The sequence below is a fragment of the Akebia trifoliata genome, chromosome 8 (genome assembly GCF_017979445.1).
Source record: "Akebia trifoliata isolate Shusen 1 chromosome 8, ASM1797944v1, whole genome shotgun sequence".
Taxonomy (NCBI): domain Eukaryota; kingdom Viridiplantae; phylum Streptophyta; class Magnoliopsida; order Ranunculales; family Lardizabalaceae; genus Akebia; species Akebia trifoliata.
In genome coordinates this window covers 44,905,035-44,966,262 of record NC_141382.1, presented here as the reverse complement: position 1 = coordinate 44,966,262, position 61,228 = coordinate 44,905,035, and the positions used below count along the sequence as shown (strand labels likewise).

Genomic DNA, 61,228 nt, shown 5'->3' with positions numbered 1-61,228 from the left:
AAAAATAAAAAAATAAAAAATTCTTTTTTGAGCCTAATCAAATATGTTAAAAATAGATAGTTACCGAATTCCAAAATTTAAAATTAAAATTCAACGGTAAAATTAACATTTTTTTCAAAGTTTTTAGAATTTTTTCTTTTATAACCCTGTGGCACTAGATCATGTTTTTGGATGCCACAAATTGATGCGGTTAGAATTCACTCCACGGTATGTTAATTAATAAACTAATCACATTGTTTTGAAATTTACGGCATGGATCCCCACTCTAAGGTTTGGCTACCACTAACTTGTGATCAAAATATGAGAACTCGTTAGAAACAATTGTGAAAACTTATGCATGTAGATTAGTGATTGATTTTTGTGTGGAAACAATGTTAACATTTTGTATAAATGCTATGTGTTAATATTTTGTCAATTTAAATTATTGCAGACATATATGGTAGAAGTTGATTTTGGTAGATTTTATAAAATAAAATTTAATATTATTAATAAGTTCTTAGTTGCCCCCACGTAGAAAAAATCCTGGCTCTGCCCTTGACACACACACAATATATATATATATATATATATATATATATATATATATATGATCCCGTTTGACATCTAATATTAGGGAGCCAACACAAAGTGAAAACCTTTGTCCTGTATGGGTTAGAAGTTTCATAATAGTTTAGAATTGTGGATCGTCGATTTTCACTGCTAATTTGTGAACTATGTTTTAGGGATTAGAAGTTTCAAATTAGGTTGATTTTTTGTGAGAATGATCTGATTACCATATAGATTATCCTCACAAAAAATATTAGCCCAATCCAAAAATTTTAAGCAACGTAAGACAAATTTAACATATTTTGTAAATTGAGGATTACAAAACACGTTGGATGGTGATCCCATCCTCTTATATATATATAGGGGAATGCTAACATCCAAGATCTTATGGGAACGTTAGCATTCTCTAACACTTTATTTATCCAATAATACCCCTACTCATTTTATTTTTTAGTAAAAACAAATGGGGTATGTTCGTCTTTTACACAATAAATACTTATTTGCATTGATTGTCAAATTATTTATTGCAGCAAGATATTTAATTCTAAATATTAAATGCCCTTGACATTTATTATGAAAGAGCCAAGTATTAATAACATAAATAAGTATTTAATATGTAAAAAGACTAATATACCATTATCTTTTTTATTAAATGAAAAAATTGATAAGAATATTACTGGAAAAAAAAGTGTTGGAGAATGTTAATGTCCTCATAAGGTCTTGGATGTTAGTATTCCCCAATATATATATATATATATATATATATATATATATATATATATATAATATATATATATATATATAAGGTCAGGTTCAAGGGACATATGAGAAAACATATGTAAAAACAATGTAACATTAATAAATTTTCAAAATATGGGTTAGAAATTTTGGATTGAGTTGATTTTTTGTGAGGATGATCTCTATGATGGGAAGATCATCCGAAAAAAAATCAGTCCAATCTGAAACTTTTAACCCCATTAAAAGTGATTTAGAATGTGGATCGTCGATTTTTTACCAATTTTTGTCAATAATTTGTAAATCACTTTTGATGGATTTAGAAGTTTCTGATTCAACTGATTTTTTGTGAGGATGATCTTCTCATCATAGTGGCCATCCTTGCAAAAAATCAGCTCAATCCAAAACCTCTAACTCATATTTTGAAAAACCATTGTTTTCTCATATGTTTTTACATATGACCCTTGAACCACCCCCTATATATATATGGGTCCCGTTCCCCACCCTAAGCTTTACCCTACACTTTAACAAACGTGTTTTGTCCTACATGGGTTAGAAGTTTTGGAATGGGCTGATTTTTGGTGAGGATGATCTCTATGGTGAGGAGATCATCCTCACCAAAATTCAGCCCATTCCAAAACTTCTAACCGAGGAGATCATCATCACCAAAAATCAGCTCATTCCAAAACTTCTAACCCCATCAAAAATGGTTTAAAAAAAATGGACGGTCCACGATTTTTCAACTTGTAAACATAGGGCAAAAATTTTTGGAATGGGCTGATTTTTGGTGAGGATGATCTTCTAATCGTAGAGATCATCCTCACCAAAAATCAGCCCATTCCAAAACTTCTAACCCATGTAGGACAAAACACGTTTGTTAAAGTGTAGGGTAAAGCTTAGGGTGTTGAACATTTCCCAATATATATAAAATCCTCATCACCAAAAATCAGCCCATTTTAAAATTTCTAGCCCCATGTTTACAAGTTGCAAAATCGTGGACCGTCCATTTTTTGTAAATCATTTTTTATGGGGTTAGAAGTTTTGGAATGAGCTGATTTTTGGTGAGGATGATCTCCTCACCATAGAGATCATCCTCACAAAAAATCAGCCTATTCCAAAACTTCTAACCCATGTAGGACAAAACACGTTTGGTAAAGCGTAGGGTGGTGAACGAGACCATATATATATGGGTCCCATTTAGCAACAAACATTTTGGCAAAACATTTTTCAAAACATGGGTTAGAGGTTTTGGAATGGGCTGATTTTTGGTGAGGATGATCTCTACGGTGAGGAGATCATCCTCACCAAAAATCAGCCAATTCCAAAACTTCTAGCCCCATGTTTATAAGTTGAAAAATCGTGGACCGTTCATTTTTTGTAAACAATTTTTGATGGGGTTAGAAATTTTGGAATGGGCTGATTTTTGATGATGATGATCTCCTCATCATAGAGATCATCCTCACCAAAAATCAGCGAGGAGATCATCATCACCAAAAATCAGCCCATTCCAAAACCTCTAACCCATGTTTTGAAAAATGTTTTGCCAAAATGTTTGTTGCTGAACATTTCCCTATATATATATATATATATGGATAGCGTTATTACGACCCTTATTACGACTCACATTGTGACACACCGTTTGTCTTATATGGGCAAAAATGTTTGGAATGGGCTGATTTTTTGTGAGGATGATATCTGTGATGAGGGGATCATCCTGGCAAAAAATCATCCAATTCCAAAACTTCTAACCCCATCAAAATTGATTTACAAAAATTGGACGGTCTAAAAATTTTCAACTTGTAAACATGGGGCTAGAAGTTTCATAATAAGCTGATTTTTGGCAAGGATGATCTCCTCACAAAAAATCAGCCCATTCCAAGCATTTTTGCCCATATAAGACAAAACGGTGTGTCGCAATGTGAGTCTACGGAACCCGACCCTATATATATAGGGTCCCGTTCAGCAACAAACATTTTGGCAAAACATGGGTTAGAGGTTTTGGAATGGGCTAATTTTTTGTGAGGATGATCTCTACGGTGAGGAGATCATCCTCACCAAAAATCAGACCATTTCAAAACTTCTAGCCCCAGTTTACAAGTTGAAAAATCGTAGACCGTTCATTTTTTGTAAACCATTTTTTATGGGGTTAGAAGTTTTGAAATGGGCTGATTTTTGGTGATGATGATCTCCTCACCGTAGAGATCATCCTCACCAAAAATCAACCCATTCCAAAACCTCTAACCCATGTTTTGAAAAATGTTTTGCCAAAATGTTTGTTGCTGAACATTTCCCATATATATATATATATATAGGGTCACGTTATTACGACCCCCTTTTGGACCCCCTTTGCGACACACCTTTTTGTCTTATATGGGCAAAAATGTTTGGAATGGGCTGATTTTTTGTGAGGATGATCTCTGTGATGAGGGGATCATTCTGGCAAAAAATCATCCCATTCCAAAACTTCTAGACCGTCCGATTTTTGTTGAAAAATTATAGACCGTCCTATTTTTGTAAATCAATTTTGATGGGGTTAGAAGTTTTGGAATGGGATGATTTTTTGCCAGAATGATCCCCTCATCACAGAGATCATCCTCACAAAAAATCAGCCCAATCCAAACATTTTTGCCCATATAAGACAAAAAGGTGTGTCGCCAAAGGGGGTCCAAAAGGGGGTCGTAATAACGTGACCCATATATATATGGGTCAGGTTCAAAGGACAACCATTTCTACACACATATAGACAATGTGTTTTGTCTTATATGGGCAAAAATGTTTGGAATGGACTGATTTTTTGTGAGGATGATCTCTGTGATGAGGGGATCATCCTGGCAAAAAATCATCCCATTCCAAAACTTGTAACCCCATCAAAATTGATTTACAAAAATTGGACGGTCTATAATTTTTCAACAAAAATTGGACGGTCTAGAAGCTTCATAATGAGCTGATTTTTGGCAAGGATGATCTCCTCATCACAGAGATCATCCTCACAAAAAATCAGTCCATTCCAAACATTTTTGCCCATATAAGACAAAACACGTTGTCTATATGTGTGTAGAAATGGTTGTCCTTTGAACCTGACCCTATATATATATATATATATAGGGTCCCGTTCAGCAACAAACATTTTGACAAACATTTTGGCAAAACATTTTTCAAAACATGGGTTAGAGGTCTTGGAATGGGCTGATTTTTGGTGAGGATGATCTCTACGGTGAGGATATCATCCTCATAAAAAATCAGCCCATTCCAAAACTTCTAGCCCCAGTTTACAAGTTGAAAAATCATGGACCGTCCATTTTTTGTAAACCATTTTTGATGGGGTTAGAAGTTTTGGAATGGGCTGATTTTTGGTGATGATGATCTCTACGGTGAGGAGGAGATCATCATCACCAAAAATCAGCCCATTCCAAAACCTCTAACCCATGTTTTGAAAAATGTTTTGCCAAAATGTTTGTCAAAATGTTTGTTGCTGAACATTTCCCATATATATATATATATATATATGGGTCGCGTTCCTAAGACTCATTTTGCGACTCACATCGCGACTCACCATATAAGCCGTTCGATATTCGCTAAATCGACGGTTCAGATCGCGACTTGAATTTAAAACGATGAAAATTCGTTATTTACAACTACCTCCCCGTTAACAAATAAAAAATAAAAACTAAAAACGAAATTTCAGCCGCAGCCGAAACTTCGTCTTCTTCGCAAATTTCAGATCTGATTTCAAACGAAATTTCAGTCGAAACGCAGAGAGAAATCTTCTTGTGTTCATCTTCGATCTCTTCGTTTCTGCCCTCTCTTCTCTTTCTCTTTACAAAATCATCGAAAGAAACGAAGACGAAAAAAAATCAGAACGAAAGAAAACTCGTCTTCTTCGTTTCTGCCCTCTCTTCTCTTTCTCTTTACAACGCTTCTTCCTCATCTCTATTCCCTCTCTCTCTCTCTAGAACAGACGACGGCTCACACAAACGAAGAGCTCGACAGAAGCCCTAAGGTAACAAATCACAAGCCCTTGTTTTTTATTTTTTTTTACACTTTTATTTGTTTAATAATTTTTCTTTTTAATTTTTTCGCTGAGTATCTTGCAATCGATCTCCATCTCCATCTTCGTCTTCTTCTTCTTCGGTTTTTAGTGTGTTGTTGGGTAGCATGGGTTTTTTGCCTAATGGGTTTTGGTTTTGGTACATTGTACATGGTATGATCCTTCAAATGGGTTTTGGTTTTGGTACATTGTTCATTTGAAATCCCAAAACATGTTTTTCCAGTAAATTCATCATGTTTATTATCAACCAATTCATTCAAAAATTACCAGTGAAATCGCTGGTAAGGCAAAATTGCTGGTATTTTATCAATGAATTCATAGACTATAAAACTGACAGAATTCATGAATTTGTAGATTATAAAAGTGACGAATTCACTGTAAAAACATGTTTTGGGAGTTAAAATGAACATTGTACCGAATCCGAAATTTTTTCATATTCAGGGTACGAAATTTTGTTTTTGTTATTTTGTCACTGATTCTCTGGTTCTGTAAACCGATAGTCACCTTATTATCTACAGTAACATGTTGAAAGAAGAAAAATGAATATTTTGTATTTAAATCGTTTCTTCACTTCAAGGATGTAGATAGTGCATTATAATAAAGTTGCCTAGTGTTTTCATCTGTTATGTTATGGCCTTATATATAAGTCAATAAACTCAATTTGAAACAGACATAAACCAGTGTCGTGGCTTGGCTTATATTGCACGCAAGAAGGGCCAATGAAGATCTGGCAAAGAGATCAGGCTAATAAACCTTCTGTGCATGAACTGCAAGTTCATCCAACAATTTCATCAATTGTTTATCTTCATTGCCTTTCAGAATTTGCATTGTTGAAGGCCTCATGACCACTGTCCATGCCATCACTGGTTGGTTTCTTAGATTATAGCTTTATATTTCTTGAAAGTTTGTATTGTTTGTTGATGTTGGAGAATATGAGTTAGTCTTGTGTTCTTCCATTATGGGTTATTATTTGGTACGGAGGGAATGTGGTTGGTTTGAACATTGAAGATCTGATGAGGTTTTGATGAATGGGAATGGATATGAAGGTAGTGAGGATTGAGTTTTTAAGCATTTGATGTTATGATTAGGATATTTTTAGGGAAAAAAATTGTGTTTACATGGATTTAAATGTAACGGGTTCCCTATATTTCAATATATTTTGTAGTTGAATTATTTTTTCAATGTGTCTCCATGAATTTGATTCTAGTGCATCTTTTCCTCTTTAGATGTGAAAGCTACTCAGTTTTTTCTTAATTTATTGGAAGTTTTTAGTGTTTGTTGATATTGGAGGATATGGGTTTGTGTTCTTCTACTATGGGTTATAATTTGTTAAGGAGGGAAGGTGTTGGTTTGAAGGTTTATTGAAGATCTGATGAGGATTTGATGAATGAGTGTGTAGTGGTGAGGACTTATTTATCATAGAATGCATTGATCAGACCAATATATGATAGGTTTTGATGAATGGGTGTGTAGTGGTGAGGACTTATCTCTTTGTAGGAAGTGCAAGTGTTACCTTCATTGCCTTTCAGAATTGGCATTGTTGAAGGCCTCATGACCACTGTCCATGCCATCACTGGTTGGTTTCTTAGATTATAGCTTTATATTTCTTGAAAGTTTGTACTGTTTGTTGATGTTGGAGAATATGAGTTAGTCTTGTGTTCTTCCACTATGGGTTATTATTTGGTAAGGGGAGGGAATGTGGTTGGTTTGAACATTGAAGATCTGATGAGGTTTTGATGAATGGGAATGGATATGTAGGTAGTGAGGATTGAGTTTTTAAGCATTTGATGTTATGATTAGGATATTTTTAGGGAAGAAAATGTGTTTACATGGATTTAAATGTAACGGGTTCCCTATATTTCAATATATTTTGTAGTTGAATTATTTTTTCAATGTGTCTCCATGAATTTGATTCTAGTGCATCTTTTCCTCTTTAGATGTGAAAGCTACTCAGTTTTTTCTTATATTTATTGGAAGTTTTTAGTGTTTGTTGATATTGGAGGATATGGGTTTGTGTTCTTCTACTATGGGTTATAATTTGTTAAGGAGGGAAGGTGTTGGTTTGAAGGTTTATTGAAGATCTGATGAGGTTTTGATGAATGAGTGTGTAGTGGTGAGAACTTATTTATCATAGAATGCATTGATCAGACCAATATATGATAGGTTTTGATGAATGGGTGTGTAGTGGTGAGGACTTATCTCTTTGTAGGAAGTGCAAGTGTTATATGTACATGGGCTAGAAGTAAAACATTGTATGCCTTGTGGATTTGGCTTAGGTCATGTTTTTGTTATATTTAAACAAGTTGAGGGTGAATAAAGATTTTTATATGATCGGTTCAAAATTTTTATATGTAAAAGGTGTCATAGTCATGGTTCAAAATTTTGTGTTGTTTCAAAATGTTCTGTGGAACATTCTGGTTTCAGCCAAAACTGGCATGAAACATTAACAATGAGATATCCAATGTTTCAGGAATGCCTCGGAATGTTTGAGTTGAGATTTTGAGAAATGAATATTCTACAAAATTTATAGTTTTCGATGATGTGAAGCCTCTACATTGATTTCACCATGTGGCAGTAGCGATGCACTGAATAAGGTTATTTGCTTTTTTACTATGCTGTTTATATAACACAGTAGCCACCAAGGCGTTGATTTCACCCAACGAATTCAGTATCCTTATGAAGTCCTCCACTGAATGGTTACCATTTGTCTTTGTTTGCAGAGATTATTTCAATGAAGAGCCATTCTAAGGGTGCCCTGTTGCTAACATGATTGGAATCAAGGTGTATGGGTACATTAGTACATTAGGGGGGCAGCAGCAATTCCCTTCCTCCTTTTTCAAAGGTTGGACTGAATCAATTGTGTTTGATAAAGCAGCGTCGGCTTCCATTTCTTCAGTCAAATGTGAATATCTAGAGACTATTGTACTCGATCAATCTCTAATGAGCACTACAGCTGGCTTCCATCCATTGAAGGACATTGTCTTTCCTTTGAGGATGATCATGATAAGGCACAACAGATGAAGGTACCCCATTATCTTTCCTTTGACGAAAATTTAAATGGGTTTTAGTTTGTTGTAATGTTTCCTTACAAGATTACTGATAATTTGTAGATACAAGTAAAAGTGACCCAAATAGATGGAAATGAATTCTGCATCGAAGTTTTATGCAAGCACAAACCCAGCGGATTTGTGAGGTTGCTGGAGGCCATAGATTCTCTAGGCTTGGTAGTGACCAATGCTAATATGACCACCTTCAAAGGCCAAGTAGAGGTCAGATCCAAGAACTACAATTTGGTTAGCTTTTAAATTAATTTCTAAGCTGTTAAAGGATGGGACCACCAAAGTTCAAATAAAAATCAAATGTAAAATTTATGGGTTGTGTTTTTGTAGCAGAGGAAGGATAATGAATCGGTTGAAGCATAGCATGTTCGCAATTTGTTGGTCAAGTTAACGTGCAATCCGATTGGAATGTGATCGAGACTCATTCAAATATTGGAGAATGGAAGCACAGACACAGTCAACACCACAACCATCATACCAATTCTCATCTCCATTTTCTTTCACCTTCAAGCTTTACTCATAAAAAAGGAACTGTGACTAATATTTTATAATCTTCATTTACTAATAATGTATTAAGATTGCTTTACAACTTTTCAATATCTTATTTGTTCAATTGTTTTTAATCTGCATTCTGCACCACACTGATTTGGTCAAAATTTCAACAGACCATGTGAACTTCAATATTCCTCTGACATGTAAGAAGGGAAAAAGATAAGATGCTTTCTTATCTTCAATTATCATATTGTTGGTGCTGACACATGCACCAATTACTTTTGAATAATACTTGACGTCAAGCTGGAACCTTAGATCGCATTTTCATGGCGTGAAAGTGGATTGGAATCATGGATGTTTTTTCATTGATAAATTAGGTTCCAGTTTGAGGTCTTTCCAGCATGACTCATTCAAATTCATGTTAGATTCTTTGAAGTAATGACGCTGCCGACCCCCAATTTAAGTAGGACGTAATTTTTTTATCCGACCTCAGATTTGTATCCCCCTTTTTCCAACACTTGAAAATAAATAGAGGATTTATTCCATTTCAGAGTCAACCTAAAGTACATGATTTCATAAGATTCTTAACCAGTAAACTATGGGTTGCCGAAATTGGCTACATAAGATGCATCAGGTACAGTTGAACCCTATGCTTTAAGAGCTTAACCTTCACAGAGTTCCTGTCAGGCATTCCGAAGGAATGAGTTTTCAATTTCAAACAGTAGATCAAACACTTCTTTGTTGGTTCATGCCACTCGATTCTGTTTCAAGTTAAAACGAAGCACTTCCTTCAACAAGAACCCATTACCAAGAGTTGATCTTCTTTACAAACAATTAACAGAAAAATCAATGACCCTGCAATGTAAAGAAGCAGACATGCCAAATATAAAAGACGAGAATAAGTTAATTCTGGCTCATTTACAGAACTTATGATCATTTTTAAGAGGACCACCGCATGTATCTTCTTGGGTGGCAATTAGTAAAGGAAGATACAAAATGAGTATATTTTTGCATTTGTGTCTCAAACTAGTAAAGAAGATACCAAAAAAGTATATTTTTGCATTTGTGTCTCAAACTATTTGTATATATATGGTCACCAACAGAAACCTATGACCAAAACATCCATACATAGATCGGACATTATATACAATCTAAGATAAGTTACTGCATGGTTGTGTCAAGGAGTTGAAGCACTAAAGCTGGTTTCACCCTTGTTGCTGCCCCCACCCCCCATGTTCTTTGAGCTCACTGTCCTGCTGCAGTCACCTTGTGAGTCCACATCTGAGAGACCATTCTCCAATGCTCGGACCAGATTTTCGAAATAATTCCAAGTCACGCTGTAATTATCATTCAAAAATATGCAGAAGAAAATCAGTGTCTGAAAAGCCAAAAAAGATAATCTTGTTAGTCAAGATGTAAATTGAGACTGCAATTACTGTGTCTATAAGCACAAAGTACAGAGGTAAAAGGTCCTCATTCAATGGTATGTTTCAGTTCTAATTATCAAAATTACCCGGTCAGACCAGCTAGCTTTGTGCAGAACTCGTTGAAGTCTTTGGATGGACCCCCCTCTGCTTTGAGGAAAACTTGTAATTCCTTCTCTACACATTGATGAAGCCGTTCTAACCCAGCCTCAGCCTCGCCTTATTAGCCATTTCTCATTTTAAGCTAGTGCACATGGTTTACTGAATTGGAAGCAAATCACGCCTGCCTTATTTGAAAATCATGATCAATCTCAAAAATATGTTGCTGCTTATTCAATGGGCATGTAGCAACAAAATAACCCTTATTAAGAATTATTTTTTGTGGTATTTCCAATCCTATTAGTACATATCCAAATTATCTCAAACAGACTTTTCTAACATACCCATTTATAATACTATTTTCTCTAATCTTCCTACTGCCCATCTAATCATCATGGCTTCTACAAACATATTTTCCATTAAAAGAGCACATGTAAGAAATATATTTCAAGTTAAAGATAATAGATAATAATAGAATGATCTTAGTATCAAATAAACCAAAGTAGAACCATCTGTGGAGCATGGACCAGTACAACCAACATCTACAAGCCTGAAAAACTAACTTGAAAAAAAGACAAAAAAGTGAGAACAAAAGTTATGACTTCAGAATTGATCACAACAATACCCATCTTGCACGTGAGACCCCGTAAGACAAGTGGCATGTGTGGGGCATAACAGACCTACATACATGTGGCATAGAGATTCGGTATAACTAGGAGTCATGTGTACAAGTGAGCATTGCTTATGTTTGACATAGAACACATATATGTACCTGCAGATCACAAATATCGACTTCTCCATTTGATGGCCAACGACTGTCTGGCCTGTTTGCTTCTATAATAAGAGGAGGTTCACTTGGGATACCTGTGTACTGAAGTATTCTCTCCACAGATATAATTCTGTTATCAACATTGCAAAGATTCCATATGAGTCCGGCTGTGTAACATGTTCAAATTAAGTCCATATGTCACCGCTAATCCCGCAATGCCTATAAAACAAAAGAGAGAAAAAAAAAATAGATTAATGCTCTTTCAGTGGGTCAATCGCTCATAGTGCTTCACAATAATGGTGTCATAAATGATTTCAAATGGGATCGACTTACTGGGATCAATTACTCCCTCTGGCACAAAGATCAAGAATATTAAAAAGAAGGCAAATGTGATTAACGACAACATATCCAAGCGAAAGCATAGCCATTCCATTGCAAGAGAAGCATTAAATTTGGCCGGGCGGGAATAACCATCCATCAGCTTCAGGTTCATGTGAAATAAATACAAAAGCCACATGTCATGTTATTTCCTTCTTATGCAGCCATTTATTAATTCTTGTTGAAACAAATGGATTTGCAATTGAAGAGTTTGCAAGCATGTGTCAACATCACTAGAGCTCTATACATACATACATACATTAAGGGAACCAACGTTGGGAGCCAAAATTTATCCTATATGGGAAAAGTCTCGGATTTGGCTGATTTTTTGTTTGGATGATCTCCTCGCCAAAGAGATCCACACTAAAAATCAGCCCATTCCTAAACTTCTAACCCATATAGGAATATTTTGACTCCCAAATGTATGCTGCCGCACATTGCCCTATATATATATTGGAAATTGAGTCTTACTTGTTTCTCAAGCTTATACAACTTGCGGCGGAAGTCGATCCGTTTTCGGTCCACCTTTCCTGCTTTAAACGGATTTCCTCCTTCAAAAGCTCCAAGTAAGTGTGCACTTGGAAGTGAAACAGGGAGATTGAACTGTGAGAGGCTCTGTGATTTGCAAAACCAGCTATTGGTTATGAAAGTGGGATGGGCCTTATGCAATTAAATAAAAAAATCTCAACCCCAAGATCTTACTTCTAAGCAACAATTTCTTCAGTTTATACAATTAATGATTTTCTTACTCCCAGTAACATTTCTTATTTGTTGTCAACAATAGAATAATATATTGTAAAAAAACCTTACTTCAAATGCTTTGCAATATTAAAGAAAAAAATATGAAAGCATGAACAAATTTCATCCTCCCTGCTTCTTCGTTGTGTATAGAGCATATCAAGGCTGGTTGGCACCAACCACTTAGTGGGTTGCACAAACGATATATAGTTGAAAGTAGGATCCAACTGGATCAACAGTAGAGTTTTTTTTAAAAGGTACAACATAGACATATGATCAGTGTTGTAAAAATAAATAAAATAAAACAACTATTTTTTTTGGCTTGATACATGCTTTGAAAATGAACAATTACTGAACTCTTAAATTTTAAATTTAAATCAACGGTGAAAGTTGTCATTTTAATTTTCTTGCTTAGTAAAGTTCTTAAAATCTTCTAAGGGTGTGGAGCCTGTGACTGTGGGATTAGTCTCAGCCAAAATAATGAGAGTGTGTGTTTCTATTGGCACCCCAACTTTTACCTATTCTCAACATTACAAAGTGTTATAACACATTGACACAACTTCAATAGTTATTTACAATTAGGATTAGGCCCATATCAAATCTTAAATCTAACAAATAGAAATCTAAAACAAAACAAAAAATTTGAGAGTGTGTTTCTATTGGCACCTCAATTTTCACTTATTCTTTTCACTTATTCTCAATGATGACTTATTTTTTTAAGGGGTGAATCTCCATTTCGTACCCTGAATATGAAAAAATTTCGGATTCGGTACAATAATCATGTTAACTCCCAAAAAATGTTTTTACAGTGAATTCGTCACTTTTATAATCTACGAATTCATGAATTCTGTCAGTTTTATAGTCTATGAATTCTGTCAGGTTAAAAATCCATGTCAATAGAGAAAATTCTAAAACTAAAAAAATTTGGTTGTAGGAGTTTTAAATTAAATTTTCTTCCATTACATCATTATTTCTTTATCTGTTTTTGATAGGTAAAAATTACATATTTAACAGAAATGATAAAGTTTTAATATAGAAGTCATTAAACTCTCTCATGGACATCATCATTTCAATCTAGGGATTTCTTTTTTTCTTTGTCTTTGGGTGTAAACTCTTTAAGGAATTCAAGAGTGGTATTTTTTTCAAGATTTCTTAGGTAGATGGGTAAATCTCTACAACCTTGGTTATCCGGTTGTAGAAAAATCTAAGAATAGAGGTTGAAAGCCCTAAGTCACCACCAACCTTGTCTCTGTAATAAAAAATTTGGATTTTTTTTAAAAAAAATCCAACAAGAAAGTGAAAAAATTGAAAGCCCTAAGTCACCACCCAACAACACACTAAAAACCGAAGAAGAAGAAGACGAAGATGGAGATGGAGATCGATTGCAAGATACTCAGCGAAAAAATTAAAAAGAAAAATTATTAAACAAATAAAAGTGTAAAAAAAAATAAAAAACAAGGGTTTGTGATTTGTTACCTTAGGGTTTCTGTCGAGCTCTTCGTTTGTGTGAGCCGTCGTCTGTTCTAGAGAGAGAGAGAGAGAGAGAGAGAGAGAGAGGGAATAGAGATGAGGAAGAAGCGTTGTAAAGAGAAAGAGAAGAGAGGGCAGAAACGAAGAAGACGAGTTTTCTTTCGTTCTGATTTTTTTTCGTCTTCGTTTCTTTCGATGATTTTGTAAAGAGAAAGAGAAGAGAGGGCAGAAACGAAGAGATCGAAGATGAACACAAGAAGATTTCTCTCTGCGTTTCGGCTGAAATTTCGTTTGAAATCAGATCTGAAATTTGCGAAGAAGACGAAGTTTCGGCTGCGGCTGAAATTTCGTTTTTAGTTTTTATTTTTTATTTGTTAACGGGGAGGTAGTTGTAAATAACGAATTTTCATCGTTTTAAATTCAAGTCGCGATCTGAACCGTCGATTTAGCGAATATTGAACGGCTTATATGGTGAGTCGCGATGTGAGTCGCAAAATGAGTCTTAGGAACGCGACCCTATATATATATATATATATATATAGGGTCAGGTTCAAAGGACAACCATTTCTACACACATATAGACAACGTGTTTTGTCTTATATGGGCAAAAATGTTTGGAATGGACTGATTTTTGTGAGGATGATCCCTGTGATGAGGGGATCATCCTGGCAAAAAATCATCTCATTCCAAAACTTGTAACCCCATCAAAATTGATTTACAAAAATTGGACGGTCTATAATTTTTCAACAAAAATTGGACGGTCTAGAAGTTTCATAATGAGCTGATTTTTGGCAAGGATGATCTCCTCATCACAGAGATCATCCTCACAAAAAATCAGTCCATTCTAAACATTTTTGCCCATATAAGACAAAACACGTTGTCTATATGTGTGTAGAAATGGTTGTCCTTTGAACCTGACCCATATATATATATATATGGGTCCCGTTCGCCACCCTTAGTTTTACCACACATTTTAACAAACGCGTTTTGTTTTACATGGGTTAGAAGTTTCGGAATGAGCTGATTTTTGGTGAGGATGATCTCTATGGTGAGGAGATCATCCTTACCAAAAATCAGCTCATTCCAAAACTTCTAACCCCATCAAAATTGATTTACAAAAAATGGACGGTCCACGATTTTTCAACGTGTAAACATGGGGCTAAACATTTCGGAATGGGCTGATTTTTGGGGAAGATGATCTTCTAATCATAGAGATCATCCTCACCAAAAATCAGCCCATTCCAAAACTTCTAACCCATGTAGGACAAAAAACGTTTGTTAAAGTGTGTGGTAAAACTAAGGTGTTGAACATTTCCCTATATATATATATATATATATATATATATATATAGGGTCCCGTTCGGCACCCTAAGTTTTACCACACACTTTAACAAACGCGTTTTGTCTTACATGGGTTAGAAGTTTCGGAATGAGCTGATTTTTGGTGAGGATGATCTCTATGGTGAGGAGATCATCCTCACCAAAAATCAGCTCATTCCAAAACTTCTAACCCCATCAAAATTGATTTACAAAAAATGGATGGTCCACGATTTTTCAACGTGTAAACATGGGGCTAAACATTTCGGAATGGGCTGATTTTTGGGGAGGATGATCTTCTAATCATAGAGATCATCCTCACCAAAAATCAGCTCATTCCAAAACTTCTAACCCATGTAGGACAAAAAACGTTTGTTAAAGTGTGTGGTAAAACTTAGGGTGCTGAACATTTCCCTATATATATATATATATAGGGTCGCGTTATTACGACCCCCATTACGACCCCCTTTGCGACACACCGTTTGTCTTATATGGGCAAAAATGTTAGGAATGGGCTGATTTTTTGTGAGGATGATCTCTGTTATGAGCGGATCATCCTGACAAAAAATCAGCCCATTCCAAAACTTCTAACCCCATCAAAATTGATTTACAAAAATTGGACGGTCTAAAATTTTTCAACTTGTAAACATGGGACTAGAAGTTTCATAATGAGCTGATTTTTGGCAAGGATGATCTCCTCATCATAGAGATCATCCTCACAAAAAATCAGCCCATTCCAAATATTTTTGCCCATATAAGACAAAAAGGTGTGTCGCAAAGGGGGTCGTAATGGGGGTCGTAATAACGTGACCCATATATATATATATATATATATATATATATATATATATATATATATGGGTAGGGTTTCGTATACCCCTATTACGACTCACATTGCGACACACCGTTTTGTCTTATATGGGCAAAAATATTTGGAATGGGCTGATTTTTTGTGAGGATGATCTCTATGATGAGGAGATCATCCTTGCCAAAAATCAGCTCATTATGAAACTTCTAGCCCCATGTTTACAAGTTGAAAAATTTTAGACCGTCCAATTTTTGTAAATCAATTTTGATGGGGTTAGAAGTTTTGGAATGGGCTGATTTTTTGTCAGGATGATCCGCTCATAACAGAGATCATCCTCACAAAAAATCAGCCCATTCCTAACATTTTTGCCCATATAAGACAAACGGTGTGTCGCAATGTGAGTCGTAATAGGGGTCGTAATAACGCCAACCTATATATATAGAAAAAAATTACCAAAACGGTACAGTTTTGGAAAATATTTACCAAAACGGTACACTGTAGCAATTAATTCCGAAAACGGTAAATTTACCGTTTTCGGAATTAATTTATTTTACCAAAACAGTAAAAACAGTAATCCATTACTTTTTTATTCCGAAAATGCTCTTTTGTTAATTTGATTGAAATTACCATTTTATCCTCGCCTCTTTCATTAAAATGTCTGTAATTTCAACTGAAAGGGTTTCCTTGTTTTGCAACAAGTCCAAGACGAAGAGTGCCACCTCCATCTCTCTCTCTCTCTCTCCATTGGAGAGATCTTGAAAACATTGTAAGTTACCCTCTCTCTCTCTCTCTCTCCATTGGGGAGATCTTGAAAACGTTGTAAGTTACCCTCTCTCTCTCTCTCTCCGTTGTGAGAACGTGAGAAACTTGCAACTTTCTCCGTATTTATCTTTTTGGCAAAACATGAGTTAGAAGTTGGAATGGGCTGATTTTTGGTGAGGATGATCTCTACGGTGAGGAGATCATCCTCACCAAAAATCAGCCCATTCCAAAACTTCTAACCCATGTTTACAAGTTGAAAAATCATGGACCGTCCATTTTTTGTAAATTGTTTTTTTATGGGGTTAGAAGTTTTGGAATGGGCTGATTTTTGATGATGATGATCTCCTCACCGTAGAGATCATCCTCATCAAAAATCAGCCCATTCTAAGACTTCTAACTCATGTTTTGAAAAATGTTTTGCCAAAAAGTTTGCCATTGAACGTGACCCATATATATATATATGAGTAGCGTTCAATGGCCAACAGTTTGGCAAACATTTTGGCAAACACATTTTTCAAAACATGGGTTAGAGGTCTTGGAATGGGCTGATTTTTGGTGAGGATGATCTCTATGGTGAGGAGATCATCATCACCAAAAATCAGCCCATTCCAAAACTTCTAACCTCATCAAAAATGGTTTACAAAAAATGGACGGTTCACGATTTTTCAACTTGTAAAATGGGGCTAGAAGTTTTGGAATGAGCTGATTTTTGGTGAGGATGATCTCCTCACCGTAGAGATCATCCTCACCAAAAATCAGCCCATTCCAAGATCTCTAACCCATGTTTTGAAAAAGTGTTTGCCAAAATGTTTGCCAAACTGTTGGCCACGGATAGGGACCCTATATATATATATATATATATATATATATATATATATATATATATATAGGGTCCCGTTCGCCACCCTTAGTTTTACCACACACTTTAACAAACGCGTTTTGTCTTACATGGGTTAGAAGTTTCGGAATGAGCTGATTTTTGGTGAGGATGATCTCTATGGTGAGGAGATCATCCTCACCAAAAATCAGCTCATTCCAAAAATTCTAACCCCATCAAAATTGATTTACAAAAAATGGACGGTCCACGATTTTTCAACGTGTAAACATGGGGCTAAACATTTCAGAATGGGCTGATTTTTGGGAAGGATGATCTTCTAATCATAGAGATCATCCTCACCAAAAATCAGCTCATTCAAAAACTTCTAACCCATGTAGGACAAAAAACGTTTGTTAAAGTGTGTGGTAAAACTTAGGGTGCTGAACATTTCCCATATATATATATGGGAAATGTTCAGCAACAAACATTTTGGCAAAACATTTTTCAAAATATGGGTTAGAGGTTTTGGAATGAGCTGATTTTTGGTGAGGATGATCTCTACAGTGAGGAGATCATCATCACCAAAAATCAGCCCATTCCAAAACCTCTAACCCATGTTTTGAAAAATGTTTTGCCAAAATGTTTGCCAAAATGTTTGTTGCTGAAAGGGACCCTATATATATATATATATATATATGGGTCCCGTTCAGCACCTAGTTTTACCACACACACTTTAACAAACGTGTTTTTCTTACATGGGCTAGAAGTTTTGGAATGGGCTGATTTTTGGTGAGGATGATCTCTATGGTGAGGAGATCATCCTCACCAAAAATCAGCTCATTCCAAAACTTCTAACCCCATCAAAAATGGTTTACAAAAAATGGACGGTTCACAATTTTTCAACGTGTAAACATGGGGCTAAACATTTCGGAATGGGCTGATTTTTGGGGAGGATGATCTTCTAATCATAGAGATCATCCTCACCAAAAATCAGTCCATTCCAAAACTTCTAACCCATGTAGGAAAAAAAACGTTTGTTAAAGTGTGTGGTAAAACTTAGGGTGCTGAACATTTCCCTATATATATATGGGTCCCTATCCGTGGCCAACAGTTTGGCAAACATTTTGGCAAACACTTTTTCAAAACATGGGTTAGAGGTCTTGGAATGGGCTGATTTTTGGTGAGGATGATCTCTACGGTGAGGAGATCATCCTCACCAAAAATCAGCTCATTCCAAAACTTCTAGCCCCATTTTACAAGTTGAAAAATCGTGAACCGTCCATTTTTTGTAAATCATTTTTGATGAGGTTAGAAGTTTTGGAATGGGCTGATTTTTGGTGATGATGATCTCCTCACCATAGAGATCATCCTCACCAAAAATCAGCCCATTCCAAGACCTCTAACCCATGTTTTGAAAAATGTGTTTGCCAAAATGTTTGCCAAACTGTTGGCCATTGATCGCTACCCTATATATATATATATGCTACTTTTGAGTGTTATTTCGAGTCATTGTAGTAAGGCTCAATTTTCTAGGATCCAATTAGGTTAGATACTAAATGACCAACATAGGCAATGATGTATAGAGAAGGGCATGCTTTGTAGATTTTACTTCCTCAGAGCTGTCAATCTTCTCCTCTTATAAAATACGTAAACCATGTGGCTCTTTTTTCATGTATGGACGAAAAAGACATTTATAAAATGGAAAATAGTGGAGTGACAGTAAAATGACATCAATTTACACATTACTGACATGGATGAGTGTATAGAGCCTTAAATGCTTTTCATTGACATCACACATCCACGTCAACAATGTGTAAATCGATGTCATTTTTAATGTGCATGCATAGTTCTTAAACTCAATGGATTCCAACTCTTTCGAGGAGTCATAACTTAGAGTGTACTGAACAAGGCTAACATGAAAGAAATAAATGCATCGGCGCATAAATTAATAAAATAACCTAAATACCCTCATCTTAAACCCCTAGCAAAAACATTTATTTTTCATTCAAAAATTTGTTATCTTCAACTTTTCAATCTCCATCATAAAATTTATTTATTTTACTCAACCTCAACTTGAGCCCATGAGAAATACCTTGAATTACTCACCTAATAAAATTCTATGATTGCTTATGTCTCTAAAAATTGTATCTTATTCTCGAGGTTTGACGTTGAAGTAAATAAAACTCTTCTATTTTTAGTGGCAAAAACAGATTTTGAACCCAAGATATGGGTGCAACACCCACGAACCTTAACCAATTTAGCAAGTTGGCACTTTCTAAAGTACATAAATTCTCAAGGTTGAAGTTTAGTATAAAAAAAATCACATACGACAGTGAAGAACACTGAATTTAAAAAGAAAAATTAAGGGATTTTGACTAAAGGTTGAAGATAAAGGTGTTCAGGATATTTTTATTCGTTTATTAGTGGCATTTCAAATATTTACCAGAATGTGAAGGGGTATGACTAAATTATCATTTCTTAAAACCATGATTGCCTCCTCTCTTTTAAAAAAAAAATTGATTTATTGTCAATATTAATGAATTCATATATATATATATATATATATATATATATATATATATATATATATATATATAGATATATATATATATATAAATAAGATTATTCTCCAAAAAAATTTCATATGCTATTAATATTATAAGTCACCACTCATTAGTAGGTGGCATGTCCAAATGCATATGTCTGGCTCAAATAGTTCTTATGCATGATTAAAAAAATTGTAATTATAAAAATTTTAATATAAATTTACTCTTAATATAAGATTTTTTTTTTTTTTTTTTAAATATTAAGTAAGGTGATTATGAAGATAACATAATAATATGAGATTTTTGTAACTTAAAAAAATCTAACAAACGTGATTACAAGGTCATGGGTCTGTAATTTTATATTATAAAATATTTTTTTATAAGTTAAACTATTAACTTTGTCAATTTTGATGATAACATACAAAAATGTTATTTATGTAATTTTAGAAAACCAACTAATGTGATTATACGAATTGTGGGATTGTAATTTATTCATTTGATGAAAATGATCTTGATAATTGTGGAAGATGTTTTTCGTTAGGTACCAAAAGGTGACATGTGGCACCTAGGGATTTGAATTAGACACAAAGATTCAAACCAACTTGTCTGAGGGTAAGTTCAGTAACTCGGTCACAAATCAACTTGGGCCGGAGATGTGTCGTTGCAGGCACACCCAAGGGCATGAGGAGAGGAGATCGCGAAGTATGATCACAAATTTCAAGATAGTGCAAGTTTTTACATCTACAATAATGATAAGCTTAAATATGAAAGTGGGGTCATTTTAGGTAAATCAATATTTTTTTCTCAATAACATTATATGATTATAATAATAAATATAATATTAATTTAATATTGCTCTCATATTATATATTAATCCAACTCAACCACATGGTCACTTGTCAAAAGTGTCGTTATATTTTTATAGAGAGATTTATCCCGCAAATCCAGTTATTGTATTTTTATTACAAAAGCTCCCTTAAAATTTTGATAATTTCATGGGAACCTTACTTTATTAACTTTGTTATCAAGCAAACCTCATAATGGTGATCCATGTCTCAAAATTGAAATTGAGGCGATTAATTTGTTACTCAACAAACCTTAGAACGAGTCTAACCACATCATTTTCTGGCATCCAAAAACATGATATGATGCTCCAAGGTTATAGAGGAAAAAAGTTTAAGAACTTTAAAGAAACCAATTCTAAAAAAAGATTAATTTTCACTATTGAATTTTAGTTTCAAATTTGAAAGTTTGGTAACCCTACATTTTTAACAGATTCGATCAAGTTCAAAATGTATTTTTTAAATATAAGTCTTTTCATGAAATATAGAAGGGTTGTCGTGTTGGATTGCTCATTTGATTATGTGGGCTCAGCAACCCTAGTAAGATTTAAAATCTTACAACATTAGTCACGCTAGTTTGATTCATAAAATAAGGATTGTCATAGTAATAAACTTCATAAACTAAAGGAGTGTTTGTAATAAAATTTTACCAGATGAGTTTGGCTTAGAAAATCTCTCTATTTTATTAGGAAAATGCTGGAATGACACATTCGGAAATACAAACGTGACAAAACTGATGTGGTGGCGTGCACATAATCGTAGATGTTTTTTTACTCGTATCTCTTGGAAAAGCATCTACGGTAATATGCACGACAACCACGTGTTTTTGTCACCCTTGTGTCACCCCAGCACGACTCATTTTATTTATGAGAACTTATATTTTCTCCGAGTTAGGTGGTGTTTGTTTGCGCTATATTTCACTGCTTATTGCTGAAAAAAATTAAATTCAGCACTTTTGTCAAAATAGCGCGTTTGTTTACTCGTGCTTATTGCTGAAAATAAGTGAAAAAAATTCAGCATTATTTTGATGCTGAAAAAAAGTGCTGAAGCGGTAAGCACTTCGCTTTTTTCAACACGGACAAGTATGCCCTTTGTTTTTTTGAACATGGACAAGTATGCCCTTATTCTTAAAAGGATATTACCTCTTATATCCCATGGTAAGTATATAAACACCTCACAAATTAATAAACCCACACCATAACTAAATTATTTTGTCTTATATGGGTTAAAATTTTTGGAATGAATTGATTTTTGGTGAGGATGATCTCTACAATGAGAAGATCATCTTGACAAAAAATCAGCACATCTTGAAACTTCTAACCCTATCAAAACAAATTCAAGAACCGTAAATTGTCCCTTTAAAAAAAACTATTTTTAATGAGTTAGAAGTTTCAAAATAGACTGATTTTCGGTGAGGATGATCTCTAGACCATATAGACCATCCTCACTAAAAATTTGCTCATTCCAAAATTTTTAACCCATATAAAACAAAACAAAAAATGACTATAATGTGGGTTGTCCTTATTAATTCATAGGGTGCTTTTATAATTACACATCCTTCATTTCCATCGAAAATTATTCATCCAAAATTAAGTTCTTTTAAAGTTGATTTCAAATTTTGGTGGCTTGTATGACATTTTTATTTTTAATTTGAAATTTGTGGGTTTTTATAAATAGAAATTATTATTTATAAATTGAATATTATTTGAGTATTATTTATTATTTAAAAATAAATTGTATTTTAATTTTATAAGAAATAATATATTTTATTGTGTTTGATAATAAATAAGCATTTGAAACATGTAAACAATGTATAATATGATTGTAAGGGTAACAAAGACAATTTATCAGTTTCAGCAATGTGTAACAAACATGATTCAGCATTTAAACAAACAACTTTTTCAGCACTTAAATTTAGCACTTATAAGTTTCAGCGCTTAATGCTATTCAGCACTTATTTTTTTCAGTTTAACAAACAGCACCTTACTTTTAAAAATAAAAGAACGTGACGTTAACGTTAACGTTAACGCCTCAAGAGTATAGCCGCACCGTCTCACTCGTACAGAATTTTGTGCTGGCGACTGATGCTGACGTTCCTTGTATTTCGGATGAGTGGTGATAATATGACGGGATTTTGGTGGACGGATTTGCATAATAACTTAATATAAAAATATAAAAATACAAAAAAGAGAAAAAAAAGATTTCTCTCTCTCTGGCCCATAGTGAAAAATTCGGATCTTATCAGCTTGTGACATTCAAAATCATGATCCGATGAAATAGGATTATAGAAGATAAAATTATATCAACTTAAAAGAAATAATTATTTTTCACCATTAAATTTTATTTTTAAATATGGATACTCGATAATCGTGCGTTTTATACATTATAGATCAAACTCAAAAACAATTTTTTTTTTTAAATTATGAATATTTTTATGAGAAAAAAATAATTATTTTTCACCGTTAAATTTTATTTTTAAATGTAGGTGCTTAGTAACTATTCGTTTTATTCACCATGGATCAAACTCGATTTTTTTTTATATGAATATTTTCATGAAATCTAAATGTTTGTGTTGTTTGAAATCTAAACAAATAAATATGTGGGTAGAGAACATGCAACGGAGAAATTTTTTCTTTTTTTATTTTTTATTATGTGCTTCCACGTTAACATGTGTCAAGTCCGTCCACAAAAAGTCAATCATATTATCAACACTTATTTTAGATTGAATAATGATGAATGCACACATTCTTAGAATGTGATTGGATACACGATAGACATGGCAAAGCACAGAATCGCACATATTTTTTCCTCTGTATCCCGATGAAAACAATCTATGGTTTTATGTCCTTGCCATGTTAGCTGCATACCCAACTGCATACCAAGATCGTCTACATTCATCATAACTTTTTTAGACTAGAAAAGAGTCGTGACTTGTGATACACTACCTTTGTTGGACATTGCATTCAACACCAGGCTGATGTGTCGGCATATGATAACCATAGATTTATTTCCTCGAGGGCCAGCTCAACTCTAAGGCAATTAAGACAACCCTCTCACGTGGTGATAAAGATTCATTTAGGGAAAAAAACTCTCTTAAATGTTTTAAAAGAACAAAAAAATTCTAATTATGGCATTACGTGGCTCTCCCATAAAAAGAGACCTCCAAGTATAAAATTCTAAGGTATGGCAATACGTGCCTCTCACATAAAAAAACACCTCCAAATAAAAAATTCTAAAAACAAAAACTTTCCTTACCAAGTAAGATTTCAAATCTTACTAAGATGTTACTTGTTAAATTAAAAAAAAAAAAGTGTTAGAATAGCATTAAGTACTGAAATTTAGAAGTGTAGAAAAAGTTATTTGTTTAGATGCAGAATCATGTTTGTTATACATTATTGAAATAGGTAAATTGTCTTTTTTACTTTTACAATCATATTATATATTGTTTGCATGTTTCAAATGCCTTTTTCTTATCAAACACAATAAAAAAAATATTATTTCTTATAAAATTAAAATACAATTCATTTTTAAATAATAAGTAATACTCAAATTTTCAATTTTTAAATAATATTTTTTATTTCTAAAACCCCACAAGTTTCAAATTAAAAATAATAATGTCATACAAGTCACCAAAATTTGAAATTAACATTACAAAAACTTAATTTTGGATGAATAATTTTCAATGGAAATGAAGAATATGTAATTATAAAAGCAACTTATGAATTAATAAGGGCAACCCACACCATAGTCAATTTTTTTTGTCTTATATGAGTTAAAGTTTTTGGAATGAGCAGATTTTTGGTGAGGATAATCTATATGGTCTAGAGATCATTCTCATAAAAAATTTGCTCATTCTGAAACATCTAACCACGTCAAAAATGGTTTCAAACAAAAAAAAAAGAGGACAATTTGCAATTCTTGAACTTGTTTTGATGGGGTTAGAAGTTTTGAGATGGCCTAATTTTTTGTGAGGATGATCTCCTCATTGTAGAGATCATTCTCACCAAAAATCAACTCATTCCAAAACTTTTAAGTCATATAAGATAAAACAATTTGGCTATGGTGTGGGTTTATTAATTTGTAGGGTGCTTATGTACTTATCCATGGGATATAAGAGGTAATATCCTTTTAAGTATAAGGGTATACTTGTCCGTATCCAAAAAAATGAAGGGCATATTTGTCTATGCCGAAAAAAACAAAGTGTTTACCGTTTCAGTGTTTATTTTCAGCACCAAAATAGTGTTGAATTTTATTTACTTATTTTCAGTAATAAACACTAAAAATATAGAGTAAACAAATACGCTATTTTGACAAAAAGTGTTGAATTATTTTTTCAGCAATACGCGTTGAAAAATAGCACAAACAAACACCACCTAAGAGTTGTTGAGGACTATCTAATTGACAAACAACACAGTCCAAAATTTAATGAAATTGATTGCTAATGAACTCCCACTAAACTCCAAAATTTAATTATGAAAAATAATCTTTTTCTTTTTTTTTTTTCTTTTTTTTTTTTTTATAACTTTGAAGTTCATAGAATTTTGTCCTCTACATACAAGGGGCATGAGATCATGTTTTTTATGGCACGAAAGTAAGCCCAAATTTCAAATGTTACTAACTACTCCCTCTTTGTGACGAGACCCCTCAAAAACAATTACCATTAAACACCCATGTTGGAAGGTCTTTCAAAAAAAAAAAACTCTCAAAGAAAAATAAATAAATAATTTTAATAAAAAAACTCATAAGACTTGAACATTATCCAGGTTGAAAACTTCCCCTCCATTTTTCGCCTTAGGCCTCGATTTATATTGAACTGGTTCTGTCCTCGAGATGCAAGTTGAAAAATCAATTGTTCTCTGTGCACTGTCACGTTAGCATAGTGTTGAATATAGTGTCCAACGAAGGCAATCCATCATTTTTCAAAGAGCCATGATAAATTGACATCTCCCTGCCACACTTTATTTGTACGCTCTCTAACATGGAGCCACAACCACGTAACTCACTTGCTACATCAAATTAAACAAGACGGAAATATATATATATATATATATATATATATATATATATTATATATATATATATATATATATATATATATATGATTTTCCTCTTCTTCTATTCTTAGATCAAAATCCCAAAGGGATTTTGAATTGATCGGCGAAGATCACGCCAAGAAATCTCACTCGACTCTTTCTTCTCTTCCCCACAAAATCTCACCCAAAGAGCACTTGACCCCCTTTTTTATTCTAGTGACAAATCGATTGTCTTATTAGGTGAGGTGAGGTGAGTGAGGTGAGGCGAGGAGACACTCACGAAGGCATTTTTCGACGAGCTATACTCACGACTAAGGGTATGTTTGGTAACACTTTTGAAATTTGAAGTCTAGTTTCTGTTTTCTGAAATCTGATTCTAAAAAAGTTGTTTACTTGTTATTTTTAAAAGATTCTAGTTACAAACAAAATTTTAAAATATAATGGTCATTTTGACAATATTACCCTTTTGTAATTCTAATAAATTGTTAACTGAAAAACATAACATATTATGCATAATGAAACCATTCACACATAAAATCCTAATTATCCTACTGAACCACTTGCTTGCCTATGGTTAAAAAAATATAAACAACATTCAAAAATGATTTTTGATGTGCAAGCACTACCCAATTGGATTGAGATATGAACTACCTAATTACCTCTTCATCATCCATGGAATAGATAATTTTGAGCTATTCTTAAAAAAGACACTAGTATCTTATGGTTTTAAAAATCGTTCAAAAGCAAGATGACTACCCTAATAATCTCAATTGTTTTTTTCTTGAAACACCCAAATCAGCAAAACTTAAACCTTATACACTCAAAAAAATCCTAAGATTTTTTAAATTACAAGCATATAATCAAAATTACATATATGAAACATATGATATTAGAAGAAAAAGAGATATCCATTAATGGATGAAAATGGTAGATTCAAGATAAAGAGAGATTTTACTGTGTTAATTTCAAAGTGAAAATATAGAGTTTTCAACATGAAATGAGAGAAATGAGAAAGACCTTGACATCACTGTTGTAAAGAAAGAAGAGGTAGAAGAGAAAAGAAAGGTAGAAAAATTAAAAATAAGGGTTTTAGGATTTGAATAAAGAAGAGATAAGTGATAGAAATCAATGTTTTGATGAGGGTATTTTAAGAATAAAAAATAAATTCTGAATTCTGAAGTTTCATCCAACATCCCCCCATCCTTGAGCTAAAACTTTTGAATTTTGGTTCTTAATTCTAAAATTTGAATTGAAACAAACGGCAATAGGACTTCTAAAGTCCGAATTTTAAAGGTGGACCACCTCCATTCAAACTTCAGAAGTGTTACCAAATAGACATTAAAACTTAGGTGAAATTTGGTGGAAAAGAGAAAAAAGTCGAGTGAGATTTGGGATTTCGAGTTCATGGTGTAGAAGAGAAGAGAGTTGACTTAGAATCTTGTTTTTTTACTAATGATTTCAAGATTTGGAGAAAAGAGAGGGAAGAGAAACGAATTTATAGTCTTTTTGAGTGCTGAATTTTGAACTCAACCTAACAGGTAAACTCAAAAACTCACTGACGTGGCATGGGCAAAGAATCATAGATTCCCTCCCTCAGGATACACAACCAATCTGACTGACCTACCATCTGCACTTGTGTATCCTGAGCGAAAGAATCTAATGTTCTTTGCGCATGACACATTGGTGAGTTTTAAGTCCAGCTGTCAGTTTGAATTAAAAAATCATTACTCTTTTCTTTTTTTTTTATATAAATCTTTAATTTGACGTGGCTACTAACTGTGTTTGGTAGCTGCTTCAGAAAACAGGCTCCACGTCAAGGCGCGTACAACTAGTGTATGACATGAGGGTAAGCTCAACTTGAACTTCCGACCTAAAGTTATTTAGAAATGTGTCAAACCACTGAGGTCATAAAGAAAAGAGCTCAACTAGCCTTACTAAGTTAGTAAGGATTTCACCCTTACTAAGAATCCTTGGGCTCAACTTTTGGCATCCAAAACCAATGAAATTATACTTTAGGGTAGTAGAGGATGAAATTCTATGAACTTTTAAATAAAAAAAGTTATTTTTCATTATTGAATTTTAATTTTGAATTTGATAGCTCAGTGGAAGTTCAGTAGTAGTCCGACGCATTTTCAAAACCTTGGAACAAGTCCAAAAGAACAAAAAAAAAAAAGATTATTTTTGGGTAATCCATTTTGAACAAAACGTCCCTGGGTAAGACTTAAAATCCTACCAAGTAAGGATTAGTGTAAAGAAAAATACATCCAATATCAAAGAAAATTTTATTCAACAGAATTGATGGACCGTAACAAGAGGTGGAATATGTGATTTAATTCGACACAACGTGAAGAACTTTACAAGGGCTTGACATGTCACAAATCCTCTTGAAGTATGGGGGGAGGGGTTCGGGAACGTGGATTCAGGTGGTGCATGACTATCGTCAACTCATGTAGAGACGTCGGATTAAGAACTTTGAAAAAAAAAATTGAAAAAAAAAGTTATTTTTTTACTGAATTTTAATTTTAAATTTAAAAGAATGGCCGTCCATTTTCAAAGTATTGGAACATTCCTTATTTAAAAATCGATCCGGGCCACGTTCTAGCTGTCTGAGGTGTTATTTGATCAACAACACATGGTACCCAAAATTTCTCAAATTGGCTAATACCACAATTAGGCTTTTGCTCAATTTTATCAGAAGGCATGGATGTATGTGGCTATATGATTTAATTGGTTAAAATAAATATAGCTTAAAATTTATGCATTTAAGATTCGATTATTTTTATATAAAAAATAGTTTTTTTTTCAGATGGTTTTTACTTTTGGCAAATTACCATCTCGCGACCTTATAATTGTTCATTTTAGTTCTCAAAATATGAATCGCGAAATCACAAGTTTTTCTCACTGATATTTTTATTTCTAAGTGGCGATCTCGCTGGTATCTCACTAAGAGTAGCTAACCTGCCAGATAGCAACGAAACTTGCAAGATTGTCACTTTAAACTATGAGCTCATCACTTGAAAAACCTACGTTTTGGGAAATTTCACTATTTTTCTCTTTTTGGGTGGGTAAGTTGGACTTGTTGAACCCACGGTCTTAAAGTTGCTTTGCAATGTGTCAAACTAACTGAACCTTGCCATTGTTACTCAAAATAACACTCAAAGAGAACCATTGATTTTCCTCGTGTGTGTGTGTGTGTGTGTGACACTCGAGAAAATGCGTCAATGGTTTCCTGCACACTCGAGTACATTCTCAATGCTACTTAGGGAGTTAACTTCAAGTTGCTTTAGTATTTTTCCTTCCGAAAATCTTGTGAAGACCAATACTTCGATAGTAAGAGTGGTTGAGGAAGAAATCGAGCTTACAGACAATAACCATAATCATCTTCATCAGCATTCTCCTTGACATATGTGATCCCCACATGCATGGATGAGCCAAGAATAACCCAACACCATTATCATTGAAGCCTTATCCCAACAATTTGACAGGATAAGATGAAAGAAAAAAAAAATAACAGGATAAAATTATAGAAAATGGAAGCTGTTCCGCCATGGACGTGTTCAGTCCAACTAATACAACTGCCATTACCAACCTGTTACTACAAGCCATACTTCGACTAAAGGAAACAGAAACACAAGAGTGGCTAAACATTGGTTCCTATTAAGAAGACGAGAGAATAAATTACACTATGTACGTGTGTGGGTAAGACGAGGAGAGCCATGTAGATACAGAAGGATGTAAGACCCATGGGAAAGGGTCGGTTCAGTGACTATGTCTTGCTTTGGTAATAGTCTTTATCAAGCCTTTGACAATTTTCCAAAACCAAAACACGTTCATCACTGCCAATATGGAAGGCACCACTAGCAAGGTGTAGAAGCCCAAAGGAAATATTTGTTTGATCTGAAAATCAATAATAGAAAAATAAGCGGTATGTGTAAGTGCACGCAAGAGCGTGTGTGTATGTGTATTATTCCAATTTTTAATCACACACATAGGGGAGCTGATTCATCTTTAAGAAAACAATGGACTTTTAAATAGAGGACCAATTACCTGATCAAAATGGAGGTACATGTGGACATAGAAAAAGATGAACAGAAGGATCCTCGCAACCTGAAGTCAGACAACATCCACAAGTTATAAATCATACCGAAAGGTTAACTACAAATACACAAATAGAAAAGAAATTTTGAAAACCCCAAAATCTGCATTTAATTATATCTTTAAAACAATAACAAGTCAGAAATATGACAGCCCAGTGACTGCATACAGACTTGGTGGTCCTTCAGAACCCAGTAAAAAAGTGGACAGGCATTGGTCAGGCTCCCAAAGTCTCCATCTGATTCTTTCATGAAACTAGTGAATTTTAATCGACTCCTCTCAAACCAAATTTGGAGAAAAAGAAAGATTTGTGGTTGAATGAGTTCTTAAACACTGCTTCTAAGAGAGTGTGCACCATTCAACATAATTGCCAAAAAGTGAACATCAGCCATATACATCAACCTAGGATTACAATTTGAATCATAGATTAAATTCCTACAATTTTCATGCAAATTTTATGATTCAATTAAGATAACAATTTTAAATATTAGTACTCTCAAGTCTTATGATTTAAATTAAAAATGGGACACATTTTAATGTACGGAACAAAGACTCATTTTCTGCTTTGGTTTTCCCTACAAGTTACTAAAGAACAAAAAAATAAACTATTAATGTGTAATTCTTCCTTGTTAAACAAATTTATGGGATGTTTCTTACCATGTGAGACGAAAGTTTAACTTTTGTGCTTTTGCATGCTTTATGTTTTCTACCATGTGAGACAAATGACCATTTTGATACAGATAGGCCATGGACCATGGATTATCTTTCACATCAAGTGCCCTTAACAGTAAAAAAAAGTCAAAAAGGAATTCAGCGGTAAACTACTTGGTGGATTTAGGGATATGAAGTGCGCAAATTTTTTATACAAGCATTCTATAGACAGAGAACCAGAACCATCTCTAGTTCATTTTCTCTTTGCTTTATTTTAAGTAATAGGTTTCTTTCAAGTATGAGGCAAATATATAACTTTTTGTTCAATTTTTTGGTAGGGAAACAGGAGAATAAGGGGTGTTGAACCCATGCCCGAGGTATAACCACTCACAAATTTACCCGCTTACAAGGTTGGCACTTTCTAATGTTTGGTGTTGTTGCCAGATAAGCCTGTTTTTAACAAGACAAGTAAAAGGAAAAAAAACGGAGTGTCGATCCCATGCCTGTGGTTTTACCAGTCACAAATTTACCAGATTACAAAGTTGGCATTATAAACGAGCAAGTTGGCATCTAATGTAGGTGTTTTTCTCATGAAGCATCACCTAATAAGGATGAAAAGAAATGCATGTCCATGCTTGCAATTTGAAAGATTTAAAGTTCGAGACTTTATTAATGAGAGATCAAAATCTAGTTTAATGATGAGAAGACAATGGGCAGAAATATGTTTCTATATGATGAGAAATTGAGGATTAGACATTTTTATTTATTTTCATAGAACTATTGAACATTATTAATGTTAATTGTTTTAATTTAGGAGTAATATATTTATAAATCCTATGATCTACCAATTTGAATCCTGATTCAAATTAAATCCCACTGCTTGCATTTTATTATCTGGTACTATTCAACACGACCCAAGTTGCGCCAACCTAGCTTGTCAGATCTTGAAGGGTCCAAGTCGGTTAAACTCTAACCAAGAAGTTTTTCCTATACATGAACATCCCAAATGGTTTCATCATCATGATGTCCTCTATTAATTCTACTATCTTATATACACTCTCACTACCTCAATCCACGTTCTTTTGGTCTCTCTCTTACTCTTTTAGAACTTTCAACTTGCGCAATTTTAATTGTGAGAGCTTTCATTGCCCATGATAAAACCATCTCAATTGACTTTCCTTTGGAATATCACCTATTGAGGCTACTCCTACATTTACCTTAACTAGTTAATTTCTAATTTTGCCTTCCCCAAAGTTTCTAGTCATCAATCTAAGCATTCTCACCTCTACTATGCTCAATTCATAGATGTTATCTTTTGATTGCCCAACATTCAGCCCCATATATGTGCTCCATTCTAATTTGACCTTTCCTAATTTTTCTAGTAGTCACCCATCTAAGCATCCTCACCTCCACTAGGCTCAATCTGTGCACATGTAATTTCTTGACAACGTAACATCCAGCTATAAGAAAGCTTTGCATATGTATGCATAAAACTTTCTACAACCACTCATTCTATGCATATATGGGCATAGATGCATCTCTTTGTCCACCTGCATGCTTATGTATCCTTAGCTCATGATACACAGACATTGTAGCATACCTTAATTATGCAACAACCAACAATATTCTTGAAAGGTTCTAAATCATACCAGCCACCCCAAGAACATTGCGATGCCATTGAAGAGATAAAGCTTGGAACCCTTTTGTCCAGCAGAATCCAAGTACCTGCACATGTACTTTTGGTAGATAAGCCAATGCTGATCGTCAAGAATAGGAAGTAAACTATTTTTTTAGGATGATAGAATTTACCATCTTAGATTTACAAAGGGAGTTGTGCTCTCCGAAAATAAAACCATCAGTATGTAAATTTGAGCTTGACCACTTATGAGTGCGAGGAAGATTGCAAACATGGAGAGCACATGATGTAGAACCTAAAAGAGGATAAGATGACCAAAAATATCAAAACCAACACATAAAGACTAACTTATCAACTCTTATCTCTGATGAGTTAGTTAAGTATGATGGGCTCAAAGTACCAATCCAGCTATAGTTTTAAAAGAGATTTTTTTCTTGTAATTCGGATAAATGAAGCCAGGAAATTGAATGACTTGTTTTAGGGTTGAGCCCATGTTGACGAACAATGGGTGAGTAGAACAATCTCAAGTAGTTTTAAAGGACTTCCAACAAAGGTATACAAGTACTTACATACTCCAGACCACCTAAAGCTGGGAAATTCCAAAGGATCATTCCCAAATCTGAGAGAAAATAACCCACTGAGATCTGTATGAAAGAAGGACAACATCCAACCAAATAAATAATAATCAGATCACAGAAAACCAATCAAAGTTATAATAAGTATTTTACCACACTATCATTTAATGAAATCCTAACTTTTTTGCATCACCATCCCCTTTCCTGTTCAAGAAAAAGGTCAGCAATATATATTAGATTCATTTCTGAAATCTTCTAGTTATATTATTAACTGATAAGTTGGCCTTGGAGAAGTGGTTCCCTTCTGATATGGCTAATAAGAGTGCAGCATGAAACACAACTACCAAATACTAACATAAGCTAAGATGAGATGCTGCCATTCACTAGTAAAAGAAATAATGCCTAAAAATAAAAATCCAAGCAGATTAGTTCCTATCCAGCCCATAAAAATTGATTCATTTTTTTTTGTTCATGGAGCCGATCCCATCAGAATTAATTCCAATCACATGTATCAGTTGGTTTATATTCCATGAGAGAGTCCCATGGTCTTCTAACCATGGGAAATGTGCCATGTTCAATTAAAGGATATTATCATTTGTGTACAAGGTTGTGTGTGAAAATGTTTTCCTTGGCCACATACACATCAAACATCGAGTCATCTTCAATTTGCAAAGTAATGTAAAACAGTGAAAAACATCCTCATTAGTGTATAATCAAGTAGACGAAATCTTGAAGCTTCAATTCAGACTTGTATATCCTTCAAAATCAACATGTTCCTTCAATACAAAGCGCATAACTGTATACTTTTGAGATATCATGCATTGTTGTAACTTCAAGAGATTAATGGTCATGCTTTGTATGTAATTGGAAAGCAAAAAAATTTACTTATAATTTTTACTTATTTTTAAAATTCTCCTCATCCAAATCTTCCCTTCACTTCTTGCAGATTCCGACGCCAAAGTAAAGTTGACCCCTCATTATAGTGGCTGCAAACTGAATCTTTGATCCTATACCAATCTATTCTGATCTAAGCACTCCAGGCTTGATAACAATTTAAAAACAAAAGTTTTGGGCCATATTTCTATTGAATTCTAGCACCTTAAAGCTTTTAGCAATTTATCCAATTCTCGAGTAAGATAAGTGATTTTTCTCTGGCTCTAGAGATATATTGGTTCAAATTTTTTAGGATAAGCGACTACCTCTCTTTGGAATATACATGTGGATTTATCTGGAGAAATTTATGCACAACAGATGCTTCTTGACCACGTTATTTATTGAAAAATGTTGATCAATAGTCTCAATGTCAACAGCCATGGTAAGCTCTTATGGAGACTAACATGGAACACTATGATTTTTCTCAGCTCTCAGATCAAAATCATATTCCAACTCTTGAAAAAGATGGGACATCTCCTTCGAATGTTTCTATTGCACATTTCATACAACATTATAACATTATAGCACACATCTAGCCGCACATCTTTAAGCTTGCAATCAGATGAGGTCACAAAATGCCACATGTAACCTATGTATGTCTAGAGGAGCTAAGAATATGCCTAAGAACCAGAATTCCAACTATGACCAATGAGGTAGGATGAAGTAAGGAGGTCCAGACAAGGGAATGACGGAGAAGAATGTGGTCAATTGGAAATGATGGGTAGGATAGGAAATCTTGAGAGAATGTACAACAATTATAGAAAATATTTTTATTTTCAAAAAATATGAAGAAAAAAAAAAATGGAATCTTGCTTCTTGAATATTGCAAAATAATCGTTTAATCTTTCTTTTTGAGTCTTGAATCTTGATTCTTTCTTCTTGACCTTGATGCAAATGATTCAAGGAGTGGAAGACAGAAAATGCAATTAGATTGTAAAAAAACAATAAGTTAGAATTTAAAGGGGAGCTAAAATGAGAGTAGATGAAGTTAAAATGAAAAGAGAAATAGGTTAAGAGTGTTGTAGTAATGGAGATATTTATAAAATAAAAATCTAGCAAGAGAATCACCTTCTCAAGTCAACACAAGGTTTATTCTCCTCAAGAGATGGGTAAGCTTAAAAAAGAAGACAATGTGATGTTATATTAAAGCATTTGAGTGCACCAAGACAACCTATAACATTATTCCAATAAATAAAGAGATCCAGAAATAGAATAAACACAACCAATAGGAAAATGTACAACAATCTGGTTAAAGTGGTTAGAATTTCACTTTTAGAAAACCTCAAAACTTTCCTTCTGCAGTAATAACATACCCCTAATATGGTGTTAGATAGGCCAGAATTTTTTTTTACAATCGATTCATCAGGAGAACTTTCATTGAAAAGATCTGATAACAGAACAAGATAGAAAGCAGCAACTGCTACAATAAGTGCATGGAATGTAGAAAAACCCCTGCATAGACGTGGAAGTTATCAAATAGTGATTTGTGGAAAGTAATTGAACATTGACAGCAGAAAGGAATAACCATATATACACCATTTAACTTAAAAGGGAAATATTACCGGTTGTTCCATTCAATTTGTTCTGCTTTGCTTAGCTTGGTATAGCCTTTGAAGCACAACAAGCTAATAAAACCTGTAACTTCATACACCTTTAAGAAAGAAAAAAAAGTGCACACTTGAAGAAATTATAATTTTCCAAATGTGAAGACCTCAATAACAATAACACCTAAAAGGTATACTTCATGCAAAAAGTTGTGTCATGCTTGAAAGTGAATTTAGAGTTAAAAGGAAAAGGAAGAACCACAGAAAAAAGAAGCAAACCGTGTGTGATGGATGAAATGGACCAAAGAAAAAAATAAAGGTTTAGGAAAAATTTCCCAATAACATATGAAAATTTCCTATCCTGTCAAATGCAGTTTATGGACAGCATTATGTGTCAAACAATGTAATATTTCCGCTTAAATGAAGGGGCCAGAGACAGCTGATCTAAAAATTATTTTCTTTCTCATCCATTTCAGGCCGATAGCTCACACCTAACATGGAGTAATGATTGTCAAGAAAACATAATGACAGTATACGTTCTACGAATATGAACAAGTGACAAAAATGGTGGTGAATACAATTATTAGCAATGGTACCTCATCCATCTATGGTGCAAAAAGAACTATATGACTCGAACACTATTGAGGGTAATTTGAAAATGTTAATGATGCCAATAAACATAAAAAAAATAGAACTCATTCTACCCAAACCAGGCTAAGCAAAGCAAATTAATATTACTATAAACAAGAATAGAGAATATGGTACTTAAATAGGCACTTACAATCATGCACATAACGATGCCAGCCAAAACAGACGGAAGCCAGAAAAATCGTTCGCTTGTTGCGAAATAGTCAGCTAAGGTATCTAGTGCCATGTCACTTGTCGCAGGAATTAACAAAGATCAAACTGCAGCAAAAGACAACATAAATCCTAAATTCAGTAATAAAGAATTATAATAAATCAGCACCAATGAGAAGAAGGGTCGTAGTGCAAGTTGAGCGTTCTAAATTGGTGAAAGGAGGCCTAGTGAAGTGTATTGCATTACGACTCCAAAGAGACAAGGACTTTAACTTTCTGCACCGTTATTACCTAGGAGCTTTTGGTGTATCAATTAGGTTAGCCAGAACCATATCTCAGGTTCAAGTCTCAAAAGATTCGACTTGGGTAAAAGGCTACCTTGAGACCCAAGGCGGGTTCCAAAGGGAAAACTGCCATAGATCCTAGGGAAAGAACTACTTGAGTGCCTCGAAAGAAGGGTACCAAAGTAAAAGCTGCCAAATAGTGGGCCTTAGTAGATGTCGACCGTAGAGCGTATTCTTTCTAGTTTTTCTATTTGTTTTTTTAAAGATGGGAGTGCTTGGACACGTAGACCTAACTAGCAAAGGGCAAGGCAATTACCCTCTTAGAGCATCATATCTCATACAAATCCCACAGATACATGCAATACACCCACAAACCACACATACCAGGTAAGTCGAGATGAACCCTCGTGGGTGGCCAATGAGGGGGGTTGAACTCAAGACCTCACCCTTTTTGGGGGGAGTTCTTGACTACTATACCCAACATTTGTTGGTTACACATTAGTGTGTTATAAAGCATGGTGGGTGTGTTACAACTCCCAAAGAAATAAGGGCTTAACTTTCCGCACCATTATAGTGTTCCAGTTAACCACATCTCAACTTCAAGTTTCAAAATGGGTGACTTGGGGAAAGAGCTATCTAGAGGCACGAGACGGATACCAGAGTCCGCCATTAGCCCAAGTCAGCTGGAAAGCATTACAGTTAGTGTGTTACGACCCCAAAGAGATAAGGACTTAACATTAACGCCTATATGCGTGTTACATCCCCAAAGATCCGTGCCATTAACGCCTATATACTTTTGAAGTATTGGTTAGATTCGTATCAAATTGAGGTAATCCATGAAAAAAAAAAAAAAACAAAGGAAAAAAAAATATGAAGCAAATGCCTTAACATAAGAAATAAAGAGAAGATTTGAACCCCTAACTTGGATTCATGAATAATCGACTCCAAATTACATTCGAAAGCATGAACTTATTGAACATCAAAAAAGAAAAATCTTTCAAGAAACATATATGTTCTATATATTTAGCCAAAAAATATATATTCTATAGATGCCCCCTTCAAAGACAAATTCAGTAAATCTTCAAACAGTATCTTAAAAAATGCAATAAAATTTAAAAAATAAATAATGATGACGAAACACCTTAAGATATAAGCAGAGAAGACGAAGAACAGAGACGAATGGAGAGGGGTTTGGGAGTTTTTGAGAAGTGGTATTGGTTCTGGAACAAGGTATGGGCTGTAGTTGTGACCACACGTGTGGATATCAAAACCTGAAGTCGAACCAATACACTACACACGGCACGCGTAGCAGATCGAGATAAAGAGAGAATCCACACGGAGACACAGAGTCTGTAATTATATTTTCTGAGTTTTTTTGGATGTAAATTGTAGAGAGATTTAAGAAAGTAATCCAATCGAAATCCCTGTTTTAAAGAAGTCTCCAGAATTATACGACGTTGCTTTGACGTTGATAGAGTGCGAATCTTTCGTATAAAGCAAATATGCGAAGTGAGTAAGAAGCGACACGTTTATTTTAACTAATAAATATATGAAAAAGCTCAAGCCCTGCTCTTTAGACTTCAATGACCAGTTTTTTTTTTTTTTGCTTTTTCTACTTTTAAGTTAGAAAAATAAGATAAATGATTTCGTTTGACTTGTTTTAATTTTTACGGATTTTAATTGAAATTCAAAAATGATTTCTAAAAGAAATCGTCCAAGAGGGATTTCTTCAAATAACTTTTGCGGGAAGTCAAAAATATAAAATATCTCAAGTGTAGTTACCAAAATATCCTCCATCTTTAATTAAATTTTCAATCAAATTTAACCTTGAAAAATAAAATGAGATTATTGAAATATCCTTCATCTTTGTCAATTATCAAAATATCCTTCATTTTTAATCAATTTTTCAATCAAACTTAATCTTAAAAAATAAAAAGAAATTATCAAAATACCCTTAACTTCCAAAATACCTTTCATTTTTATCAAAATACCTTTCATTTTTACTAATTATCAAAATATCCTTCATCTTTAATCAAATTTTCAATTAAACTTAATTTTAAAAAATAAAAGAGAATCATTAAAATACCTTTCATTTTTAATCAAATTTTCAACCAAATTTAATCTTAAAAAATAAAAGGAAATGATCAAAATACCATTCATCTTTACTACCAAGATCAAAAGTAGTTCATCATTACTACTTTATTACTAAAACACCATTCATTTTTATGTGGATGTTGGATTGTATAATATGCAAGTATTTTCTTTATCATATGTTCATTTTTAAGAGGAGATGCTGCTGAAATTTCGATAAAATTATAAAATTTATAAATTTATTTAAATTAAAAATAATTATATAATTAATATTTAATGTAAATTTATTATATATATAGTGTAATTATATATTTATTAAGGTATTCTGTTCATTTTTGTGTATTCTAGGTGCATTATCAACATTAAAGGTATCTTGATCATTTTTCATAATTTAACAATAAAAAGTTGTCAAACAAACATCAATTTCTGACTTATGTGTTTCTGTAACAAACAAGTTTCTGTTGGATGTGACTTTTCAGAATTTGGGCTTCTGTTTCTTTAAAAAACTAACTTCTAGAACTGGAGCTGACTTTTGTAAAGAACAGACTCTCAGCTTGTGGGTGTTTGGATTCGCTTTTGTGTTCTACTTCTTATTAACGGTTAAAAGTATAACCGATTCTGAGGCAAATAATGAGTGTTTCCAGGGGCAGACTCAGGATTTTCTTGTAATGAGGGCAAACTATGGTTAGTTGTATAGTTGAAGAACTTGAAGATGAATGGTTTTATGGAGAAATTCAAAGGTTTTTTGTTAGAAATTGAAGAAAAAGATATTTAGGTCATTTTCAATTAGTATATAAGAAGGGTAATGTCATCGACAAAAAATTAAATTGAGGGGGGGGGGGGGGGGGGCGCAAATGAGGTTAAAAGTGAGGGAATGGGGGTAGATGGGGCATGTAATTAGTTGAAAATATAGGAGTGTCTCAAAGTTTTGTGGGGGCAATTAATCCCATCAACTCCTTACTGGCTCCGTCCCTAAGTATTTCCAAATTTTTTTTTAAAGATATTTGAACAATAGAAACCTAGTTTAGAGAAGCAATAAGCATCTCATATAAAAGGTATTAATGGGTGGTCATTTAATTAGAATTGAAACCGAAAACTTGATTCATGTTTTTTTTTTCTTAATTAATGCTGGAATGACCACAATGGGGGACACATCTTGGCGTGGGTGGTGGGCACATGTCCATAAATGTATTTTTCTCGAGATATGCATAAAATGTATTTATGGACATGCGTGCGCCACCACATCAAAATGCCTACCGTTAAGGTCACTCTAACACGACTCTTCTTTCTTTTAGAGTCGTGATAAAATGACTCTCCCACATGTCATACTAAAATCGACTCCTTGATGTGGGGTGTGCCAAAATCGTAGACTTCATCCCTCTAAATACATAATCACACGTTACTATAAATCTGTGCAATTGTGTATCTCGATGAAAGGAAATCTATGGTTCAGACACACCCTACGTCAAGGGAATCAATTGAGTATACATGTGGGGGAGTCAGATTATCACAACCCTTCTTTTTAATGGGTAAGTTAGACTTGAACCCATAACCTCAAAATTATTTTGCAATGTGTCAAATCAATTGAATTAGGGGTCAAGACCTTTTTTTTTTTTTTTTCTTGAGTCGTGTTGGGGTGACACAAATGGAGATACAAAGGTGACAAAATGATATGGTGTCGCGCACATTATCGTAGATGCTTTTATTTGAGATACGAGTAAAAAGCATCTATGATTATGTACACGCCACCACATCATTTTTGTCACCTTTGAGTCTCCATTTGTTTCACGCAATAATTTTCTTTTTTTTTTTCTCCTCTTACTTGGGTCTTAAATGGAATCAAATCAATATGAATCAGACCCATTATGTTCTATCTAATTGGTACCCGAAAATAATTTATTATATCATTTAAATTTGAATTTTGTTAACTTGTGCCCTAACAGTAAAGTTTATTAAATACACCTTGTGATTTGACTTTTGTATAAAAAATGGCCTCAAAAAATATTTTTTTTACAAAAAATATCCCTAATCCTTGTTCAGTAAGTGTATTTAATGCACTTTAGGGCACATGTTAACAAGACCCTTTAAATTTATACTAATGACATTTTAAAATTTTTCTACCCTTTAAAATTAATAAATGTAACATAAAATTTTTCAAGTTTCCATATAAACTACGCGTTAGAGTTAAAAATGGACCATCTCTCTTAGAAATTTATTTCTTGTAAAGAAATGAATTTTAAATTGTAAACAATGATTAACTTGTTTCTTTATTGGAATAAATTGTAATTAAGTAAATGCTTTTGTATATATATATATATATATATTTTTATGAAGGAGAAATGTTTTATAATAAGTCAAAGAAATTTTTTTTGTTCACTCGATTCTGATTCTACTTATTATAGAGCCGAATTTGGAATTGATAAGAATTATGACCGAAAAAATGAATGGTTCCGATTTTAGGGAAATGATGCCAAATTAAACACAATATGATCAAATCTAATGATCTAATTAGAGAATATAAAGATAAAATCTGAAAGGATGAAAATCAGTATATAAAATAAGAACAGGACAATGAAGTACACGATTTTCGTTAAAATAATTAAAATTATGTTTGATCGATGATCGGCTTGATCATCACTATTTTCAAGTGAGTCCACTACAATCCAAAAGATAAGAGGTAGACGACTGATTCTCGTGATAGGTTCCCACATATATAACATCAAACATCTTGTATTAATGAAAATAGCAAATTTGGGCCATGTCAATGATTGTTTTGTTCTTCACTTGGCATATATTAGTTGTAATCACATATACTTTGATCAGCAATACAAACAAACAAGTGGTTTTAAAATTATTTATATGGTTGATATCAGCCACACATACTCTAAAAGTGACAAACAGTATCTTAACAACCCATTTGGTAAAATCTTTCTTTAGAAATGTTTGACTTATCTGGTAAAATGGCAAGTTCGAATAGTAGAGATTGACGATTCAAATCATTGAGATCAACGATTCAAATCATTGATTGCAATAGTTTGATTCGTTGATTGCAATGAATCACGTTGACATTAATGATTGTAACATGGTTGGTCTCAACAATTTGAATGTTAATCTCAATGATTAATGTTCAAATGTTGAGATCGATGATTTACAATCTTGGATTTCGATGATTGTAAATAGTCGATCTCAAGTATTTGAATTGTCGGTCTTGACAAGCAATTTGAATCGTGGATCCCAACAATTGAAAGGGGTTAGGAGGGATGAGGACAACCAATTTATTAAGTGGACCTTGAAAAAATAAGGAGGATTTAAAATGAAGTCCCTCTCACCGGTTACATTAAGTAATTTTTCCTCTATTTGATTGTGGTTGAACTATGAGCATACGTAGAACTAACAATAACCATTAATGACCTTACCAACACATAAAATGTGGCATAAGTGTCCTTAATCTCAACCATTCAAATGTCAATCCTGGCAAATCCATACGATGAAGAAATCCTAACACATGGAGGAAATAGTCCTAGAAGGCTATATTAAAACAATCGTGAGCTTTTGACACCCTCTTTGACACACACCCCTTGACATGGTATGGGTTAGAACCATAGATTTTTTTTCCTTGGAATACATAACTGCACATCCTTATAAATATGTGCAGCTGTGTATCTTGAGGAAAAGAGTATATGGTTCTAACACATGCCATGTCAGGGAGTGTATCGAGGGGCGTCAGAAAATCATTATTTGTATTAAAAACATCAGACTAACATATGATGAGAGTGCAAGACTCCAAATTCTAGATTGAATTGTATGAGTTATGACGTGATATGTATAGAACTCAACCTTGTTTGATATGAACTGGCCATCTCCTTTAAAATTCAATCGTATTAGTGTTAGAATATAAAATAATAATTAAAAAAAAAAACCCTCAAATCCAAGCATACAAATTTTCGACCACAACATTTTCTGCTCAAAATCAAATTATTGAGTTTCAAACATTTTTGGTTTAATGCCAACACGTATCAAATTGGGCACATGTCAACATCCTCGAGTGTGATATCTCTTGAATGTTATGTGATACATCCAAAGTATCTAAGAATCAATTTAAAGGTAAAGGCACGCAATCTTAATTTGACCCTTTCTTCATTATCGGAGTGCAATCATAGATCCCTTCCCATGAAGAAAGGAGTGGTCATCAACAATCAAATCAAAGAAAGTTTCAAGGATTGAGGAAATGCAAGTATTTTTTTTTTTGTGGCTGAACTCCATCATTTTATGCTCGAGAACTTCTATTGCCTGTCCAACTTTTACCAACACCACCTCAAGATGTGTGTTAATTATTTGGTGATTTACATATGAATTGGGGTGCTATTAGCAAAAATTGGTGTGGCAATATAATCTCCTATTATGCTTTTATGTATTTTAAATTAAATTATTTGTAAGAATTTAACTGCTTGTTATATGATAAAAAAGTTTGAATAATATAAGTTTCAACAATGAAAATTCAATTAATTTTGAATTTGAGTTCACTTTATAGGAATAGATGTCAAATCGTTAGATCTTGGATGACTTGTTGAATAGTTTGGAAATAGAATCGTAATAATATGACTACCCCACGCTCAATTGACTATCCTGACGTGACAAGTTCGAGAGTCGTAAATTTATACATCTCAAGATACACAAGTGCACTTTCCCACAAAAAAATGTATCCCAAGGGAAGCATGTATCCTGAGGTGTACAGATTTGCGATTTTCAAACTTATCACATCAAAAGAGTCGAATGAGTGTGCCATGACTTATATTTATGCACAACAATTAATTTGTTAATCATTTAAATATTTTTATTTATGTAAAAATAAGATTTTGTGAGTGGGCAACTATTAATCCACCTTGTAATAGGAAAATATTATATAAGTATGATATAATATAAAAAATAATTTCAAACCGGGAAAGCCACTACTGGATCTCCACTTTAATTATGAGTGCTTCTATTGCCACACCAATTTTTTGCTAACGCCACCCAAATGTATCCTAATTATTTGGTGATTTACATATAAATTGGGGTGGTGTTAGAAAAAGTTGGTGTGGTAATCGAATATCTCTGAATTAAATTTAATTGAGGAATTCAAGTGTCAAATTAAATACTTTTGCCTGGATCCCCAAAAACCTGTATTTTCTCTTTCCATCACAACCGTTCGTCGGACAACCAATGTACATCGCTGTTGCACCGTAGAAAAATTGATCACACCAAAATAGAAACTAGACAGAGAGGCAAAGTTTAAAAGCAGAGCGGTTCCAACGTTTGTGTGCCTGAGAGAGAGAGAAAGAGAGAGAGAGAGAGATGTTGAAGATGAAGTTGAAGAGATGGTTCAGCAGCAGCAACAAGGGCAAGACTGGGGATTCATCACTCTCCACAGTGGAAAATCTTAACGAGGTTCGCTCGATCCTTCCACATTTTCTTCTCTGCAAAGCAAACCCTATTTTCCCTAATCTTAAATTCAAACTCAAATTCACAATCTCTAGTTCAATTCGTTTGGAATTTATGTAGTTGGATCGATAATAGGGTGTAGATTCAAATCACAAGTAATCGTAACTTGGTTTCGGCTTTCAACTGTGCCAAGTTGCCAAATTAAGCTCACTTAACACTCGGACGATTCAGGTCCTGTTACGTCCGTTACTTTGAGATGAGTTTACTTCGGTGAAGCTCTCAATTTCATCGATAATGGTAGTTCGTGGTTTTCAATCTCGGATCGAAAGGTATCCGAGATTGGCCATCTCAATGACTCGTCCAAGATTTTTCAGCCAAGTTGATCCATATAAATCGGTTTTCATGTATTTTTTTCTGATGTGCTTGATTTTTAGGAATTTAAATGTTTGTGATCTAAAATAAAGTAAGATTTTTTTTAATTGTAGCATCTACTAATCCAGTTAATAATAGAAAAACAATTAGTATTTAATAAATGTGGGTCTATTTGATTTCTAAGAGTTTTTTTTTTTTCTTTTGTGATTTAAAATAATATTAGATTTTGTGATTGTAGCATCTACCAATTCAATTTATAATCGAAAACAATTATTAATTAGTAAATATGTGTTTATTAAATACGTTTTACTCGTTTTGTATGGGCTTGACTTGTCCTAGATGAGCTTAGATGATCCCAAATACTGAGATTAAAAAAAACCCATGTTACTACCTCTTTTGCGTAATTGTAATTTCTATTGTTACTTTTTACGTTCTAAGTTACAATTTACTCTATTTGTTATGTTGCCGCATGGCTGCAGACATTTGAGATGTTGGAGAGAAAAAAGCTTGTTCTTCAAAACACAATTTCCATCGAAACTGAAAGAGCCAAGGAATTCACCAAGTTCAATAACAAGAGAGGTACTCACATCAGAATTTTACAACTGATCATCATCGCTATAAGTTACTCTGAAAAATGTTCTTTTTGTACACTAAAACACATACTTTACTCGCCTTGTTTTCCCCAACTCCCCAAGAACTAAAATTTGTTCCACTTAATTAAGATGGAGGGGGGGTCAGGTTCCAATGACTCATGAGAAAACCACATGATCCTGGCTGTGTAAACACAGAATCCCGTGACCGAGATTTATACATATCTCCATAACATACATCTCAGATATATTAATCTCGAGAATAAATCTCAACCGTTCGATTTTATGATTAAACGTCTGGGATTGTATTTTTTTTTTCATCAGTCATTCTTCACAAGTCAGTGGATCCTGACTTTAAATTAATTATTTTCTTTTTATTCGAATCAGTATCAATAGGTTATTGGACACAAACTGATATTTTTGCATCCTCACAGGTGCAATTCAATGTATGAAGAGAAAACTTTTTTACGAGTCACAAGCAAAGCAGCTTGGGAACATCCAGTTACAAGTTCATGATCAGGTACTGGTCAAATTTTCTGATGAATATGGCTTAATTTCTGGCCTAATTAATTTCTTTTCCCTTTAATTAGAATGTACTTTTAAGAGATGCATTTGATTATTCACTAATGCTCATTATGGACATGTTTTTAGATGAGAAAGCTCAACACCGTGATGTCAATAACATAACTGTAAATTTCTGAAGGGAGTGTTGGCAATGAGGATCATCAAGTGGGTTGTGTAAGTTGTTTTCTATTGAAATGCCTCAACTAAATTTTAAATTGAATTCATGTCTGAATTCCAGATTTGTTGGGTGTTGATGACACATGTAGACTCGATTAGATTGTTGGAGTGAATTCTTCTTCTTAGGATATTAGATTGTCAGTTCTTGGGTTGTTATTCTTTTGGTGTAAACTTTTTGTTCAGTTTAAAGGTGTATTTTTTGAAGTTTTTGCTTTTAGGTGGGAGTTTTTGTGCTCCAGGGTAGTCTTTGTTGTCTTTCTCTTCTTTCGGTCAGTCACTTCAACTGCCTTGTACATTCTTATCTTCTTCAGCAATAAATTTATAGTTATAAAAAAATGAAGACTCAATCTGGGCCCTTGGTTTTAAATAAACAGAGATGCCCCCATTGACTTAATCCAAAAGTAAAACTATCTGTCAAATGTTTTTTTTAGCTATCTTGGACCTCTGTTTTTGACATGCAATTTGAACCCACTTGGAGGAGCACCTATAGATGTCTGTAGGATCTCAGTTAAGTTCGTTAGTCCTATGCCAATAGACCAACTGTTGCTTATTTGTGTAGTAGTTACTCTTCCGTATTTTACGTTGTAGTATAACACTTGCGTTAACCACCAACTTATACTGGTTTGATTGACTCGATAATAATCAAATATTTGATTGGGTTTGTAAAATTTGCAATTCTGGATTCAATCTTCAAAGTGCAGCCAATTCAACTTGATTCGGCTGAGGTCCTATTCTCTAAGCCGTGAAGGTGCATTTGTTTTCATTTTGTTCTATAGAACATACTGATGACCACAGTTTTATTTAAATATGAATATTTACAGATAGAATCTTCTTAGATTTAACTGACAAAAAGATGTAGGGAAGTAGGGTTAAATTTGACGTAGGATGGAACAAATATTTAGGGCTTTTAATGGATTTTATAGACACCTGGGCTGGAAAACAGGGAATGTCTCTAGGGTTTCTGGCGACTGTCGAACTAGTCCAAAACAGACAGTGAGAAGTCAGATTTTTTTAACATAAAAAGATAAAAAACAACTTATGGGAGGATATAGAGTTAAGGGAATAGCTGGACTGAGTCAACCCAAGCCTTGAAGATCTATCAATGGACTTACCTACTATATACTTATTGACCAAACAATAAAAATGGAAACCTGTACTTCTAAAAAAACAAAAAAATTGTTGACGGTTTTTGTAGACCTATCAGTGGAACCTACACACAAACGCATGCATCAACAAACACAGCACACACAGCTTCATGCCTGTATACACACATGCATAAACATGGCATAGGCAGGCAGGACAGCTTCATCCATTCCAGAAGCAAGTCTTCCTGACATGGCCGAAAACTATTATTGTTCTTGACTAAAGTTATACTTTTTCTAATTAGGTCTTTATTTATTGCATCACCTTTTATTTTGTTTCCCCAATTCGTGTTTGTGTGTTTTGACGTCATATCTACATACGATCCAACATATTTTGACACCATGATGCAGGTGTATTAATTACATTGACGGCATCATTCATAAAGCGAATGGGTGTACATAACACATGAAGTAGACACGAGACTCTTGCAGTTGGTGAGCTTATCATGGAGAAGAGCTAATCATCTTATTTTTTGGAGGTTCATTACAGTAGACTTTTGTCCTTTTTTGTAAAGTTAGTGTAGAATCAGTTAATCATATCCTCATCCATTGTGATATTGCTAAAGCCGTCTAATCCAATTTCTTTAATCTCTTTGGAATCAATTGGATTCTTTCTTGGTCTGTGCTCTCTTTTCATAGTTTGGTATCGTCAGGTTTCAAATTTAGGGGTAGAATCATATAAAATTTGATTCCCATTGCAATGGATTGGGGTATTTAGAAGGAAAGACTTTGCATTTTTTATGTTCAAAGTTATTTGAAGAATTCAGGGCTTTTTTTAAAAAAAAAAAAAAAAAAAAAATTCTATAATTTCTAGATTGGTATTCTCGACCTCCACTCGTCATTGTTTTTTCCCTTTAATATAAATATATAGTGACTACCACCTATGTAAAAAAATGTTTTATCAGATGGAGAATCATCACCACCGTGTACAATTGCCAAAAAAAAGAAAGAAAAAAGTGAGTATTTGAGCTTCTTGACTACCAGAACTTTCTAAAAGGTTAAGTAAAAAACTTCACAATAAGAGAGGGAAACAAAAATATTAAGTTGCGCAGAAAGAGCTGTTCAAGGTACCCATTGGTTTGAGACCCTCTTGAAAATAGACTATATAAATACAGAAGATAATGACATTGTGATTTCCTCTACGATTGCATAAGTTCTTTAATCTTTCTGTCTCTCTCAAGGTTCTTTTATGTTGTGTTAGTAATTGATTTTCTCCAAGTGATCCACATTTTCTCAAAGTGCATGCAGACCTTTGAAAAGAGCTGTGATAAATCGACGTGGAAAAACACATGCAGCTTACATGACAAGGGCACAGAACCATAGAGATCTTTTTCTTCAGTATACACAAGGACAAGATCAATTATTGACACGTCAACCGTGTATGTTTTGCTGCGTCGATTTATCATTAGTCCTTTGAAAAGCACTTCCTGAACACTGTCCACCAACAATAGAACTTGCAATTGTGATTCTTATTATAGTGATTCCATATTAACATTTCCTATGAAAGCAGAGCTGCCCAAAGAGGTCTTAACTTATACCATGATTTAAAGTCCCCGAATTCTACTGTGCCATCTGAATATTTCACCAAATGAATAATGGTTGTTTGACAAATTGCAAAGCAACTTTGAGGTTGTAGGTTCAAGTCCAGCTTACCTATCAATTTTTGTTTTTGTTTTTGTTTTTTTCCTAAAAGACATTTAGTTTGTATGAAAGTAGTTGACGTGTCACGAAAATCAATCAATTTGAGTTGATGACTAGCTCTTACTAGACATGTGAAACGGGCAAATGGTTTTATTCCCATCTAGAAAATGATACTCTTGATGGTATCATTGGATATGGTCCAACATAGGATGGTTGTTGCCTTGATTTCCTGATTTGGAAATGTAATTTTAGACGTCAATTGTGTCTAAAGTGTGTAAGATACATTCTTTGTTTAAAAGTCCTAACAAATATGCTTTCATCTGGCAAGATAAAATCCATTTATTTCTTCTCAAGCAAACATGTGAGATCTGTAATAGAAACGAATTTGTAACTCATATGATGGTCACCCAACAAAAATTTATTACACTCTAGGTTCAAACCTCAAGAACAAGATAGGATTTTGGGAAGTAAAAAAATGATGGTTTAATTTTCTATAAGATGGTGAATTAAAATAAATTACCTAATTATTTTTGTTCAAGAATTAGGCTATGTTTGATAACACTTCTGAAGTCAGGAAATTAGAAATCAGTTTCAAAAGTTTCATCTAACATCCCACCATCATTAGTTCAAAATTTTTGAATTTCAATTTTAAAATCTGAAATCTTAAACAAAACAAATGGAAATAAAACTTCTAAAGTCTGAATTTCAAAGGTGAACCACCTTCATTCAGGCTTAAGAAGTGTTACCAAACACACACTTACCCTACGTTCCAGAGTCAAAAGATGACAGATTTTTGTATTTTATTATAGACTGAAGTCAAGGTGTGTGTATATCACCAAGTTTGAAAACAACGGGTATCAAATATATTCAGCAAAACGTGAAGGGGTATATGTAAATCACCCAAATTAGAATTTCCACGTCAATCTCGTCATCTTTTTAGTAATGAGGTTGAAGTTGAAGTGTTGAACGCTAATAGCTAAAGAATTAGAGCAGAGTGTGTGTGTGTGAGAGAGAGAGAGAGGAAAAAAAAATGGTACAAAGAGGAGTGGGGTTATGGCGGAAGTTGGGCACAAAGGCCTTCTCTTCTTCATGGGCTCCTCCAACTCCTCCCAAAAACTGTCCGCCTATACTCGGCCTCGACCTCCCAGAAATTTGGAGTCCCTCTTCTACAATTCCTCTGACACACCCACAACAAGGTTCGTAACACCAATTCATCTCTCTTTAGAATAAATTCAAACATATGGTGCTTCATGTTACGTCAGCTTTCATCTTCTACATTTCCTCTTCTTCTTCTTCTTTGAGTAATATATACAAGCATGCTGTGTGCATAAATGTTATGTGGATGGGTACAGTTGTTCTAGTTGAAACCATCGTTTCTTTCTTCCTCTTCAATTGGATGTTTGATTCGTGCTTTTATTAAATATAGCTTGTTTTTTGAATGAACTAATGTTACTGTTTACATATTAGTTAATTATTGCTTAGGTGCTTTGGGTATATTGGTTAGGTTCTTATCGAATCCCGGAAGAGGTGATCTGTGCCCACCAAAAAGAAGGGTATCAGAGTGAAAGTCAGCACAAGATTTGGTCACGTCGGAAATTGGCTTAGGAAGTGTGGTGTATTAGGACCGCAAGAACCATTATTGTGTAGTGCTTTTGGTTTAGAGTGGCAATCTAGAATGGTGTCCTGTTCCTATACATAGGGACGTGTCTTCGTGCGCATTTGGAGTGGAGAATATACACATTGGGCTGTGTGCATGGCTTGGTTAGGAGCCTGAGGTGTTTTGAACTCCAACTGAAGCGTGCCACATAGACACTGTTCCTATTTTATAGAAATTGGACACCGTATTGGATCCTGAGTCTTTGGTTTATTGGTTAGGAGGTTCATATCAAATGGTATCAGAGCTAGAACCATGTCTTGGGTTTGGATCTTTGGGAGCCCCAAAATGAAGGGCACTAGAGTGAAAGCCACCAAAAAGTGGATTGCCTTGGATTTTAGTTGGAGAATGTGGTGGTCTTTTACAACCCCAAGTTAACTTCCTGCACCATTATTGCCTAGGTGGTTTTGGTTTATTTTTGGTATGGTTTTCTTTGTTACTTTTTTTTTCATATTTTTTTTCTCGTTTCTAAGCTTAGTATTTAATTTGGATTTCAAGTATTGTGTCAATTTTCTGAGATGGGATAATGGATTGAAGTTACTATTTCTAGCGTACTCAAATTCTTTCTAGATAATTAGAATAACTAGTGATATTACATTTTTTTGGGGGGATCAGTAAGCTTGTTTTTAATGAGATCAATAACTCGGTGATGGTGAGAAATGAGCCCAGGTGTATGGTACCATCACCCATATATTTACCAACTAAACTAGCCGGCAACTTCTTGTTCATTACATGTTAGCAAGGCCACTCATCAGAATCCCTGTATTTACTATCCTCTTAGAACTCCGAGTAATAGTTGTTTGTCATGTTGTCCCACTGGTACTCCTTTAGAGCCGAACATGCAATACATGGGATCCCGTCCTCCCCGTATGTCTTTCCACACCTGGAAATGGTGAGGTATTTCAGGTCATTGCAATCTTTGTTAACAATTAGCAACATTTTTATTTGTATGTGTCCAAGAGAGGTCTAATTCCTTGAGCTTGGTAGCTTTAGTCTTGCAGTTGGGTCAGTGTTGATTGATGTGTTGAAGTGTGGGGTCTTCAGAGATGATGTAAAGCTTATCCCGGTAACCAAAATATTACCTCTTTGAAATCTCGATTAATAGATGATTCGAGTTCTAAAATATAGCCAATGAATTATTTCTGGTAACCAACCCAATAGCTTAAAGTCCACTAACAAGTATCTTCGAATTGTTGAATTGATTATTTTCTGAAACGAAGTCTACCTGTGTAGTTCTATTTTGGTTAGGCTTTGATGACAATGATGATTTACTCAAACTTTTGAAGGCAGTAATTCTAATGTAACAATCTTTATTGTGGATTCTCTGTCTTATATTTTCTTTTGAAACATATTTTTCATTGACAATTTGACACATACAACAGCCAATGAGCATATGGCTTCAATGATTGATGGGAAGTCGATGGCAGAGGAAATAAGATCAGCAATAGCTGATGAAGTAAGAAGAATGAAGAATGCCATCGGAAAGGTTCCTGGATTAGCTGTAATTTTGGTGGGCCAAAGAAGGGATTCTCAATCTTATGTCCGCAACAAAATAAAAGCTTGTCAAGAAGTTGGAATCATGTCCTTAATGGCAGAACTGCCTGGTGACTGCGCAGAAGATGAAGTGCTTAAGACTGTGTCGAGTTTTAATGAGAACTCATCAGTTCATGGTATTCTTGTGCAACTTCCTCTACCCCAAGTAATTTCCAAAACTATGCTATAACTGTTTGGGCTTTTGCTCTATTGATCCACTCTTATACTCTAGAATGATATGGATATTAATTATCTAAAACTAGAAAGTGGCATGTGCAAACACACATTTATCAAAAGTTCTTATTTGTAATTTAAAATATTGATTGATGGGTCTTTGAAGATTACATAGTAAAGAGGACACTTTTGTAATTTTAAAAACTAAGCAATGGGAATACGGGATTATATGGTTGCAGTTGCAATTTTATTGATTTTTTTTATATACCAAAACGACTCTGATTATATTAAATTTAAAGTGGGGGCATTTATTGTCTCTCAAATTTTGGTGTCGAACTACTTCTACTCTGCCTTCTCTCATTATAATAGTAAAGATTATTTTGGATTGTTGAATTGAACCACCATAGTCCTTGGAATTTTATAGACCATGAATTGAAGCTACAAATCTTTACCGATTGAAAAAAAGGCTACAAATCTCAGATTTTGGATTTGTGAAATGCTTAGGTGAGAAGATTGCATCCTGAACTACCTCTACCTTACACGTGGAACACATGCAGATGTATCAGAACCCACCATTTAAGAGGTCCTACCTAAAAAGAAGGCCCATACATTGATGATAGACCTGACCTGTCTATGGAAGATGATTGGAATCGTCCAATATTATATGCCTGATGCATGAGTGACATAATTACAACTATCTGATTTCCTTGGACTATTTACCATATCTTTCTTACTTTCTAAATGAGTGAGATAGAGATGTTTCTGAAAGAGCTTTAGCTTTTCAAGTAAGAGGAATAGACAGGTTCGAGCCTTCGAGGAATGCCTGTAGAAGAGTCTGAATGTACCCCCCAAGGGGGCTAGGGGGTAATGTTCCGTGGGAAGGGAAAGAGAGTGGTCACAAGGGAGGGAAAGGGGAACCCGTTCCTCACCGAACGACCTGCAATCTTTTTTTAGATGGGGCATGGGTGTAAATTAGGCCCCGTGGGCTTCTTGTCCTCAAGTTTTCATATGTTCTTTCTTCATTTGTGGAATCTTCTTTTATCTATTAAAAAAGAAGAAGAAAGATCATGTGTGACCTCCTGAATGGTGCAGTTCTGACCTTTCTGATGTGTGAACTGCCACATGAAAGGCACAAGTAGGTTGGGTTAAAGATTGGGATGTGAGGGCATCCTGAACTTGGTGTCCCTATTTCGATTATTGATGACTGGCTGAAATGTTAGAGCAGCATATGGATGAGGAGAAGATTTTGAATGTGGTGAGCCTAGAAAAAGATGTGGACGGCTTCCATCCACTGAACATAGGAAATCTTGCCATGAGGGGGAGGGAGCCATTGTTCATCCCCTGCACCCCAAAGGGTTGCATCGAGTTGTTGATCCGGTCCAACGTGGAAATCATGGGGAAGAAAGCGGTGGTGATTGGGAGGAGCAATATTGTAGGATTGCCTACTGCTTTGCTATTACAGGTAACATCATTTTAGTTCAAATGTACCACTTTGCTATGCTTTCAGTCATTCAAGAGGTTTAATGTTTTCTTGTTGGGCAGAGGCACCACGCCACGGTCAGCATCGTGCATGCCTTCACAAAGAATCCAGAAGAGATCACCCGTGAAGCTGACATCTTGGTGTCGGCCGCAGGTGTAGCCAACCTAGTCCGTGGCAATTGGCTAAAGCCAGGCGCAATTGTGATCGATGTGGGGACAAATCCAGTTGAGGTAAACTCTCAGTTCCTACATGTCTTGGATACATATTCCTGTTAAGAGGTGAGGTAGCATGGAGCAGCCATTTAAATATGTTGACATGTTTGATCCTTTTTTTTTTTGGATAAGTACAAATTATGCATGAAAAGAGAAAGGAGGTTGAGAAGATCCGTCGGTACAAGCAGAAAAGTTTAAACTAGCCTTGAATTGATCTAGATATGTAGACCCCACCGATTTCTAACGCTTGAACCATGATATGAAGTAAGTCGATAAAACATAAATAAGATTTCTAGGAGTATAAAACAAACAGTAAGTGCGCAATATGTGAATCGCCCAACGCAAGATCTTATTATTTGTAGTACTTTGTTGGACAACCACTATATCGATGTTGCCTTCGGTATTCGGTAGAAAGTACGTATCTACGTAATAACAGAACGACTTCCTCTTTGAACAATAAAGAGGGAAACAAATAAAAAATAGGGTTGTTGTTGTACTTTGTTGGACAACCACTATATTGATGTTGCCTTTGGTATTTGATAGAAAGTAAGTATCTACGTAATAACAAAACAACTTCCTCTTTGAACAATAAAGAGGGAAACAAATAAAAAATGGGGTCGGTTGTTCCTCATTGTCAGATTCATATCTCACAATGGATGATGCAGATTCGTATATATAAATTTTCTTATATATATATATATATATATATATATATATATATTATATATATATATTTCTAAGCAAAAAAAAAGGAACATTTCTCGATTTGTGCTTGCCAACCCTTTCGCAAGGACCATGCTAATCTTCTTTGTATCTTTCCAATTTTATCGAATACCTCCAAAGAGAATATACATGTGTGATTATTGTGAATTAAATGTGCAGGACCCGAGTAACGAGCATGGTTACAATCTCACTGGAGATGTTTGCTATGAAGAAGCAGTGAGGGTGGCATCAGCCATAACCCCTGTGCCAGGAGGAGTTGGACCCATGACAATAGCAATGCTCCTATCCAACACTCTTGACTCTGCAAAGAGAGGATACAGATTTGCTTAAACTTGCTAATCATTCTTTCTAAATTTTTGTATGTATCTTGACTTCTTTAGTGCCACTTCTCGCTTTGAACATTAAAGGTAGGAAATATTATAGGTCCATTATCAAAATTTTATGTGTCGCTCTATTTGCATACACCAAGATGGTCAATTGCACCCACTTTAAATGACTTTTGTAAAAGAAAAAAAAAAAAAAGGTAAATTACTATTTTACACTTTTGTTTTTACTTATTGTATAGACCTTCACTTACTGAACAAAAAACCTACTTCTTCTTCCTTTCTTTTTCTTCTTCTTCTTCTCTCTCTCTCTCTTCATGTTCATCTCCTTTCGAATTTTGTGAGATATTAAATAAATGAAAATTAGGTTTTAGGATTTTTTTTTAAAGTTATCTTGTTTCTTTGAATCTATTTATTTATTATTATTAATTTTCATTTAATCACCAAGGAAGATGGAAAAATTACTATTAAAACCTCTCAAACAACGATTTTAAATCGAAGAACTTGAGGAGTTTTTGACAAATTTTGTTTAGTTGGTTTAGAGCGAACTTGTTTTAGCAAATTCGGTAGGTACCTATCGAATATTACCAAACAAATTTAGTAAGTACCTATCGAATAAAACTTTCTGTCGAATATTGTAAAATCAATGCGGTAGGTACCTATTGAACAAAGTTCTCTCATTTGAAGGGTTTTGATTTGATTGAAAGTGTTAGGGTAAGAAAAACAAGTAAAATCAAAACTTAGAATCTTCATTGAAGAAGAAGAAATGAGAGAGAGAGAGAGAGAGAGAGGAAGAAAAAAGGAAGAAGAAATCATTTACCTTTAGGTATGAGCAATAAGTAATGGAGGTTAAAACAAGTTTTTTTGGTGTGTGCAATTAGTTATCTCAAGTAAGTGGGTACAATGGTCTTAGTGTGTGCAAACAGAACCACTCAAGTTTTATATCAAAAATCTGGATACCCCTAAAAAGTTAAGTTTCCTCATTTGATTTTATTTAAAATCTAAGTCACTGAATTTGTTTTCGTGGCAAGTGAGATTAATGGCAAGTAATTAGTAGGTGAAGGCGGATTTTGAACTTTGCTCGTGATATCAACACTTAAAAGACTTTAACCAACTTAACAAAATTGGTGCCTTTAGAAGTATGGGCTTCTTGGATGGTGCGCACTGTTAGACTTGTTGCATGGTTTTGGTCAAGGCATTTCGATTTTGGCTGAGACCAGAGTGAAACATTGACCTCAAAACATTGAATGTTTTGGGTATAAATCAATTTGTCTTGAAATGTTTTAATCACAATAGTATCAGATTTTCTCCTGACCAAAGTATTGCCTCAAAGATATGATTTTAAACCTTAGTTATAAATATATAACTTGTTGAATCTGAACATCTGCATCTTTTTTTAAGTTGTAACTGTTATTCTAGAGGTAAAGATCCAATAAACAAACCCTTTTTTTTTTTTTCTTCTCCATTTATGTTTCTTTTTGTGATTAAAAATTGAATGAAGATGCAATATATTCCTCTGAGTAACCATTGTCATAAATTTTGTGTGTTTATTTCACCATCTATGATGAACTCAAAAGTTTACTCATATAATTTGTTACTCGAAAGTCAGGGCATGTTCAACGAAAGTCGATATGACGGGGATTCCAAACCCTTAGTCCGTGTAAATGGGAGGGTTACAACACGATTTCTCAAGAGGTCACCCATCTTAATATTATTCTAGCCCAACATGTTTAATTGCAAAGTTCTGATGGGATCTAGTGCACTAGTGCTGAAATGATCATATTTCAAGTTGGTTTTAAAAGAACAAGAGGAATACACAAAAGAAAGGAGATGGAGGTTGAGGTTGAATTGTAAGCAAAGCTGGTTTTCAAATAACAGGGCCACACATTTGGGATAATGGTCATGTTAAATATATTGCCCAATTTAAAAATTGAAAGGTGTCCATCTCAGCCAAACCTTTCAATTTCATCACTTTAGATCCTCATCTGCATTCCACATATCTTAAAACTCAATAATACATAACTGAAAAGAAAAATGTCAAAATCAATTCATATTAGATTGGGTCGATTTTTTCAAAAATATAGACAAATTCACTCAATTTGTGGGTGAGTCAATGAGACACTAACTCACAAAAACTTCTCCTTGGCCTCTAAATCCTTTTTGACTAGCCCGGTCGACATTCGTATTTTAATATCATCTTAAGGGCTAGTGGCAAGAACAATTATTCATGATGGAAGCCATACCAACCCCCCCCCCCCCCCCTCTCACGCGCGCACACACAAAAAACCTTTGAAGCGGTCAGCCCTCCTTGCATCATGACACGTGGTATTTCCAGTAAAGGTGTCAATCGGTTCCGATTTGGTTCTTATAATCATAATCACTATTTTTATTTTTTCGATTCTGGTTCTTGTTGGTTCCGATTCCAATTCTAAAATAAATGGAACCAAAATCGCTAAGAATCATGGGTAGCCGTCGGTTCCAATTCTCAAAAATCGAATAGAAAAAAGAATATTTAAAAAATCATTATAAAAAAATTATATGCAAAGTATCAACCTAATTATAATTTGTTCCACTAAAAATATGATTTAATAGTATTTTTTTTTTCAAAAATTAAATCCATTTCTTTACAATTTAATAAACTTTACGAAGAGATGGCCTGTTTTAAGTTTCAATACTTAGTTTATATGAAAAATTGAAGAACTTTATATAATATATGTTAATTTTAAAGTATAGAAAAATCTTAAATCATATATAATGTAAAATTAAATGAAAAAATAAATCGGTTCGGAGTACTTGTAGGTACCCATCAAATAGAACCTAATGGTTCCGATTCCTATTGTTTTAGTTCTATATTAGACCCAACTCTAATCGGTTCCAGTAAAAAGGATCTAATATCGAGGTACTTGATTTCGGTTTCAGTTTGATTTCGAGTAAATGGGTACCCATTGACAACCCCAGTTTTCAGGGAGGTATCTCAAATATTTATGAAAAAGTAAGGACTTGAAATAAAGCCAAAAAATTACGTGTCAGTATGCAAGGAGGGTTCCTTCAAAATTTTGAAAATGGTTGGCTGTTTTAAAATCGGAGTGTTGGACTCCCCACCCCGAAAAAACTCGTAATCTGTTAAAACTTTATAACGTGTGGCCCATTGACCTCACGGTTTTTGATTGTTTAATTGCACAAGGATTTTATATACATATGGATATCAATATTAAAGGGTTTTAATATCGTAAGAATTATAAATATTCTTTAAAGTTAGTAAGAGACATTGATAGATAGGAAACTTACTAAAAGAATAACTCTAAGCCTTCAACCTTCATCTATAAAAGATGATCGATAATCTCATATCGACAATATATAGAGAACCTATTAATTGTGGAAAATATACAAAGAAGAGTGTTCACAAGAATAATATCTATCTATCATTACAACTCTAACTGATTCACATAGAAAAAAGGGAGAAGGCGAGTCTAGAAGAAATGATTAATTTGATCAGGATTTCGAAAGTTTCGAGGAACACATGAATCGAAAGACACACTTCAAACATCTTGAATCAATGATTTCGCAATAACACAAGATAAGTACCCTTAACTCGTTTTACATTGAATGAAAAATGTGTTTGAGATATGTGATAGGTTAGATCCTATTAGAAAAAAATCACAATATGTTAAAATTATGTTTTAACATTTTAAATATGTAAAGTCTAATATAACCCTCAAATGAATTTAATTGCACTTCACACACTAAATTATTGACGATTCAATCAATTATGTATAAAGGATAACTCCATCAGATAATGAATGAGAAAGTCTCCTATGACCTAATATGTCTGGTAAGTTGCACTATATGCCAATCCAAACCTCCGAAACCCTCAAAAGGTACCTTTAAAACAACCAACATGCATTAAATGAGTCTCTTTGAAATGTAACACCTTTAAAGAATCCCATGTCCGACAACAGTACATAAAGATGCTCCATCCACATCCCCAATTTCTTTTCTTAATTGAGTGGCTAATAGTTGCACCATAGTTACATTAAAAAGCCCAAAAATACAATTAAAATTAAATCTATATCACAACAATGTCTAGTGAGAGACTCATACTTGAGTCAATCAATTTTTCTGACTAATCCTAGCAATCGAAATCATGTACTTAACATGCCATCACAGCTCTCTAAAATCTCGCTCTTCCACTCTGGTTTTCAATCATAAAATAAATAAATTTCTAATTTTTGAAGATGTTCTTGCTTATTTTGCATATAGAGATGTTTCGTGACGCTTCGAATAACTAAGTTATTGGCCATAGTATTTCCAAATTTCTCTCAAATTGCACAAGAAGTGCAATTGCAAGTCTTAGGCACGAACGAGCAAACACCAAAAGGCTTGTTTGGGAGCTGACAGTCAATGCCGAAGCAGCAAGGCATGCTAGTACATGTGTTTGGATCACTGCCCGCGGCACAACACTTACACAATAAGCATAGCTGGAATGGTTCAAGCCTTCGACGATATCCTTCAATGCTGCCATCAAAAACCCGATATTGTATTGGATCTACGGGTAGTAATCCGATGATCGATGATGAAAAAGTAGATGTTAATTCACTGGAATTCGATCCTGCATAACGGGTTTATTTTCACTTCCAGTTGTTAGATTAATAAAAATTAATTAAAAGTTATAATATATCAACAAAAAATATATAAATTAAGAAAAAAAAAAGGAAGAAAAAATCAAAAGAAGAACACCTACCACAACAAGTATAGTTTGGTTTGACAACCAAGATGACTGTTAGTAGTGTTAGGGTGTGTTTGATGAAGCTGTCCATGAGAATGAGAGAAAAAGAGAGAAGAGAGAGAGAGATTTGAGTGGTGGAGAAGAATAATGAAGGGATAGTGCATGTCTAGTGATTGGGCAATGAGATGTATAGTGAGGAGAAGAGATTTTTTTATTACCACAACATTCTGGTGTTAACCGACGTTGGACAATAAAATGTCCAATGAAGGGCTGAGAGGGAAGAGAATATTACAAATTTTTATAGATCATATATGTTTCCTAGGGATCAGTTTTGTTAGGGAATATCTTCCCATCTAAACTAGTATTGGGTATTCTGTATCCAACGTAGACGTACACTAGAATTTTTCCAATGATGTAATGAGTTTGGACTTTTGGTACAAAAATTAAGGAAAGTTAATGACTTTCTCTATAGAAAATTCCCAAGGAATTGAAATTTCTCAAAAAGTGGGGTGGACTTCTGATTTAGAACTCGTTGACATGAAACTCGACTCGATGGAATTTTCGAGTTGAGCTAGCTAGTTTGAGAACTTGTTTGAATCAATTAATCGAGTTAACTCAGCAGTTAATGTTTTTATATTTAATATAACTTGAAAAACAAAAGCAAAATATAATTTTTAATTTTAAATATTAACACAATATTTTTTTTATAGAATTCTCTGAGGTACTATCTTCTATTGACGGTTCAGCAGGGCCTCTTTCCTTCTCCCTTTTCTACTCACTTGTAGGGGTTCAGGCCCCCACAAAGGGGGAGGGAGTCGATTGAACATCTCAGCCATTGGCGGCTTGCATCCGATCCCCAATTCTTGTTCACCCCAGATAATTGTGTAGGGTGAATTGTGAACTCATACAATCGTGTCAGGTGAGCAACAATCGCTTCGTCACAGTACTGATTTATGGTCTATGGGTCACACTTTGACCAAGTATCCTACAAAGAGACTCTCGAAAGCCAGAAGTATTAAAGGAATGCTCATACCTTTATTTGCAAGCTACGACTTTTTAGCCTTCGTTTGCTCCCTATTCCGCTTGCTCAAACACTGGGAGGTCATAGTTCGTGGACGTAGGCACACTATCAAACCACATAAATCCTTGTGTTTTGTACATTTTTGTTCTCTTTGTTATTTTATTTTTTCACACATCTTTCCTCTTTGGAGAATGTACTATCTTCAGACACATAATTCAAGCTTTTTACTACTAGATCCGGGAGACCTATTAGTAAATCTATACAAAACTATTCATAATTAAGTTCAAGAAATTATGAAATGGTTGTTTGCTACCATAGTATAGAAAAAGACCAAAATGCCCTTATATAAATTTACTAAACCTCTTTTTTTTTCCTTTATCTCATTCTTCTTATGTTGTTTTCTTCCAAAGCTCCAAACAAACATTGCCCCATCATTTTTTATTCTAAAACCCCAAATGAGTGTTGCTCCTCCATTTTCTTCTTTCAAAAGTAAAAAAAATATTAAAATAAATAAATTATTCCTCCTATGCGAGTTTTATTCCAAACTGATCTAATTTGCTTACTTATACAGTAACGTGATTGCAAATAATATATTAAAGTACAATGGGAATTGCATCATATAGCATGAATCTAAAAAATATCATAAAATAAAAGCATGGATGAACTCTTAGCGATCTTGGTTTTGCAAGGATTTGATTATCCCAAGACAACTAGTCCCAAGTCATCTCAATGTCAATAAAGATTATTCGATCAATCAAGTTTGAAAATCATATTTTTATTTTACCATCACCACCACTAACAACAAAGCCTTATCCCTATGATTTTGGGTTAGTTAAACAAAATTTTCCTTCATTCCATTTGGTTAAAAGTCATATCTTATGTTATTAAGAGTGAATTCATATCTGTTTTCGAATATTTAAATCTGTATAAATAAATAAAATATTGTTGAACTATCTCTATTTGATGTTTTACTGGTAGCATGATT

The 61,228-nt window shown here is 34.0% G+C and overlaps 3 protein-coding genes, 2 long non-coding RNA genes and 1 other non-coding gene across 8 annotated transcripts; 3 read left to right on the top strand and 3 right to left on the bottom strand.

Annotated features, from left to right (window-relative positions):
• The first annotated feature begins 4,941 nt into the window (after positions 1 to 4,941).
• LOC147397100 (uncharacterized) lies at positions 4,942 to 9,405 on the top strand. 2 transcript variants are annotated; one of them, XR_015180281.1, is made up of 4 exons: positions 4,942 to 5,281; positions 8,050 to 8,352; positions 8,440 to 8,598; positions 8,722 to 9,405. It is a non-coding gene; the product is annotated as an uncharacterized LOC147397100 (long non-coding RNA). The 2 variants fall into 2 exon arrangements; XR_015180282.1 differs by lacking the exon at positions 4,942 to 5,281 and adding an exon at positions 7,468 to 7,923.
• Positions 9,406 to 29,375: 19,970 nt separating this feature from the next.
• On the bottom strand, positions 29,376 to 37,817 carry LOC147397099 (uncharacterized). Its single transcript, XM_086452544.1, has 9 exons — positions 37,541 to 37,817; positions 36,099 to 36,223; positions 35,336 to 35,424; positions 35,087 to 35,225; positions 32,835 to 32,909; positions 32,439 to 32,560; positions 32,279 to 32,354; positions 29,931 to 29,990; positions 29,376 to 29,780 (listed from the first exon to the last, which is right to left on the bottom strand). Exons 2-9 carry the CDS (start codon positions 36,189 to 36,191, stop codon positions 29,643 to 29,645), a joined length of 792 nt encoding a protein of 263 aa, XP_086308670.1. The 5' UTR covers positions 36,192 to 36,223; positions 37,541 to 37,817; the 3' UTR covers positions 29,376 to 29,642.
• Positions 37,818 to 43,756: 5,939 nt separating this feature from the next.
• LOC147397098 (vacuolar protein sorting-associated protein 32 homolog 1-like) lies at positions 43,757 to 47,359 on the top strand. The gene is made up of 5 exons (XM_086452543.1): positions 43,757 to 43,917; positions 44,763 to 44,862; positions 45,308 to 45,393; positions 45,525 to 45,611; positions 47,108 to 47,359. The coding sequence occupies exons 1-4, from the start codon at positions 43,825 to 43,827 to the stop codon at positions 45,558 to 45,560; spliced, it is 315 nt and encodes a 104-aa protein (XP_086308669.1). The 5' UTR covers positions 43,757 to 43,824; the 3' UTR covers positions 45,561 to 45,611; positions 47,108 to 47,359.
• A 1,996-nt stretch (positions 47,360 to 49,355) lies between these two features.
• On the top strand, positions 49,356 to 54,610 carry LOC147397096 (bifunctional protein FolD 1, mitochondrial-like). 2 transcript variants are annotated; one of them, XM_086452542.1, is made up of 5 exons: positions 49,356 to 49,593; positions 51,434 to 51,721; positions 52,979 to 53,220; positions 53,301 to 53,468; positions 54,333 to 54,610. In XM_086452542.1, exons 1-5 carry the CDS (start codon positions 49,428 to 49,430, stop codon positions 54,501 to 54,503), a joined length of 1,035 nt encoding a protein of 344 aa, XP_086308668.1. In that variant the 5' UTR covers positions 49,356 to 49,427; the 3' UTR covers positions 54,504 to 54,610. The 2 variants fall into 2 exon arrangements, with proteins under 2 accessions (XP_086308668.1, XP_086308667.1); XM_086452541.1 differs by having other exon boundaries at positions 49,359 to 49,593; positions 51,434 to 51,750; positions 52,984 to 53,220.
• LOC147397097 (U6 spliceosomal RNA) lies at positions 54,194 to 54,297 on the bottom strand. Its single transcript, XR_015181248.1, has one exon. It is a non-coding gene; the product is annotated as a U6 spliceosomal RNA (small nuclear RNA).
• Positions 54,611 to 58,484: 3,874 nt separating the features above from the next.
• LOC147397095 (uncharacterized) lies at positions 58,485 to 59,570 on the bottom strand. Its single transcript, XR_015180729.1, has 2 exons — positions 59,238 to 59,570; positions 58,485 to 59,105 (listed from the first exon to the last, which is right to left on the bottom strand). It is a non-coding gene; the product is annotated as an uncharacterized LOC147397095 (long non-coding RNA).
• Between the last annotated feature and the right edge of the window lie 1,658 nt (positions 59,571 to 61,228).

Coding starts and splice junctions, on each gene's coding strand:
- LOC147397099 (XM_086452544.1), bottom strand. CDS start 36,191: ATGGCACTAGATACCTTAGCTGACTATTTCGCAACAAGCGAACGATTT. Junction 35,226..35,335: donor CAAATTGAATGGAACAACCG/GTAATATTTCCC, acceptor ACGTCTATGCAG/GGGTTTTTCTACATTCCATG. Junction 29,781..29,930: donor TGTACCTCCATTTTGATCAG/GTAATTGGTCCT, acceptor ATTGATTTTCAG/ATCAAACAAATATTTCCTTT.
- LOC147397098 (XM_086452543.1), top strand. CDS start 43,825: ATGTTGAAGATGAAGTTGAAGAGATGGTTCAGCAGCAGCAACAAGGGC. Junction 43,918..44,762: donor CAGTGGAAAATCTTAACGAG/GTTCGCTCGATC, acceptor GCATGGCTGCAG/ACATTTGAGATGTTGGAGAG. Junction 45,394..45,524: donor AGTTACAAGTTCATGATCAG/GTACTGGTCAAA, acceptor ACATGTTTTTAG/ATGAGAAAGCTCAACACCGT.
- LOC147397096 (XM_086452541.1), top strand. CDS start 49,428: ATGGTACAAAGAGGAGTGGGGTTATGGCGGAAGTTGGGCACAAAGGCC. Junction 49,594..51,433: donor TCTGACACACCCACAACAAG/GTTCGTAACACC, acceptor CACATACAACAG/CCAATGAGCATATGGCTTCA. Junction 51,751..52,983: donor TGCAACTTCCTCTACCCCAA/GTAATTTCCAAA, acceptor ATGTTAGAGCAG/CATATGGATGAGGAGAAGAT.